We start from the raw sequence: 60,948 nt of genomic DNA on the forward strand, positions 1-60,948 counted from the left end.
TCTACATACAGAGTCATACAAAATTATGCTTTTAGTGTCATTTGTGCCTTCGCTTCATCCATTAAAGGAAGACATCAACTGCTGTCTTCATGGATCTGATGATCTCAGTGATGCAAATATAATCACTTAATATTGACTTGCTGCACTGGATTGCTTGGCTCGAATGGCATTAATCTTGTTTTCATTTCTGTGCTCATGAAGGTTAACTTCAGAGTGCAGAGAGCATAAGCCTTTATTTTGCAGATAGATTCTACAGCATGCAAATATAGAGGGTCTTACATAATGATGGAAATGTACTCCAGCTTTGTTGGATTGTTAGGAGGGAGCTTTTTCTTTCGCAGACAATAGAATGTGTACCAATTAAGGTAATTCATACTACAATTCTTCACATTTTTGTGTGTTTGCCAGATATTATTGATTTGGTGATGTAGGAACACATATCTGTTAGCATTCTCAGGGAGATTATCTGTTTCTTTCAAGCAATTGTGACAATATCTTGGTTATAGCAGGAAAACTACAACATGAACACCTTTGTTGTACAAGCACATCCTATTTACACTGGTGGTGAAATCTGTACCTTCCAAATGTGGCTGGAACTCCACCCATGGTCTAGATCAGAGGTTCCCAACCCTTTTTTGACCAAGGACTACTTACTTGACCAGGGACCTCTCTCCAACATTAGTACCAAAAGGGTTACGAATCAGGTTTTGGTCAACTTTAAATTCAGTTTAGATATTTGGGATGCTGATTCAGAAAATTGCATTAGATAGACCACATCAACTCTAGTTTCTGATACAGAACATATGCCATCCAGTAGTCGCCATCTGCTCACCCACAGAAAACCATATTTAATAATCTAGAGCTGATGTGTTTATCAATGCAATTTTCTGAATCAGCACCCCAAATAACTCTCAGAACAGGCCTAAAAATGAAGACATCAAGAAAAAAATTGGTGCCAGTAGTAACGGTGAGGCCATAGTAGTAACTATGGCCATGGACCATATTTTAGTTCTTGCAGACCACTGGTGGTCCACAGACCACAGGTTGGGAACCACTGATATAGACAGTGATCATGGGTAAAGGGAATTAGTTCAGAAACATCTGGATGCTAATATATTTTTCACTCCAAATCATCATCTGCTGGGAACACAACTGTGTCCTCTCTATAAAATGGTCTTTTTAAAAGTCAAACTTGATGTAACATGTAGAGGACATCTGGCTGAGGAAGTCTGGTTTAGTAGCTGTGTTATAGAAGCTTACTTATAATGATACCAACCCCAAGCATATGTTCAGTACTTTACTTCTTTTGTGTAAAGTAAATCTATCCTCATCTCAGAACAATAACAGGAGAAGAAGACACTGCAGTCATTCCATTGGCCAGGTGTAGACCTTCTTATATGATGATCACACCCTTGGAGTGCCATTAAAGTTGTATAAAATAACCTCATACAGGTTGAGCCACCCTTATCCCAAAATCCGATATTCTAAAACCCAAAAATGTTCACATGGGTGGCTGAGAATACGGAGAATACTGACGCCTTTGCTTTCTGATGGTTCAACATACTTTGTTTCATACACATTATTGCTATCAAAACTTTTTATTTTTTTAACTATCATATTGCAAAAATTACATTTTTAATCAAGATTGAATACAAAATTTTGATATGATGACTTCCTCTCCCTCCCCCCTCCAAAAATCTACACATATAAGTATATATAAAACACACATACTTCAGAACAATGCCTACAAGAATTGTTCCTTATTACACTATTTCCCCCCCCTTCACCCCTTCCAATACAGTGACTTCCCATGCTTTGGTTTGAAGTCATTCATACTCAACCTTACCCTTCCTTCCCAGTAAATCATTCACTCATTCTTCCCTCTAGCACAAGATTCATCCTCTAAAAGTTACAAGCCAAAATCCTAACAAAGCCCAAATTATGGAGCCTATTCTAAAATGCTTTCCCTTTTCCCCACAAAGTTTGAAGATACTGTATATACTCGAGTAAAAGCCTAGTTTTTCAGCCCTTTTTTTAAGACTGAAAAAGCCCCCCTCGGCTTATACTCAGGTGAGACTCCTGGTTGGTTTGTATTTGGGTCAGCTTATACTCGAGAATATATGGTACATTTATTATTTTTCTCTATTATTGTTGCTACTATTACATTTATTTTACTCTATTTTTTATTATTATTAATACATTTATTATTTCACTCTGATCTTATTATTATTATATTTATTATTTTACTCTATTTATTATTACATGTATTATTTTCCTATATTTATTATTATTATTATTATTATTATTATTATTATTACATGTATTATTTTACTCTATTATTATTGAAAGGATACATTAGCACATTTACATTGAAGAAGATGAGAATAATGATTTAATCAGAGTTGGACAGTCTTATCTTAAATTTGAGCTTTATGTAAATATTCAAAGACATTTAACCTACTGATGCCCCAATTAATGTAATTTTATTGGTATCTATTTTTATTTCTGAAATTTACCACTCTCGGTTTATACTTGAGTCAATGTTTTCCCAGTTTTCTGTGGTAAAGTTAGGTGCCTCGGCTTATATTCAGGTCAGCTTATACTCGAGTATGTACGGTAGTTCCAAAGATCTTCTCTATTTTCTCCCTATTCGCCATAGCCAATTTATCCACAAACTTTCACTATCCATTTTCTTTTTTTACTTTTCTTTTCTTTTTCTCTTTCACCTCTAGCCCTGTCCCTTTGCCTTCTTCTCCTCTTTTCTCTAATGCTTATTTATTTATTATTTATTTGCGAAATTTCTACCCCTCCTTTCTCAACCTCGGAGGAGACTCAAGGTGACTTTACACATAGGCAACTATTTGATTCTTTAAAACAATGTACCATTAAAATAAGCATTTTAAAATAGAATTATAAGATACATTAAAACTTTTAAAACTTTTACAACAATACCTTCACTATTAACCATGCTATCAACAATTGTAATCTGGGCCATGCCAATAGTCATTGCACATAGTTCCATATCTATCTATTGAAGAAATTCTCCTAAGACTTGATCACAAAGCCATGTTTTCACTCTCTTGTGGAAGGTCAGGAGGGAGAGAATTGATCTAATATCCCTAGAGAGGGAATTCCACATCCAAGGGGCCACCACTGAGAAGGCCTTGTCTCTCATTCCCACTAGTTGCACCTGCGAAAGAGGCGGCACCAAGAGCAGGGCCTCTCCAGAGGATCAAACTCCGAGATGGTTCATAGGGGGAGATCCATTCATACAGGTAAGCTGGGCCAGAACCATTTCGGGTTTTATAGACTAAAACCAGCACTTTGAATTGTGTTCGGTAGCAGACTGGCAGTCAGTAGAGCTGGCATTACAGGGGAATTGTATGCTCCCTGTATGCCGTTCCAGTGAATAATCTGGCTGCTGCACATTGGACCATTTGGAGCTTCAGAACAGTCTTCAAAGGCAACCCCATGTAGAGCGCATTGCAGTAGTCTATTTTGGATGTAACCAGAGTATGGACTACCATGGCCAAGTCTGGCTTCCCAATGTATGGCCTCAAATGGCGCACAAGTTTTAATGTTGCATCCACCTTTCTTCTTGCATCTAGTGATTGTTTTTAGTTCAAATCTATTTCTTCTGCACAACTCCAGACCTCACAACCTCTGAAAATGCCTGCCATAAAAAAGCAAAGGAATTCTGGTCGATGATTCATGAAAGCACTCAGGCAATATTAGAAACCAAATTCACTAGACTACCAGAATTGTACTTATTAGGAATTTCCAAAATGCAGGCAGGATCAAATGAGGAGAAAATGGTGACTTATCTAACGACTGCGGCAAGGATCGTTTATTCTAGATATTGGAGACAAAAAGAAATACCCTCAAAGACAGAATGGCTAACTAAAATATCAGAAATTAAAAATATGGATAGATCAACATTTTTATTAGCTAAATACCAGGGAAAACAAAGAAAAGAAACCAATTGGCAACAGGTAAATATATATATATATATATATATATATATATATATATATATATATATAAATAGCTAAGAGATTGGAAATACAAATATATATCATTAAAGAGTAGTAATATAGTAACTTTATTTATATTAATTTATATTAGTAATATAAAGGACAAAAGGCAACCCTCACCAATCTGGAGAAGAAAACAGAACGAAAGAACCCGAAGAATCAAATGAAGACTAAAGGGGAGAAACACGGGAAACTGGAATACACCCCTCGGACAGGACTCGGAAGTCATTTTTATATCCCCCCCCAACCCTTCCCCCCCCCTTTTTTTTCTCCCTATACCTTTCACTTCCCAATACCCCCCATCACTCATACCCGTTGACACTTTTCTTTCCCCTCTCCTTTTCCTTTTACCATAATTTGTACTAAAAATCTTAATAAAGATTATATTTAAATGAAAATGCCTGCCATAGATGTGGATGAAACATCAGGGGAGAATGCTTCTGGGACATGGCCATACAGCCCAGAAAACTCACAGCAACCCTCCCTAGTCTTCATTACTGAGTCTGGTACATGTTGTCTCTATGTAAAGTGTAAAGATATATATCCATACACTTGATCCAAAAACTCCTCCAGGTCTGCCTCCCCTCCTCCCATGAAACTCACCAAAGTGTTTATCTCCTATTTATATATGTTTTCATTTGTTACTTCCTTTAGGCCACCAAATCCCAAATCTAGCTTTCCTCTTCTTGTTTCCACTGGTGTATTTAAGTCCATTGGATGTTCTGTTCTCCAAAATGTTCTTCCAACATTACTGTTCTTCCCACCGGCTCTTGTACTTGATGCACCATTGTCTTCATGTCAGTTCTCATCTGTGTAAATGATTGTTCCACTTCTTTCAGTTCAACTATCTTTTTTTCCCTTAGTTCCTACAAATGTTTGAATGAACAAATCTCTGATTGCATGGATCTCTGCCAGAATCTTCTGATTTAAATCTCCCATTTTAGCCAGTATTTCAGCTGATGTTTTTCATTTTTCTTATTTGAATATATAATGTCTATGTCCAGCAATTACTTAGTCTTTCAAGATGGCACATCTGCTTGGTTGTAATCTTTTTCTATTACAGTTGTCTTTCCATCCTAATGGTTCTTGTGTATCTCTTGTATCTTCTATGTAGTGTTTATTTCAATTATTTCAGTTTGTATAGGTAGAGTATGAATGTATTTGAAGGTTTTAAATATTAAACGGATTGTTCTCACTGTGTCTCAATTCAGGTGTGACCTTGATTTGAAGGTACTCACAACAATGCTGGGTTTTTTCAGCTAGCTCTTGTTTATTTTCCAAGTAAAAACTTGTTTATATACTTAATATATTTCCAAAATCCACACTTTATTTGATGTTATGAAGTAGATTTTTCTCTTTCTCTTGGCTCCATATAATATAATGTTCATCTCAATATACAATGGTAGTCCAAATTAACTAATTGTGTAACAGGAATATTTCTTCATTGTTTATCTCCTCTTAGTTGTAATATTGCTTACCAAGAGAAAGAAAAACACACTGAAAGTTTAACTATCCAATACCTCTTGGATAGAGCTATATTTTCAAAACCAACTTAAAACATTTAAAGTAGATAAGGAAATATGTTCCTTTTTCTGTTCTGGATCAGTTAAACATATATTCCTGTTGTGGTTATATTGCCAGTAGAGTTAGCATTTGAAGGAAAGTTAACTGTAATTAAATATCCTACCTCAAAGGACTTTCTTGCGCTGTTTCTTGTCTGTTCAGTTTCTTTGCTGGAAATTCAGCTTTGATTGAAGCTTTGTTCCCAAAGCAATAGCCTTGTTGCAATTTAAACCAGTGTGGCTAGTTGAGTTTCCAGGGTCCCCCTCTGACTGAATTGTGTTCAACACAACGGAGTACATTAAAGTACACTAAAGTCACGCTGGTGCACTACAACTCTCATTTACTAAAGAAGGATATTCCGCTGTTTAGCAGTTATTGCTTTACAGCGATCACTGTTTTGTTTCCTCTCTTCAAAGAGCTGTGAGGACAGGACCTCACTCCTCTGCAGCCAAATTAGTCCCATACACAAAAATATTTAAAATATTGTATAGAATCCCTTCAGCTTATTTATTTATTCATTTATTTATTTACAGTATTTATATTCCACCCTTCTCACCCCGAAGGGGACTCATGGCAGATCACAATGTACATATACATGGCAAACATTCAATGCGACATACGACATACAAGGGCTATCCAGAAAGTAGATTACATTTTGGAATGAAAAATGAACAAAGTATAGGAGAAAACATTTACCACATGCAGTTGAAAGCCAGACCCAAATACCACTTCTCAACATAGTCCCCACTGAAATCTAGGCACTTCTCATAATGATAAAAGAGTTTGGAAAGTCCTTCCCCACCAAACTTTGCCGCTTGGCTTGCATCCTCAACCAGGCGGGCATCCCTTTCCGCAGCTGCACATGTGCATACGCTCAACTTTCCCCCATGCTCGTCCTGGATCACAGTTCTGTTTTGCAAATGCTTGCAAGGAAGGTTATGGTGACCGTTTTTTGGGACAGGAAAGGTGTGCTTCTTGCAAAACCTTAGAAGAGCGATCCAGGATATGAAATGATGCCACCCGTGAACTCTCACAAAATGAAAGTACACATGCAATCCTCGTTAAAACAAATTTTAACTTAATTTCTTATGGGAGCCCCTGGTGGCGCAGTGGCTTAAATCCTTGTGCCAGCAGGACTGATGAATTAAAGGTTGGGTTGCTGACCTGAAGGTTGCCGGTTCAAATTCAACCCGGGGAGAGTGCGGATGAGCTCCCTCTATCAGCTCCACCTCCATGTGGGGACAAGAGAGAAGCCTCTCACAAGGATGGTAAAAACATGAAAACATCTGGGCGGCCCCTGGGCAACGTCCTTGCAGACAGCCAATTCTCTCATACCAGAAACAACTTGCATTTTCTCAAGTCGCTCCTTACACTGAAAAAAAAACTTAATTTCTTAAGACTGAAATCATAAGTATGGCAGTAGATTCCCTAACATGAAGATTGGAAAAGCATATGACCTACACCCTTTAGCAAAATGTAAGCAGTCTCTGAGATATGAGCAGTGCTTACTTGCTCCCAAATCATATATAATTTCATCAGTGTCGAAAAAGAAAAGCCCTATTGGGCAAATCCCTGATATTATCCAGACTTGCTTTTGAAATATGTAGTAATTCCTCTTCAGTGTTTGAGCTCAGCAGGAACAGTATCTGAGGAAATGATTAAAAAGTATTAACAGCCAGGAGCACTGTTGAATACCGGACTTAGATAAATTTTGAATTCCGCAAACTCTAGATCTTACCATTTGAATGCATTATACAGATTAGCTCTCTGCATTATTCTAGCTTTAACATTTATTATTTGGACAATATTTAGAGTAGTAGATAGTAGCCTACTCAGTAGACTAGCCTACGCAGCCAGTTTTAAGCATGAATTTTAAACTCGTGTCTGGTGTTTAATCTCTATTCTGTGTATTTTAATATGCATTTTATAGAAATACATTTTAATATGTGTATTTATAGAATTTTTACAATGTTTATGTGTTTTGATTATGCTGTAACCTGCCTCGAGCCACAAGGACAGGTGGGTAAGAAATAAAATTACTATTATTATTATTATTATTATTATTATTATTATTATTATTACTATTATTATTATTATTATAAAATGGAAGTGTGACTATGACATACTGAGTTCTGGGTACTGTTGTCACTAGATACAGATTTCTTTGATCAATGTAAACAAATTTTAGTTGATTACTGTATATACTCAAGTATAAGCCTAGTTTTTCAGTCCTTTTTTCAGGACTGAAAAAAACACTCCTTGGCTTATACTCGGGTGAGGGTCCTGGTGGGCTTATATTCAGGTCGGCTTATACTCAAGTATATATGGTATATTTATTATTTTTCTCTATTATTATTGGTATTGTTACACTTATTATCTTACTCTATTAATTATTATTATTGCATTTATTATTTTACTCTATTATTGTTACTTTTACATTTATTTTACTCTATTTTATTATTATTAATACATTTATTATTTTACTCTATTTATTATTACATTTATTATTTTACTGCATTTATTATTATTATTATCACATTTATTATTTCACTCTATTATTATTAAAATGATACATAAGCACATTTACATTGAAGAAGATGAAAATAATGATTTAATCAGAGTTGAACAGTCATATCTGAAATTACAGTTTGATGTAAAGATTCAAAAACATTTAAACTCAATTATGCCTCAATTAATGTAATTTTATTGGTATCTCAGCTTATACTGGAATCAATGTTTTCCCAGTGATTTTGTGGTAAAATTAGGTGCCTCGGCTTATATTCAGGTTGGCTTATACTTGAGTATATACGGTAGTTGTATCTGCATATCAGTAAAAACAATGGCTCTGAAGCAGGTAGTATTTTTTATATAGGTGCTGCACACAATCGCCAGAACGTTGTTGGTGTATAACTCTGCTGTCATAGACAGTGACAGCCAGAATTATTTTAAACCATGGACATAAAGACTATCTAAGAAGGAAAACTTTGGAAAATTCTTTCTTCCACCCTGTACATTCCACAGATATATAAACCTCACTTGCCTAGTGTAAAGAAGTGTATGATTTTATTTTGTTTAATGATGACATGTTTATTTGATTTGTTTAAACAGTCAGGTTTGGTTAATTTAAAATGGTGAGCATTAGAGCTGCTAATACCAGGAGGTAGCCAGCTCAGCTTTGAAGGACAGGTAGTCATGACAACGGGGGCGGAGCCAACCGCCATTTGGAAAGGAAAAAGGGGAATGTTTTAAAACCCAGTTTCAGTCTGTGATTTCTAGTCGCAGGGAAGAGACTGATTCTCATGTGGAGGATCAGGGTGGCTCAAATAAAAGAATTTGAGTCAGATCTAAAATAAAGTGATTTATTTTAGACAGTCTGTGATTTTAAATCACAGGGAGCAGTCTGGTTTCAAGACTGAAGGAAACCAGGAGGGACAGACCTCTATTAGGCCAGACTAAGCAAGTTAGGAGACTTGTTTAGGGTTAGTTATAGAGGCTGGGGATTAGGGAAAGTTAATCCCAGTGGATCTAGGAGGATCAGGTTTTAGTTTAGTTTGTAGAAAGAAGCATTTTGAAAGTTTGAACACCTCATATCTATTTGTAACCAATAAGCTAAGTGCCTTTAACAAGTTATAAGAAACCATCAAGCTCTGTACATGCAATAAACTTGTTTTGATTTTATTCCATCTAAGTCTCTGTCATACTCCTATACTAAGTTAAGCAACATCAACATCTGAAGTAAAATAAACAAAGAAAGCATAAAAACAACAAGCGTCATCTGCCTGACATCTCCTCCATTGGTGGCAGCGAAGAAGAAGATAGTTAAAACATATAATAATATAATTAAAATCATCATCCATAAGACATCTTTATATTGGTGGTAACTGCGTGTGTGGTGGGACCAGAAAGGATTCCTCTACCTCACCTCTTTACAATTGGTGGCAGCGGTGGGATCAAAAGGATTCCATCCCTGTCACAGTTCTTTACACCTAGTTTCCAACAGACCTCACAACCTCAGAGGATGCCTGCCACAGATGTGGGTGAAACGTCAGGAGAGAATGCCTCTGGAACATGGCCATACAGCCTGGAAAACTCACAGCAACCCAGTGATTCCAGCCATGAAAGCTTTCAACAAACATTGAACTTTCACTGATATTTTTTTCAATATTCAGTGGAAGCCTTCTCCCACACCCAGAGAACCTCGTGCCAGACAAATCTGGTCCCATCCACCAAGCAGCCAGTGAAGGAGCAAAAAGAGCTACAAGACTTCCTTTCCATCACATAAGTCCTGTCTAATCAAACCCCAAGATCCTTGTTTCTCAGAATTTAGATAATAATCAAATCTCAGTTCTATTGTGTCCAGTTTTAAAAATGTGATTCCTCATGCTTCTTTCCGTAACAACCACCCTGTAGCAAAATAACTGGTTTGTTGTGTCGAACTTTGTGCTTTTACTATAGTCTCAGTATATTATTTTAATAACTGACTGGGTTTGTTTATCAGAACAAAGAATCTATTGCTCTATGTCTGGATGACACGGAGGGCAAAGATTTTGGTGCAAAAGATCACTTCTTTTCTCTTCCTAATGTGGCATCTTAAAAATAAGCCCAGTTCTCATACCTCAATTTTTCTTTCCCACATGAAAGATTATGATGTAGCACCACCTTCTGGCTGCTGGTTAAAAAGGCATCTTACCAGGAATGACTGGTAAAAACAGATCAATCTTATCATGAGTTAATCATGATTTTATTTCAGTCCAATGGGCCTGCTGATTTATGTCAACAAAAGCATGTTTATCTTCTTATCCATGACACCTTTCAGTTCAAGATTTTAATGGCCAGCTGCTCCATAAATAGAATGAAGCAAGGTGAAATATAAATGTCTGATAATACAGACAATTAAGGATCATTTAGTACAGTAATTGTAATTACCATGTACAGTTAGTACAACCAAATCCACTATATCAGTATCCTACCATAAGCAGCACAGAATTTTGATGAATTTATAAAATAAAAGTATAATCTATTTGTTCCTGATAACAACATATTTATGCAAGGTTTTTAAATTATCCATTTTTCTTTTCACCCAGCCTTTCTAATAAACTCAAGACAGATCTCAGGCATGGGTTTCTACTGACAATTTCTTTTCTGATATTAGTCAAGACAACTTCAGGGCTTCCAACAGCTGACAGCTTTGTCTTCAAGAAGAACAAAAGGATATCCCAAGGATGAAGACAGGCATCGGAGAAACTTATCAGTGCAAACTGCTGAAAGAAATAACTCTGAATGGGCTCTTCCACAGGGTCCCTATATCCCAGGATCTGATGCCAGAATATCTGCTTACCCTGTTTCCCCAAAAATAAGACATCCCCCAAAAATAAGACTAAGTAGAGGTTTTTCTGAATTGCTAAATATAAGGCCTCCCCCGAAAGTAAGACCTAGCAAAGTTTTTGTTTGGAAGCATGCCTTCCGAACAGAACATCAGAGCATGCAGAATTGGTAAATGTACGTACCATAGACTGTTGTACATGAAAATAATGGTAGTACAGTAGAGTCTCACTTATCCAAGCCTCGCTTATCCAAGCTTCTGGATTATCCAAGCCATTTTTGTAGTCAATGTTTTCAATATACAGTAGAGTCTCACTTATCCAACATTTGCTTATCCAACACTCTGGATTATCCAACACATTTTGGTAGTCAATGTTTTCAATACATCATGATATTTTGGTGCTAAATTCGTAAATACAGTAATTACAACATAACATTACTGCGTATTGAACTACTTTTTCTGTCAAATTGGTTGTATAACATGATGTTTTGGTGCTTAATTTGTAAAATCATAACCTAATTTGATGTTTAATATGCTTTTCCTTAATCCCTCCTTATTATCTAAGATATTCACTTATCCAAGCTTCTGCCGGCCCGTTTAGCTTGGATAAGTGAGACTCTACTGTAACAAGAAAATCATGATAGGATTCACAGTTTGTCTGGTTATGCTGGTTTGTGATGACAATTACTGTACAGCATATAATAAATGTTCATTTATTTGTTCAAGAATAAATGTGAATTCTTCTTCATGGAAAAATAAGACATCCCCTGATAATAAAACCTAGTGCATCTTTGGGAGCAAAAATTAATGTAAAACACTGTCTTATTTTCAAGGAAAGGGTATACTAGGTTTTCTGGCAGTGTGGACTCATATAATACACTTCAAACCAGATAACTTGGGATCAGATCATGGGATATAAGGACTGTGTGGAAGGGGCCTAAGAAAAGTCGGCTATATCTACTGAAACTGGGTTTGGAAACAGCCTTTCCAAATGGACACACTAACTTTGCAGCTGGTTCTGTTCTTCATGTCCCTTCACCATTGCTGCATCTTCATTTATGCATCTCCTTCTGAAGTAAGGTAGGTTCATTTGTAACAATAATGTTACTTGGCTCTGTTGTGAACAACTTTTGGTTATTTTAGTTTATGCCATGGTGAAGTACTAACACCACAGTTGAGGGATCATATTGGTACTACCCTGTTTCCCCGAAAATAAGACATCCCCAGAAAATAAGACCTAGTAGAGGTTTTGCTGAATTGCTAAATATAAGGCCTCCCCCGAAAGTAAGACCTAGCAAAGTTTTTGTTTGGAAGCATGCCTGCCAAACTGAACACTAGAGCATGCAGGATCGGTAAATGTACGTACCATAGAAATACGTACATGGAAATATTGGTAGTAACAAGCAATTCTTGATAGGATTCAGTTTGTCTAGTTATGCTGGTTTGTGATGACAACTACTGTACAGTGTATAATAAATGTTCATTTTTTTGTTCAACAATAAATGTGAATTCTTTTTCATGGAAAAATAAGACATCCCCTGAAAATAAGACCTAGCACATTTTTGGGAGCAAAAATTAATATAAGACACTGTCTTATTTTCGGGGAAACACGGTATGCAGCATGCATAATAAGGTCAAAAAACAAAATTCCATTTCACTTCTGGTAAGACAAAATTACTGTGTTGCAAAATGTATGCCCTAAAAATGTGTCCCCAACATGACATATTTTGAAAGCTCTGCACTATAGAATATAATTTTGAGTAAAAGTTTTAATGATTAGGGCACAGCAGCCAACATGGTGATAATGAAACGTTCCTTTATATAACTAACCTGCTATTGGCAACCGATCTCCACCATTTGGAGCTATTCTCCAGGAACAAAACCTGCAGGTTTGCTAATGTAGGCAGGCTACGTGATATAGACAGTGGGTGGATTTCTCACTTTTGTGTATCTTTCCTACAAATATATTTCCTACAAAGTAGAACAATTTCCCAACCCTGTAGTTGGCTAAAGGACAAATGGATCTTCCTTAGGAGATATCTCCATAATAGCATGCTTTGACAGTTTGGATATGCTATTGATAAAACAGATGGCTCCTTCTTTACCATTCCAGATCCACAATGCATCCACAATGGCTAGCTTCTATCTCAGCAACATCTCCAGAGGATAGGCTGAACAGATAACCAAGAGGTTGGGAGCTACTGTCTGGATAATAAGTTGTCCTATGAGAGAGGGGTTCCTGCCACAAGGCATTTAAAGGCCAGCAACAGAAGCAGCAAGGGTCAGCATGAAAGTGTAAGCCTCCCGAGATCTGGAACTTTGGATGTTGTGAAAAAGGGGAGAGCACCCTGAATCTAGACAAGAACATTATGCATACATATACAGATCCTATATAATCAAAGGGTCCAAAAGGTCAGAGTAAAGTGGTCAGCTTCCCATGCAAATATGGACAAAGAAAGAGAAGACATTTGCTGATTGAGACCGAAGTATGTTCGGGTGCAGGAAGCATCTCTGGGGATCTGGTGTCCACAGGAATATTTGCCTGCTTCCACGCTGCTCTGCTTGTATATTTTTAAACAACTCACATTATCCGGAAACGGTAAGAATCTCGTTTTGTGTTATCCACAGGAAAATAAACTCCATTAGGAACTCCTCACTGGAATGTCAAAAGCATTCTGTCTATATTTTGAGCAATAGCAACTTGTCAGAGAAAGTGCCTGTAATGGACAAGCTGGGAATGGTCATTGAAATTAGACTGCAACAGATGGATATAAATTCTTCAAGAGAGAAAAATGACTGGTTGAGACAGGAGTAGCTGAAATATTTTCAAACACATATGCTATAAAATGCCACTTCTCAAATTCTCCAGGGAAATAGACTTACGACGTACATTCGTCTCACACAATTCTAATATGAAGTTTCTGATAATAATGGCATTCCATTTTTTCAAGAGATACATTTGTTACTCATTACTGATTGCATTAAAACAGTGGTTCTCAACCTGTGGATCCCCAGATGTTTTGGCCTTCAACTTCCAGATATCCTAACAGCTGGTAAACTGGCTGGGATTTTGGGAGTTGTAGGCTAAAACACCTGGGGACCCACAGGTTGAGAACCACTGCATTAAACAAATGTTTATACTCCAATTTAAATTTTTAAAAGCTGGCATCAAAATTGGCACAATTTTAAGCTTTACATTCAAAAACATGATTGCCCCTTGTAGAATCACCATTCAATGCCAAAACTCTGCATGCAAAAAGTATCTGCTTGTTACAGTCACAAAACATTAACCATTGTGATACTCTGTTTCAGCATTTCTTAACCTGGGAGTCAGGACCCTGGGGAGGTCACAAGAGGGGTTCAAAAATGTTGCCAAAGACCAGTATTTTCTGTTGGTCATGGGTGTTCTGTGTGGGAAGTTTGGCACAATTCTATCATTGGTGGGGTTCAAGAGGCTCTTTGATTGTAGGTGAACTATAAGTCCCAGCAACTACAACTCCCAAATGTCAAGGTCTATTTCCCACAAACCCCACGAGTGTTCAAATCTGGGCATATTGAGTATTTGTGCCAAGTTTGGTCCAGATCCATCATTGTTTGAGCCCACAGTGCTCTCTGGATGTAGGTGAACTACAACTCCAAAACTCAAGGTCATTGCCCATCAAACCCTTCCAGTATTTTCTGTTGGTCATGGGAATTCTGCGTGCCAAGACTGGTTCAATTCCATCGTTGGTGGAGTTCAGAATACTCTCTGATTGTAGGTAAACTATAAATCCCAGCAACTAGAACTCTCAAATGACAAAATCAATACCCCCCCCCCCAACTCCACCAATATTCAAATGTGGGTGTATCGGGTATTTGTGCCAAATTTGGTCCAGTGAGTGAAAACACATCCTGCATATCAGATATTTACATTATGATTCATAACAGTAGCAAAATGAGTTATGAAGTAGCAACAAAAATAAATTTATGGTTAGGGATCACCACAACATTAAGGGGTCGCGGCATCAGGAAGGTTGAAAACCACTGCTCTATTTGATCAATTTTTAAGAATAAAAAAAGGTAGAAAATGCCACCATTCTTAATTGTTAGACTTTCTGACAGAATAAAGTCTTTAGAACCAACAATAAAATTTCACTCCTCCGCTCAGCACCAAAGAGTAAAAGACAAGCTTCTGAAGATAATTTTAATAGCTTCAAGATGATATTTGGTACATTAGAGATATATATAATTTATCCTTTGGATGAAATGTAAGGAGCCGTCCATAAACAGTTCATATCCATAATTCATTCGAAGACACTTAAAACCAATTTTCCAAAATGACAATACAGTTAAAAACCAATTCAATTATTTGCTTTTTTCCACCAATAAAAAAAGTTGAGGCTATTTTATATCCGAAGTCTTGAGTTTTTGTCATCCCACAAGATGAAAAATATCAGACTTCGGAAAGAAGGGAAAGAGAGGGCTCCAAAACATGGTTCTTCAGAGTTGGGCTAGGAATCCACTTGCAGCGCGCCTTGAACTGAGCACCTTCAGAAAGACAAAATGGTCTTGTGGATAATTTCAATGCACTCTCTGATCTCGTCTTCCTTGATCACGAGAGGCGGAGCTAAGCGGATGATATCGCCATGAGTCGGCTTGGCCAGGAGTCCATTGTCACGGAGTCGCAGACACACTTTCCAGGCATCATAGTCTTGGGGAAGGGAGGAAAGTATAAAAAAAGATACAAACAATTAGAAAGCTGCTTCAAAGGCAATTAAAATTATATCTTAATATGAAGCATGCAAGAGCTATGTTGCAAATCTGCTTTGTTTTCAGTTAAGAAGAGGAATGTGTTCAAAACCATTACTACTACTAAACAACATATTTTCTGTTTTTTCATTTTTTTCTTCTTTTTTATCTTTTTTATTTTTTATTATTTTTTGGCATTTCTTTTTAATGTAAATAATGCTTCTTTTAATCCCTCTGAACCTACACCCCCTAATTTTCTGAAATAAAAATTATTTGGAAAAAAAAACATTACTACTAAACCGTCTTGAAGGAATATATTTCAAATGTCTACGTGAAAATATCTGTGACTTATTTTGTTTCAGTGCTGTGCATGTCAATATTGGTTTATAACACAGTCCAACAAACAGGAAAAGTGTCTTGATTTTTAGACCTATTCCTGGAGTTATCTGGGGCGCTGATTCAGAAAATTGCATTGGATGGACCACATCAGCTCTAGTTTCTTAGATATAGTTATCATGATTTCTTATGAATAAGCAGATGAAGACTGGTATATGACAAATGTTCTATATCTCAAAAGCTAGAACTGATAGGGGGATACTGATGCTATTTTTGGAAACAGTAGGTCAAATATACCCACAAATAGGTGTAACATTTGAGACAAGTGTTGGCCAGTGTAATGATAATGTTACACCTTATTATGGTTCACTAATATATTCCACTTAGAATCTAATGCAGCATCAAATTTAATATGTACCTCAATTTTCAAAACCTTGCAACCAAAAAAAAGGATTCGCTGCTGAATGCACTATGCAGCATCTCTCTCCCGCCCAGCCAGTTTATCTTTATATGAGGATGTGGGTGGGATTTTGGGAGGATGGTCTGTTTTAAATGTAATTTTAATTGTATATATTGTATTTTAATTGAATTTTAACCTTATATCCACCTACACCGTATTATTTCATTGTTTTCTCATTTTTGTATTGCGATTTTTTAAACTATGAAAAAGTGTGGGATTGTTAGCCACCTTGAGTCTCTGTCGTGTCTCCCACAGAGGTTTTTATTGTGTGTTTTTTTTGTTAAGTCTCAGTTGTTCCCTTAGTTAGAATGGATTCAGTTCCCTTTTGTATAGTTTTCTGTGGGAGGGAACCTTAATTATGCTGTCCCTTTATGAACCCCCCCCCCCCCCAGAGCAGGAGATTGTAGTCCTCCTCAGCAACTCCTTCGCAGTTAGTCAGTCTAAGGGTGCCAAGGAGTCTAGAGGCTACAATGTCTTCCACGTCTTAGGTTAAGGAAATTCATTTTAAGACGTCAAAGTTTAAGGAGCCAAAAGTTGAAGAAATTAAGTTTAAGACTTGGAAAAACAAACTTTAAATATTAAGGAACCAAGTCTGCAGTTTAAAGCAGAAAAGAGACTTAAACAGGAGGTGTTAACAGACGCCAAAGCCAGACAAAAGACACAGAAAAGAGGCTAGAAAGATCTCTTTGGAAAAAATCAAGAGAAACCCAGTTAAGCTTGAAGCTTCCATCTATTCCTTCAAGTAATTGTTTGTTAGTCAGATCCTGGGAGGAGTTAGGGTACTGGTCTTAAATACAGTTAAATTACATCACGGCTATAGATGGATGGAATACTGTGCTACTGAATGGGATTCAAAGAATTTTCTCTCAAGACTATAAATGTGCCTTTGTAATCATACCAATGCATTGTAACGAGATATAAAATATAGCCTCACCTTTAGTTTCGCGAATAACAATAGCATTTAGTAATCCTTTTCCTCTGACATTAGTCACAACATCTGATGGTGTCTTCATAAGCTCATTCCTTAATAAATTGCCCATGGTTTCTGCATTTTTCACCAGCTCTTCTTCTTCAATCACCTGCAGCAGTTGGAAATAAGGCAGAAAAGGATGAATGATGTGCAGTCACGGCAACAATGAAAATAGTATACGTGTCTTACAAGAACATCCCTAACCATCTGATTCAAGAATGAAGATACCCTATTTACTCGAATCTAATGCTAAATTATCATGCCAACATGTAAGTGCAAGTTAAATTCACGTCATACATTAATCTTAGTGTTGAGCCAAAGTCAAAGGGGAAGATGCTTCTGAAGCAGCTGAACATCCCCTTTGCAAGAAGTCACCCCTAATTTCATGTCCATGGCGCAATACTATGCAATGATGGGATTTGTAGTTTGGTGAAGCATCAGTATCATTTGATAGAGAAGGTTCAAGACCTTGTCAAGCTTCAGCTCCCATGACTCCATAGTATTTTTGAACCAAGGCCGTTAAAGTGGATTCATTCTACAGCATAGATACACCCAAAGATTTTCCTTTCCATTTCTGGAAGCTTTGGTGTTCTAAATTATAAAGTACATTTTGCTGCTGCATATTATATTTGGCATCAAACACCATTTTTGACTCCAGGGTTTTGAAAACTGAGATGTGCATTAGTTTCAATGGCACATTAGACTCGAGTAAACACGGATAAAAGGTAAAAGTAAAGGTTTCCCCTGACGTTAAGTCCAGTCATGTCTGACTCTGTGGGTTGGTGCTCATCTCCATTTCTAAGCTGAAGAGCCGGCGCTGTCCGTAGACACCTCCAAGGTCATGTGGCCGGCATGACTGCATGGAGCGCCGTTACCTTCCCGCCGGTGCGGTACTTATTGATCTGCTCACATTGGCATGTTTTCGAACTGCTAGGTTAGCAGGAGCTGGAGCTAACAGTGGGCGCTCACACCGCTCCCGGGGTTTGAACCTGGGACCTTTCGGTCTGCACGTTCAGCAGCTCAGTGCTTTAACACACTTCGCCACCGGGGCTCCTTTATTCCCTCAAATTGCAGGGGTTAATATCGTATAAACTTGAAAATAAATATAAAAGACCACCATGTCCATTTTGAGCCGGCCCACAGTTACCTGAAGATGAGGATATACCCAAACACCATTAAATTAATTGACTTGTAGTCCAAGCATAAAGTCACCCTGGAGAATGAAATTCCTAGAAGTGTCATCTCTAGGAATTTGCTAGGCCTGTTAGGATGACTTTGTGGTAACGCATACCACAGAATCACCAGGCAAACCTAGCAAATTCCTAGAGAGACCATTTTCCCCAGGTTCAGTAGGTGAAACCAGAGATCTGGGTTCCACAGGTACATGGGTCTAACTGTTTTCAGTTCTGAAATCAAACAAATATAAAAAGATAGATTGTTCTTTAGTAGTATCTATTTAACAACTACAAGAATCCACAAAAAGGACAAGATTAGAAAAATAAGCAGTCCTCAGAAGTTTTTGATATGTTTAAGAATTGCAGTGTGTTGTGGATAGTAATTAGATGAATTATATAAAAACTCTTGTTGGCAGAGTAGGGAGATGGATGTTTCTCTCTTCCCCTGCAACTCAGTCCCTGGAATGTTGGGGCTATTCAGCTTCTTTCTTTATGTATATTTCTTTTTCATTCTTTATTAAGTATTGTAAAATCTCCAAAAATGTTAAAAATAATACAAATATCTGATCTCACCTTCTATACACCAACCCTCTCATTACTCACACAGCATTATAAAAATACAGCACTGTCAGTTCTATTACTTCTACATTATTCTAATTTTATCAATTACATATAATTATTATAATGTGTTTATTAATAGCTCAACCACAATTTTTCTTGGGCGGTGGTTTAAATTTGGCATTGCTTTTGCACATGAAGCGAATAAATGGTATCCAAACACTATCAAATAGATTTTCTTTCAATTCTCCTTTTGCTAATCTTAATTTATAGGTTACCTTTTCCAATAAAGCTATCGCCCACATCCTGTTTAACCTAATCTTTATTGTCATATTCTCTAACTTTTTCCAGGTTTTCACTATTTTGAGAATTTTATTTATCGGATCCTTAGCCTCACTTTCAAATACAGAGAACACTAATAGAGCTCCCCTGAAATGTATTGCTTCTCCTACTATTTGGCTTACTCAGACTCTTTGAGGGAGCAAGGAAGAAAGCAGGCTTAACCTTTTGATGTACTCTCCTCGAGAAAGAGTTCTGCCTTTGAAATGTATTAGGAATTTTAAGAAACAATTATTTTAAGAAATATATTGATGTATTTATTGGTTGGTTGGCAATCCTGCTTTACAGATGCTACCATATATAGTGGTCCTTTTCGGAGAAGGATTGAGCAAGTTTAAGAAACTCAATTAATCAAATCCCACCTATTCATAGCATTTTGAAAACCTACCTCAAGTGAAGCCATAGCCACTCGACAGGCCAATGGGTTTCCTCCATATGTAGAACCATGTTCACCAGGTTTTATGCTAAGCATGATTTCATCATCGCATAACACTGCAGAAACCTGTAAGACAACAAGCCTTCAAATAAGATTTTTTTACTGCTGCAAAACATCACAGAAGTATACCTATACAATGTTATTCATATATTTTGTGACTTACCACCACCACAACTACTGAGGCATGAACACAAAACAGCTTATTTTTATGTCCTATTGCCTTCTACTTTATGTATTTCTAAGAAAATGAGAGTTCAACTGCAGTGCAAGTTGTTGCAGTTATCCGTTCACTATAGTTAGTATGTATTTACTGTTTGAAAACTTACACTATGCTATGTTCTCTGTAATTATTTAGTCCACAGGGTCCTTTTCACCATTTTTATGTAGGCAATAACGGAACATTTTACTTCTCTTGGGATTTTTACAAGATTTGTCATTGGGCATCCTTTTGCTTTCAGGGCTTTAAAAACTACATTAACAACATTATGTCACAGAAAGATGGCTGCAGGCCAGTTAATGTCTAAAAGGCTGCATGGAAAACCTTACAAATATTATCTTAAGAATATAACAGTTCTGCCAAGGATACAGGAACACAAAGCAACACTCTTTAGAGATAGCATTGTGTTGGATCCCTTCCTACATTGCTTTTTTTTTTAACTAAAAAGGGAATGATTTACTGAAGCACTACCATGACATAACAGCATGATGTTGGAATATAACTCTAAGTGATTCCACTATATTCCTAGTTCACTAAGGACCTTTCTACACAACCATATAATCCAAAATATCAAGGCAGAAAATCCCACAATATCTGCTTTGAACTGGATTAACTGAGTCCACGCTGCCATATATTCCAGTTCAAAGCAGAAAATGTAGGATTTTATTCAGCTGTATGGAAGGGGCGTCAATGAGTAGCTCTTTCCTTGGGCTAGTTCTTGATTAGACAAAAGCTGCAGAAAGAAATTCAAATTCAATTCTTCGAAAAGAACCCATACTTACAGGATAGACACCACCAGACAGGGCTTTGCCGAGTAAGATGAGATCTGGTCTAACATTTTCATGATCAACAGCCAGCATTTTTCCAGTCCTAGCTAAACCAGTCTGAATTTCATCCGCAATAAAGAGAACCTGTTTTGTTTTCAAAAGGATGAATGTATAACATTACATTTAAAGAGAAATACCTCCTTCGTATAGTAACTTTATCCCAACATTCCCATTCTTGCAGACATTAAATATGAACTTTTAATAAACAAACTCCAGTGTTTAAGGGCTACTAAACATCAGCAGCATCACATAACACCTGCACACTTTTAATGAAGGCCTGAAGTCCATGACAAGAAATATTAGGTAGGTGAGAATGTCCAAGGATATTAATTCCCTGTTGCTGTAAAGCCTTTTGCTCAAATGCACAGGACAGTCACCATTTCCACTTCCCAAAGTGCCAGAGAACAACTCAAATGCAAATGGAAATCTGGTCATAGGAGACCCTTGGTCACATCACTAACCTGTGTTTATATTTATCTGGCCTTTAGTGTATCCTAAAGTCCAAGGAGAGAGCATATTATAAAAATTCCACAAGGCAAACTTTACCACTGTTGTACCAAAAGGTAAACAGAGTTGTTATCTCAAAGTAACCCTATTGACAGGCTGAGGAAATAAAGAGTAGTTGGCCAAAAGTGGGATAAAGTCCAAATTTAAAGGGTACACAGAGCATAATCCAGTGATTTTACTGTCTACTCAAGACAGACATAAGACTGATAAGGTAGCAAGGCTTGAGCAATGGCTCAGATTTCAGATAACTACTCTACCAAAGCAAAGCCGACATTGCTAGTGAGAAGAAAGAAATAATACTGATTTCTCCAAAAATCCCACAGATTACACACTACAAACCATATATAACAAATTCATAAATTAAAACATTATACCATTAAAAATTCCCTGACCCTCAGGCCACTAAGATTATCCATTAAAACGGTTATACTAGAATCCTAAAAACCTCATTTCTTTAAGGCCGTGTAAAAGAACTGCCAGGTCCAAAATAGCATTAAAAATTGTCCATATTCATCCACTAATTAGAAGACTATATTCATTAATTAGAAGACTGGAGCACTCTGTGGTGCTTAATTATTCTCATTTTGTTGTAGTGACTCACATTGTGCTTTGTGCAAAGTTCCCGCACACCTGTTAAATAACCTTTATCAGGAACAATCACACCAGCTTCACCCTGAATGGGTTCCACCATGAAGGCTGCTACATTTGGATCCTGAAGTGCATGCTAAAGGAGAAGCAGAGAAAATAAAATTACTGAACATAACAACAAAGAGATATTATTTCCACAAAGACTGTGGAATTATTTCCACCAGTGCCCTATATGAGTGTGACAAGACCAGAAATGGAAGCTAAAGGAAAAATGCCAAAAGGTCATGAAGGAAGGATGAAGAAGAAAAGTTGGCCACTCAGAACCAGCAGAATTTGTCTGCTTTCTTTCACTGCCGCTGCATGACCTTGGATGAAGTGTAGGGCACCAACTTCTATACCTGCCTGCTTAAATTGATCTCATGTGATGAGTATGTGAGAAAGACTAACACACCTTGACTTACACCCTTGCCTAGATATGTTAAACCTTGACTAGATACTGGAATTGACTTCAGTCTGTTGGTTGCCGCATATAATCTCATTTTTCGATGAGGTTTTAGCTATTAGTTTTTAGATGTTTTTATCCAGTGATAAATTTATATTATGCATTTATGTTTGTATAGCTCATTTAAGTTTCATCCTTAGTTATTTTTGTCTGTTTTAAGTTTAAAGTTAGGTTGTTTTAAATTGCTTCATGTGGTCTGTTTTGGTGTAATTTGTCTGTATGTTTTTCCTTTCTGGACTTGAATGTTTGCCATATATGTTGGAAACCGCCCTGAGTCCCTTCGGGGAGATATGGCAGTCTACAAATAAAGTTGTGTTGTTGTTGTTGTTGTTGTTATTCTGATTGTAAACTGCTACAGGGTTTTTTATTATTATTCCAACACCACAAGCATATGCTCCTTCTATGTCAAAATATGAATTTGCTTGAGAATAATAGAAAGGTGATTTTAACACTGGCAGTTGTCATTTCAGCAAATCTAATGGCACTACTATCATTTATTAACCACATTTTCATACTGTTATTTAATTAGACCCTAAAAAAGTAAAAGAAAACAAAAAGTGCACGGATTTATTTATTTATTTTTAAAGAATGTGGGTTTACAGAATGGGAATTGGGAAGTACCTCAAGAGCTGGCAAGTCATTGTATGGAATAACTTCAAAACCTGGCATAAATGGGCCAAAACCATCATAGCTTGAAGGATCTGTAGAACTTGAGATAGCCGAGAGAGTTCTTCCCCAGAAGTTGCCAGCTGGCATGAAAAAGAGAAAGAAATTCAATACAGAGAACCTTCATAATCAATATTTTACAAATGTACACAGCCCAACTATAGATTCAGTTCTTGCAGTATTGAGCTCAGACATACCTGCAAAAAGGATCTTTGCATTGTATTTTGGAATTCCCTTCACTGTATAAGCCCATTTACGAGCCAGCTTACATGCTGTTTCTCCAGCCTCCACACCTAAGACAAAAAAGTGCATACAATAGAAAGGAGTTTAGAGATGGTAGATGACAGTCAGAAGCCATGTCATTGCCTACCCAAGAGGTATAAATGCAGAACAAAAACACTCCTAATGGATATTGCAGGAAGGGTATTGGGGGATGTAACTTTAGTTGCCAAGGGTGGTAAAAAATTAAAACGAGAAACTATTGCTATTTCTCCTACCTACAAAAAAACCCCCCAGCTCTATAACTTTTCTCTAATTGGAACACATAGCCAATGACACAGGGAATATTTGGAATATACAAGTGTTACACCCATATAACACTATGTAACAAGATTTGAAAAAAAATCTGTTACTGGTTTAAAAGTGTTATTTCCTGTTTAATTGTGAGGTACTTACTTTGAAAGTAGTTGTTTTGTTTTTGTGGCTGCCACAAACTATGTTGAATTGGCTGAGACTCTATGAGATATTCATTGAAAAACTATAGCAAAATTTGCTGAAGGATGTCCCGCAGAAACAAAGTTTTTTGCAGTTTAATAAACCTTTTCCACGTTTTTATGATAAAACCAATTAGGAAATCACATTTATAACCCAGGAACAAAAACTGTTACATAGAGTAATTAATGGCAGGAACCTCTCATAGCAAGCTCAAGACAAGCACATCAAATCTCAAGCATGTTCAAATTTCAAGAATCCATAACTGTCTGTTATCACGTTCCACTTAAGTAACACAAACATACATAATTTTTGAAGGACAAGGGATTTTACCTGTGTTCATTGGAAGAACCTTGTTGTACTTGAACATCTTAGTGATGTACTCTTCATATTCACCAAGCACATCATTGTAAAATGCTCTTGAGGTAAGGGTAAGTTTTTCACTCTGGGACTTCAGGGCAGCTACAATCTTTGGATGACAATGCCCTTGATTGACAGCACTGTACGCACTTAAAAAGTCAAAGTACCTTTTGCCTTCGACATCCCACACATAAACACCTGGAAGAAATCAGAAAAGGAAAGTTAAGCTACTAGGGAAATACCAACAGGATACATCCTGTACATAAACAAAACAATTTTAGAACATCGTCATCATCATCATCATCATCATCATCATCATCATCATCATCATCATTATTTTGACAAATTAAAGTCACAGAGGGCTGTGCAGAGATATAAAATACAGGATAAATGTTAGCTAAATACATTTCTGCAAAGCAACCTTTCTATATAGATACATGCACGGTGTTATGGTCTGGATGCTGGATGATGATTCTGGAAACCAAGGTTCAGATCCCAGCTCAGCCATGGAATCTCAATGGGTGATCTTGAGCAGCTCACATTATCTCATCCTCTTAAAAAAGGCAAAACTCTGAACAAATCTTGCCAGGAAAACCATGTGATATGGCAAACCTAAGTTGAACCTAAATCGGAAATTATATGAAGGCACACAACAACAACAAAATGTTCTACACAGAATGGCTGCTTTGGAAAATCTTAATCATTGGGATATAATTCAGATTTCTTCCATTCCCAGACAGCTTTATAGAGGTTTAGTATTAAGGTTCAATTTCCACAAGCTAAGAAGTATGATTCTGTATTCACAGAGAAATGCAAAAATTAGAAAGTAAGTCACTTATAGATTTTAAGACACAAGAGTGGCTAATGTGACAAATATTATAGTAACAATAAGAACAGACTGATGTTTAAAAGCATTAACTGCTTGAATTCAGCTCATGATATTATCCTCTTCCCTTGCTGATAGACACCATGCTTTAAACAATCAAATAATTATTCAGTTAATTTTGCACTGCTAGCGCTAACCCCAGAATATGCTTTTGGCATTGATTATGCTGTGATAAGAACTACTGTGGAAAAGTTAACTTAATCTCGAAAACGATATACATATCACATTTGTATGCTAGGCAGTTTCATGAAAACAGGAATGAAGTGATCTTTCTGGGTGCCAGTTTGCAAACAATTGACACCAGTCATTTTACAAACAAACGAACAAACAAAAGAAGATGTTTTCTAAGTTGACAATTAACCAAAAGCTTCACCTGATGTGATGAGCAGGTTTTCTACTGATGCAACACTAGCAATTTCTGCTCAATCTACCTAAGGTAAAAACAAGAATGAACTCATTCGCAAAGGGATATTACAGCATATTTGAAACTAACTTTAGTGAACATACGTCTACGATCCCTTTCATGCTGATCCAGATTAACACAGCTGTCTTTTACAAAAATAAACTTGCAAGAGACAACAATAAACTCATGGATAAACTCACATATTAAAATGATGAAACCTTCTTGAGGTCAGTGGGGTGGAGCCAAAAGAAGACAGATTACATTCAAATTTCTAAGGTGAACAGAAGGCTACACAGCTGCCTCCTTTACTTCCTACCCAACGTGATAGGTTTCACCAGGCTGCAAGATGCCAAGATGAACCAACTGTTTACTTACCCTCAAGGAAGCACTCGATATGGTTATACATTACTTTGGTATACTTACTATCTGTCAAACACATGTTCGCTGAGGTAATATTGCCTTACGAAACTATTAATTTGCAGCTATAAACCAATAAAGAAGTTGGCCTGTAAAGCATTTCCAGGCACTTCGCTCCAAGCTTTAATCTAGCATTATGAGGTTACATAGTAGCAAGAACACAGTTAGACTTTGACACTCTTTAAGCTTCTAATTAGATTAAATATTAGATTTGTTGAAGCTTGCTGAGCGCAATAAAATTTCAGAGACAAGTCTAGTTTGGCAAACAGCTAGGACCCAAATACTGGAAAGCTCCTTAACATCAAGAGATAACAAGGAAGTCATCAACCACTTGTTTCCAACAATGGGGGCATTGCTGGCAATGCAGCGTTTTTGGCGATGCTGCGCAGCTGCGGAAAGGGGGAAGGTTTGATGACGGAGGCGGCAGAATTTAGTGGGGAAGGAGTTTCCAAGCTCATTTATCGCTATGATAAGTGCCTAGATTTGAATGGCGACTACGTGAGATGTGGTATTTGGGTGTGGCTTTCAACTGCATATGGTAAATGTTTTCTCCTATACTTTGTTCATTTTTAATTCCAAAACATAATCTACTTTCTGGATAACCCTTGTAATTATGAACAGCCGCATTGGCCAGATATGAATATTGCCTTCTCAATGGCTCATCTGAGCAGGAGCAGGTCATTTTAACATGTGAACTTACTTATCCAACATCTTGGCTTAACATCTCTTGTTCTATCACTGTCAATTTTTCTAAGATTTTCTACTTACTTACTCTTGCTCCAATGTATAATAGCTTTTACAATAATAGTCCTTGACCAAGGCCTTTTGTTTTCCATCGTAAAGCATGAACTTGTAAGCATCATTATTTTCTTCATGATGGCAACAAAGAAATGCTAGCACACATATGCAAAAAGAGGAACAGTGAATCTTTGGCCCCTTTTACACTTCCTTATAATCCAGATTATCAAAGCAGATAATCCACATTATTTGCTTTGAACTGGATTATGTGAATCTACACTGCCATATAATCCAATTCAAAGCAGATAATCTGGATTTTATATGGCAGTGTAGAAGGGGCCAAAGATTCAGCTCTCTTCTCTATATGTGCATATGTGTAACTGAGATAAGTAGTGAAGGCAAATATTTGTTCAAGGGATGTTTTTATGTATTTATTTATTTATTAGACTTGTATACCGCTACTCCCAGTTTGGCTCGGAGTGATTTACAGAAATAGATTAAAACAATACACTTCGCTTTAAAATAACACTAAAAACAATAAAAACAACAATAAAAACAGACATAGCCCAGAGTTTTTCACCCATTGAAAGCTTGTTATAAATAAAGTTTTGTGTGTATGTAACATGTTAAATGGTCTTAAGAAGAAAGGTAAATGGGCATGCATGCATCATGTCATGCAGGACAAATTCTGAATTTAGATCACTCCCCACAAGAGAAAACATGCCTCTTCAGAACACACGCAATGAGGAGACACATTAGCACTGCACTATCTTCAATATTTATTTCATATACAACACTAGCTGTGCCCGGCCACCCGTTGCTGTGGCAAAGTGGTGGGGGTATTGGTTAAAAATTGTTGTGTAATTTTTATTTGACTTTATTTGCATTTTTTATTAATTTTATTGTAAGTTATATTTTATTTATTATATTTTATTATTTTCTTGTATTATTTTTAGTTATTTTCTGTTATTATAATATGTTATTGTATTAATTTTTTAGTGTTTTTTATTATTTTTTATTGGGTTACTAGGAGACCAAGTTGGAGGAGCTTAGCCTTCTAACTGGCAACAATTGGATAAAAGCAATTATTCCTCTCTCTCTAATTAGGACTTTATTTTTCTTTTCTTTTTGTTGTATCAACCTAGAGGCATGGATGATGGGTTGTGTTATCAAATTTCGAGGTTGGGGGGCCTGTAGTTTTGTTGTTTTGTGGGTCGCCATGATGCCATCACTCTTTTATATATATATAGATTTGCATGCACTCAGCTCAGAAACCTAGTGGGCTGGCATTAGACTAATGGGTGAAATGCATTTCTCGGACCAGATACTATGTTTTCCTAGCCTGATTAGTTTTCCCTTGTTTGGGTGTTGTTTTTTTGAGAGGGTCTGACAAAGGTCGAAAAGAGCAAAGCCAACACAGAAGAATAATATTTTTACAAGCCACAGGAATCAGACAACGTAATTTAATTCTCTCTCCTTTGCAACCCAAAGGAAATTTGACCTTTTACATTACACACTCAGAACTTTCCAGGATTTAAAGGAATTGATATCATCCCCACTGAGCTGGTCCTAAATGCTAAGCGATACTATGTTAGCCAGAAATAGAGTAAGAGTCACAGATCCATTTCAGAAAGTTGCAGCTGTAGGCTGCTCCTCACAACTCTTACAAAATTACGTCATACCCCGTCAGTAACAAAAAGACCAGCAAACATACAGAATACCTTTGCTGGCCTCTGCTATATATCTCATGAATTATACAAGCCTGTGTTCTGATCATACAATCAAAACAATTCTTAACTTGGTATACTGACTGCAGGCTATTGTTTCCCCCACCCTGCCAAGCTTCCTCAAAACCCACACTATTAGTTTTTGGTAACAAAACATAGTGCTGAATTTGGGCCGCAAACAGTAAAGAGCAACATAAACAACCAGAAAATGCTTGTTTAGAAAGAAGTATGATCAATTCTGCACTGAATTTCAGTGACAGAAAGGGTAGAGCCCAGAGTGGGGCTTATAAAGGGCAAAACTCAGTGTCACCCAGCCTCCAAAGTTGTTTACTTCTATTCTAGCCAGTCTCTGGATCATAACCAGAGGGGAATAAAGAATCTATAATAATGAATACTCCACATGATGAGCATTATCTTGTCTTATCCTCCCCATAAGTTAATCTTCTCCATCCCCTTGATTCTTATAGAAGCAAACTGGGAGAAATGAACATATGAACATACATGTTAGGAGGTATGGGTGTGTAAAATATCGTTTTGGTGTCCTGGATTCCCAGAATCCGCTCATGTAGGTTTTTTTAAAAAAATCTTATGGTAAAAACTTTTTAAATTTCCCCAAAATTAGTGGATTGCTGAAACGTTCTGAAACTTGGCAGCCTTGCAGTTGTAAATATGGTCTACAAGTGAGATAGGTTTCATGCAGATAGGCCTAAAAATGACAGCAAAACAAGCCTCTAATATATTTCCAGCACGGAAACAGAAACCTCTCCTGAATTCAGGAAGTTCCCTAAAAACAGAACGGGGGGGGGGGGGGGGGGGGCAGCCGAAAACGGCACAGAGTTTTCCCGAATTGCACACCTTTATTAGGAAAAAGAACTTCTATGAACAGGAGCACCCAGCTGGGACTCCCTTGGAAGCCAGCAGGAAGAAAAGCAGACAGATTGCACAAAGCCGGTGGGGGGGGGGGGAACATATTTTACTGGCATGCTGCAGTTCTTTCATCTTATTTTCATTCCACCTTGGAAATTTTTACAAAAAGACAATTGTGCCTAGGTCTATAACCAGGTCACTCTGGAGAAGAGCATGGCACTTTAATTCCCAAACAATAAAAAGTGGTCACTGGATAAGCAACCACTAATGACAAAAAAAAAGGCTTCTGGAGCCCCATCCCATGATTTGCAGTAGATAGCAAAAACTGAGATCGCAAGCATCAAGACTTTTATGAGGGATGTATCTGGTTTCTATTCTTACAGACATCTCAGCCAGACAAACATGAAAAGAAAGGAACATTAACAATACAGACGGCTCCCTGTCAACTCCTTCCTCCCACTCATTTCCCCACTTGCCACACTAGTATCACATATGAGTTCCTCTTTCCTCTCATATAGGAAAAAGGGCAGCTAGAGATTTGTCTGTGTTTCTTAGCTGGATAAAAGGCAAGTGAGTACTATAGATGTTTGGAGAGTCAGCCGTCTCTTTCTACTGAACAAACAAGCCTGAGCAGAGAGAAAAGATGTCCAGCAGCTACAGTGTTCCACATTTTCTTTTCTGCAAAGAAATATCCCTATGGTAGTGAGTGAGGGTGGATTCCTCACTGGGTGGATTGTGGTTGAATAAAATAATATAGTGCATGGCATGCCTTAAAAATACTATAGTTTAAAAATAAATACCTTTTCCTTTTTCGAGTGCAACTGGAAGTGGGTGGTAGTTATGCGCACCATACTTGGCCTCTCGCTCATATATATATTCGGGTGAACAGCCTTGGATTGTTTTCTTTGTTGCAACTGATGTGGCTGAAGTCACAGAAGCATGAACACCCCGACGGAGAACAGCAAGTGATTGGGGATGAGCCAGTTTGGAAAACATGATTACAGTGTACTTCTGAAAACAGAAAAGTTTGTATCAAAAAACCAACCAAGAGACCTTTAGAGATATAGAAGTTTCAGTAAACCCAGACTGCAAATTCCTTAACATTTATAAACAGAACTCTAGAAAAACAGTTAACATAGTATTTTCAACAGTCTTCTTGTGATTAATACAACCAGGATCCTTGTGTAGTTTAGAAAGAAAATTCTAACACAAGCCCCATCTACGCTGCCATATAATGTAGTTTGAAACTGCATTATATGGCCTATATAGGTAACAGGTAAACAGGGCCGTAGCCAGAAAAAAATTTCGGGAGGGGTTTTTAAAATTTCGGGGGGGGGGGGGGTTTAACCCCTAGCACACACCCCTCCCCGCTACAAACCTGTCAATATCTGCTTGAGATAGTGCCTGGAGGGACTCTTAAGGTTTTGTGTCTCATAGACTTAGCATGGGGATTTGGTTAACCAGTTAAAATTCATGAGTAAACCAGGTTTTTTTTATAACCTGAAAAATTTCGGGGGGGGGGGGGGTTGAACCCCTAAAACCACCCCCTCGCTACAGGCCTGCAGGTAAAGGTTTTCCCCTGACGTTAAGTCCAGTCGTGACCGACTCTGGGGGTTGGTGTTCATCTCCATTTCTAAGCCGAAGAGCCGGCGTTGTCCGTAGACACCTCCAAGGTCATGTGTACGGCATGACTGCATGGAGCGCCGTTACCTTCCCGCTGGAGTGGTACCTATTTATCTACTCACATTTGCATGTTTTCGAACTGCTAGGTTGGCAGGAGCTGGGGCTAGCAGCGGGCGCTCATTCCGCCTCTGGAATTTGAACCTGGGACCTTTCGGTCTGCAAGTTCAGCAGCTCAGCACTTTAACACGCTGCGCCACTACCAGGGGCCATATGGCCTATATAGACTCATATAATGCGGTCAAACTGCATTATATGTCTAAACTTATCATATAATACAGTTTCAAACTGCATTATATGGCAGTGTAGATGGGACCACAGGCTACAGCTCCTTCTTCATTGAGAAGGAGACAATTTTCCCCTGCTAAGAATCTCCAAATAAGCTCAATCTGAATTTTCCAAATGTTAGCTTGAAAATAATGGTCACTGTGAGAGAACTGAAATTGGGGGTTCCATTCCAAACTTCAGCCTGGAATGCTAATAATGACATATAAATACATGTTCACTAATAACAGCAATATATCTTAATAGAGATATCATCAGATATAGAAGTGGAGAAACTGAGTAATAAATTGATAAATTTATGAACAGGCATTTTTACAAATCTGAAAGTGACAAAGATGCACTCAGTCAAATGGAAGTGTGTCAAGTGGCCAAATTCAGCAGCCTAGAAAAGTGCAACTTTGTTCTACTTTGTTATCCCAAAGCAATTGCATTACATCCCCATTTCTATTCAGCTTGTTAAGTTCAACACAATCCCCCCTTCACTCCACATTCCAATTTATTAGTGCATCTGCACTGTAGAATTAAAGCAGATTGACTCCTAAACTGCTATGGTTTAGTACTATGAAATCATGATAGTTATAGTTTGGGGAGGCCCAGCACTCTTTAGCAGAGAAGGCAAAAGACCCTGTAAAACTACAATATATCAAGTAGCTTTCTGTTTGGTATCTTTGAAATCCATTTTACCTTCTGGAGGAACTACTAATGGAATAAATATCTGATGGAATAAAAATCAGTTCAAAGGCAGCTCAGTGCTCCAGAACAGAAATTTCTATACCTATAAGATATATTACTGAAATGTACATTCATAGGTGTGGCTTTAGCAAGTTGGAAAACCCCTGGGGAAGCAGAAAAGTTTAGTTATTTGAATTCCTAACATTCTGTTGCTGCTAACATCGTATTAGAGTACTTTTACAGGCTGCTGAACCTGGCTGCAAGTTTCCATATATGGAGCTTTGAAAGAACAATTAATCTGCATTACAATGCAAAAGATGTCACTAGACCACTACAACCTAACGACTAATCCAAAGAATTAACTTTCAATACCACTGTCTACTGTTTCATGACCTATAGGCGTAAATGTGACCATGCTAATGGAGCACCCAGTCAATTTATCCCAAAGGTAGTTAAAGGCTCTGATGCATGTTCACAAATATTTGGTTGAGATATTAAACATCAAAATAAATATCTTATTGTGGAAATGGTATGTTACAAGATTCTCAATTATCTCTCATGCCACTGGACAAGACCAGTTCTTTTCCAAGAAGGTTATTATCATACCTCTTTCATTTATTGCAGCCAAGTTGTTGCATGCAAGGCTGCTCTTAAACCTGACCTTGTTTGCAATGTGTGGGATCAACTGAAAGTTACATTTAACAATCTTTTACAGCACTAAAGACATGATAGATTAATAAGTCGAAGCAAAGCATTTATTTCTATATCTTTCCTCTGACAACATTTCAAGCTTTTCATTTCTGCCTGTATCTGTAGGGAAAGTTCACCAAAGCCTTTGATTCTGTTCCAATGCAAGTAAATTTTGGAGATGAGCCAATGAGAGGCAATGATTTGAACATTGGACTAAGATTGTGGGAAACCAGGGGTGCATCTATACCACATTAACAACTATGACTAAATGCTATGGAATTATAGGAGTTGTGGTTTTATAAGGTTTTCAACTTTCTCTATCAAAGAGAGTTAGTGCCTCACCAAACTACAAAACTCAGGATTCAACAGCACTGTGCCATGACACTTCAACTGGTGTCAAATGGCAATCATTCTACAATACAGATACATCCCTGGGTTCAAATAATATAATAATATCAGACATAAATCTCACTAGGATCATGCTCTCTCAGTATCAAAGGAAGGCAACTGTAAAATAAATTTTTGCAAGAATAGTTTCACCTTGGGACCACCATAAGTTGGAAATTATTCCAAGAAAACAACACCCTGTTTTGGAAGACCTTTCCAAGTTATTTCAGGCAGAAATCGATAGAATAAGATTCATAAGAGAGACATTATGTGGTGAGATTGGCCACAGCATGGAGGACTACACTGTTAATGCCCTACAAAACCAACATACCAAAAACTTATACAATTATAAAAAAAATATCAGAGAAATGTAAACAGCTATTCTTATTAATATTAACATTGCTAACATAGTTCCAATATGACATTTAGGCATTTCACAAAAAAAGAACAAATACTGCAGCCCATTAAGACTTGGAAGACGCCCAGACTTGAAATTGCATCACTCAAAGTTGCATCAGATGGAAATACTCTGTGTGATAGGACTGCACAGGACAGGCCCACAAACACACCCCTCAAAGAAAACATACTAGGAGAAATAGATGCTGTGATATAGTTTTTTTAAAATTGGATGGATGTTTTGATGTTATGAATGCAACTATAACCACAAGACTCTTATTCTAGATAGTGAGATTGTGATCTATTTAGTAACAATAATTGAGAATTATTGAACAGAATGCACTAGGATTGAATTCATTCTTCAGAAAACACTGATTTGGTTCACTACTCATATAACAGTTTTTATATACAGTAGAGTCTCACTTATCCAAGCCTCGCTTATCCAAGCCTCTGGATAATCCAAGCCATTTTTGTAGTCAATGTTTTCAATATATCGTGATATTTTGGTGCTAAATTCGTAAGTACAGTAATTACAACATAACATTACTGTGTATTGAACTACTTTTTCTGTCAAATTTGTTGTATAACATGATGTTTTGGTGCTTAATTTGTAAAATCATAACCTAATTTGATGTTTAATAGGCTTTTCCTTAATCCCTCCTTATTATCCAAGATATTCGCTTATCCAAGCTTCTGCCGGCCCCGTTTAGCTTGGATAAGTGAGACTCTACTGTGTGTGTGTGTGTGTGTGTGTGTGTGTATATATATATACACACACACACACACACACACATACTGTATACACACACCCCTATACTCTTTTGCAACAATGTTCATCAGCTGGAGGTTGTGAAGGCACTTCCTGTAAGAAATGGATCTGCCAGATGAAGAGCTTCCTCAAATTTTATTTTTCCTATTTAATTCTTGAATTTCAGAACCAGCTTTTCAAACTTATCACAATAGCAAACACAGACATACAGCTAGTTTCCACAGCAGAGAAATGTGATAATAATATTGACTGGAACGAGGAAAAGTGTAAAACTAGGCTCACATCATAGCAGGTAAAATAGGTTTGGTTCAGTGGGTCTCAGAAATACCAGGCTGAAGGAAACTCTATTTTTTAGGATGCTGGAGTCAATACAAAAAAGTTGCAGCACAGATTGTATATGCTCCTCTCCCCTTTGCTTTGTCAACAGGTTTCTCAAGTTTTGAAGTGTTTTACAAACCCACAAAAATCTTGCTTGGCAAGGAGTACCAATAGAACAAAAACATATCACTGGCAGCAACATTTCTATCAGATAAGTCAGGTTTTGAAAACTAATGTCCATTTCCATTCTGTGTTTTGTTTTATTGAAGAAAACCTGTTGTGCCCTTCAAGTCATTTCTGACCTATGGGGACTTTAAGGAGAACATTAATGTTTTCTTGGCAAGAGTTGATCATAATCACTTTTTTTGCTTCGAAAGAAACTATGTGGAGTCAGGTTGTTTTGCATCTTCCAAGTCATCTCCAACTTACGGACATCTTACGATGGGCTTCCTTGGCAAGAATTGTTCAGAGCAGATTTGTCTTTGCCTTTCTCTGAGGCAGAGATAGTGAGACTGGCTGAAGGTCACCCAGTGGGTTTCCATAGATTAGCAAAAAATCAACCATTCACCATAGTCTAAACCACACTGACTCTTGGAACCAGGTACTTTCCCCTGTAGTTGAGTCTACACTGTAGGATTAATACAATTTGATAGCATCATGTTACAATATTATAGAATCAAGGGAGTTGTAGTTTGACAAAGTATTTAGTCTTCTCAGCCAAAGAGGGCTGGGGCCTCACCAAACTACAAGTCTCATGATTCCATAGCACTGAGCCTTGGTCACTAAAGTGATGCCAAACTGCAATCATTTTGCAATAAAGAAGCACCCTGTATATCACTATGGTTCTATAGAGTTCTATATAGACAGGGAGGGCCCTTCTGCACAGCTGAATAAAATCCCCCATTTTCTGCTTTGAACTGAAATACATGGAAGTGTGGACTCAGATAACCCAGTTCAAAGCAGATATTATGGAATTTTCTGCCTTGATATTCTGGGTTATATGGCTGTTTACATTGCAATAGAAGCAATAACGGTTACGGTGAAAGCGACCATAGTGGAAGCTGCCAAAATGTGGTAGCTGGCAGGCAAAGGCACGGGAAGGGGGAAATTTGACCTGAATTGCAGGTGAAAACTGAGGAAACTATGAAAACTGAGGTGTCTACCACTGGTTAATCTAATCCAGTGGTTCCCACCCTGTGGTCCATGGACCACAAGTGGTCTCCAAGAACTAAAATATGAGCTTAACTATACCGTTAACTACACCACTGCAACAAGAGTGAAACCCTCTTATAGTGCCGAGGGAATGGGGATGTTGGGAGCGGAGAGGCTGATTACCCATGAAAGGCATGACAACAAGCTTCCTGACTGCTGCTTCTCCTCCTCCTCCTTCCCCCTAAGTGGAGCCATTCCATGTGGCGCCTTGATGTCTTCGTTTTTAAGCCTGTTCCTGGGGTTATTTGGGGTGCTGATTCAAAAAATTGAATTGGATAGACCACATCAGCTCTAGATTATTAAATATGGTTTTCTGTGGGTGAGCAGTTGGAGACTCCTGGATGGCATATATTTTGTATCAGAAACTAGGCTGATGAGGACAATCCAGTGCAATTTTCTGAATCAACACCCCAAATAACCAAACTGAATCTAAAATTGACCAAAAACTGACTGGTACTAATGTCGGAGAGCGGTCCCTGGTCAAAAAAAGGTTGTGAACCACTGATCTAATCCAAGCCCTGCCAAAGAAACAATGGAACAAAGAGAAGATGCTGTGTCAATTGACTTTATATTAACAAGACTGTTTCTGATGACCAAATGAAAGCTCAATTAGTGCAAAATCCACAGGCTCCATTGCCAGAATATGTATTTACTGTGGATAAGAAGAGACATCTAAGTTTTCAACTGAATTGGTTCAGCAGATTAACCTGGTTAGCCTACTCTTTTCATGTAAAAGATGGATTCTGTAAGTACTATGTAGTGTTTGGAGGAGAAATTGGAGGTAAAAGTGGTCATCAGAAGCTTGGTGTACTGGTTGCTAAATCATTTGTGTGGTGGAAAAATACAATAGAAGTCTTCAACAGACACTAAAGAAAAACAGAGTACCATCAGAACAAGTTGTGTTTGGCTGAAAACATATTGCTAATTGACAGTGGTAAACGTCTTGATGTAACCCATCACCATAGAATCATAGAGTTGGAAGAGACCTTGTGGGCCATCCAGCCCAACTCCCTGCCAAGAAGCAGGGAAATCGCATTCAAAGCACCCGACAGATGGCCATGCAGCCCATTTAATCTATTTATGCAGGCCAAAATCCCATTGGCTTTTTTAGCCACCACATCACATTGTTGGCTCATGTTTAACTCGTTGTCCACAAGGACTCCAAGATCTTTTTCACATGTACTGTTGTCAAGCCTGGTGTCCCCCATTCTGTATCTTTGCATTTCATCTTTTCTGCCTAAGTGGAATATCTTGCATTTGTCCCTGTTGAACTTCATTGGAAGTTCTGCTGAAATGGTTAAGATGTCCCTGGTTGGCATACTCATTTCATCTACAAGATGCAGTCTGTAAGTACTGTGTGGTGTTTGAAAGAGAAGTTGCGGGGGGGGGGGGGGTAAAGGTGGTCATCAGAAGCTTGGTACATTGGTTGCTAAACCATGTGTGCGATGGAAAAATGCAACAGAAGTCTTCAATAGACACCAAAAACAGAGTACCATCAGAACAACTTATGCTTGGCTTAAAGGTAAAGGTTTTCCCCTGACATTAAGTCCAGTCGTGACCGACTCTGGGGGTTGGTGCTCATCTCCATTTCTAAGCCGAAGAGCCAGCATTGTCTGTATACGCCTCCATGGTCATGTGGCTGGCATGACTGCATGGAGCACTGTCACCTAACTGCCGGAGCAGTACCTATTGATCTACTCACATTTGGCTGAAAACTTCTTGCAAATGTACAGTGGACATCCTGATGTAACTCGTCATCATTATAAAAGAAATTAAGAAGAAAACACAAAAAAATTCTGCCAATTGTGGAAACTATTGTCCTTTGTGGCCGAAAAGAACTGGCTTAAAGAGAAAACAATGATTCTGAATCTATGTCCTGCGAAGAACATTTGCATAAAGATGGTAATTTCAGGGGCATGTTGAGATCTCGTGCCAAATCAGGAGACACTGGCTTGAAAAGTCATCTGTGGGAGAGTTTCAACTCCTTCCAAGAAAAATTCTGGTTGAGAGAGACTATTCACAGTATTGAAGGGATGCTTAGGTTTTTATTTCTGATCAAAAGTGATATAGAATATTATAGATGCACCACTGTTAACTGCAATGGCTCAGTGCTATGGGAGTTGAAGTATGACAAGGCCTTTGGCCTTCTCTGACAAAAGGTGCTCGTGCCTCACCAAACTATAACTCCCAGGTTTCCATAGCCTTGAGCAAAAGAGAGTGAAGAGTGCATGAACCCTACAAGGTGGATGCACCCTCTATGGCACTATCAGAGTTCATTCAAAGCCTTGCCTTTCCCTGCCCGGGCCTTTCCTGGGCATCTCCCGGAAGAGAAAGGAAAGGAATCCCTTTGTCTGTCAGTCATCTCAACGTCATCCTCTGCCCCAAATCCCCCTCCTCCGCCATCTTACCTGTGTGGAGCCCCTTTCCTCTTCTCCCTCAGCCGCGAGCGCCCCGCTAAAAAAAAAGACAGCCCAGCCACGTCACAACCCTATTGACAACAAGCCCCGCCCCTTACCCCCATTGGCGCCTCCGCCGGCCCCGCTTCCTCCTCTTTCAACGCCAGCCGCGTCACGTCAACAAGCCCGCCCCCAGCCGGCGTGGCTTCCTATTGGCTGGCTGCTCCCCTGGCTCTGTCACTCATTGATGGCTTTGGCCTATTCTTTCCCCTCCCCGTTTCCAGTCAACCAGGCGCTGAGGTGTTTTTTTTTTCTGTCTCCTCGAAGGGAAATAGTTCTTCATTCTTCATAGGCGTTGGTCTCTATTCTAGTCCTAATCAAAACAATAGCCCCGCTTGTGGAGGATGCTGGACAATTGACATTTTCTATTTATTTTTTTTTCGTATCAGGAGCAACCTGAGTTGCTTCTGGTGTGAGAGAATTGGCCGTCTGCAAGGACGCTGCCCAGGGGACGCCCGGATGTTTTGATGTTTTTACCATCCTTGTGGGAGGCTTCTCTCATGTCCCCGCATGGAGCTGGAGCTGATAGAGGGAGCTCATCCGCGCTCTCCCCGGGTGGGATTCGAACCTGGCAGCCTTCAAGTCAGCAACCCAACCTTCAAGTCACAAGGCTTTATCCCTCTACGCTATCGGGGGCCAACATTTCATATTGTTCATCTCAGTGGGAAGGCGAAAATGCCTCAGCCCAAACTTTAAAGGAGCTCTTCGTGGTGCTGAATGCAATCCCACAAGGCCATTGTGCCCTCCCTCACACACAGCTGTGTAAAATCCACATTGAACTGGGTTATATGGCAATGTGGACTCAGATAACCCAGTTCAAAGCAGGTATTGTGGATTATCTGCCTTGATATTCAAAGGGCCTTTCCAGACAGTTGCTTTCAGTTACTTGCCTTCTTTACTTTTATGGCTGGCCTTTCAGTTACTTCTCTTCTTTGCCTTCATGGCTGACCTTTCAGTGTATTTCCTTGCCTTCTTTGGAGGGAAAGTCAAAGTCTTGCCTTTGTTGGAGTCCTCGTAGACAACAAGTTAAACGCCAACAATGTGATGCGGCAGGTTAAAAAGCCAATGGGATTTTGGCCTGCATCAATAGGAATCTAGTGTCTAGATCCAGGGAAGTCATGCTACCCCTCTATTCTATTCTGCCTTGATCAAACCACACCTGGTATACTGTGTCCCATTCTGGGCACCGCAACTGAAAGGAGATGTTGACAAGCTGGAAGGTGTCCAGAGGAAGGCGACTCAAAAGATCAAGGGTCTGGAGAACAAGCCCTATGAGGAGCGGCTGAAAGAGCTGGGCACGTTTAGCCTGCAGAAGAGAAGGCTGAGAGGAGACATGATGAGGGCCATGTATAAATATGTGAGGGAAGTCATAGGGAGGAGGGAGCAGGCTTGTTTTCTGCTGCCCTGGAGACTAGGACGCAGAACAATGGCTTCAAACTACAGGAAAGGAGATTCCACCTGAACATCAGGAAGAACTTCCTCACTGTGAGGGCTGTTTGGCAGTGGAACTCTCTGCCCCGGACTGTGGTGGTGGCTCCTTCTTTGGAGGCTTTTAAGCAAAGGCTGGATGGCAATCTGTCAGGGGTGCTTTGAATGCAATTTTCCAGCTTCTTGGCAGGGGGTTGGACTGGATGGCCCATGAGGTCAGCCAAAGTCGCAATGGGGTCGCTTAAATACAAGGAGCTTCTTGGGATTTTTAAAAGTCTGGTTGGGAATATCTGGCAAAATCTGGATGCTATTGTTTGCCAACAGGACCTGTCCAATTGGACCAAAATGAGCAAAAGATTGCAAGATCCAAGAAGAATGGCAGCTGCAATGACGCCCAATAGTGCTTTTAATCAAAGGCATGCTGGTAATAGTTAGCAAGGATATTGTTTCTGTACTTTCCAAATTTATCTGACTTTCCATCATGGCAAAAAGTGTTTCCAACTAGATGCATCTTTGACCCAAAATCTCTAGGATCTTGTATCTTAACCTAAAGCTGGTCCAGGCAGGTTGACCCATATTTCCTGTAAGTAAGGTAGACCAGTGAAATATGAGATGAGACTTCTGCTCACCTTTATGGTGGTGTAGAAGAGGGGATATTGGAAGATGTTGCTTGCCACCTGCTGAAATTTCTTCCTCTAGACAACTGTTAGAGTAACAATTATGAGACTCCTGCCTCTTATTTCACTTGGCAACCCTACCTGGAAGGGCGTACATTGGCTCAAGGAGAGCTTCCCCATTCCAAACTCCTCTTCTATCATTGGATTGGCCAGAATTGCATGAATGCTCCCCTCCCTCCTTATTTGAGCTGTCAAGCAGAACAACTGCAAAAAAAAATTGTGCTTTCTCAGTCATGTGAGGAAAGAGAGTAGAGAAGCATTTCCCTCCAAGTCAATCTGCTACTCTAACCAAACATCTCCAGATGTTGTCCAGCTGAGTCAAATGTTGCTCTGTGTATCAAATATTAATCTTCACTGCCAGTGTTGTCTGAGTGAAGAACACATAGTCACAATCTAGTCACCCAGGCATGTGGACAGTGCTCCACAGCTTCATGCAGCTTGGTATTAGAGACAGTAGGGTATATCTTGAAAGAAAAGTCACCACTTACATTTTGCTGGATGCTAGAAAAAAAATCAAAAAGTAGGACATTGCTTTTTCCCAAACAAAGAGAATGGCAGCATTCATTAATGAGTTAACAAAGTCATATCTCTATATCTCTAGTAGAAATGGGCAGGTGTGGCCAGCCAGGTGTCTCTGGATTACACATCCCATAATCCTTCACCATTGCATGTATTTGGTAGAGTTGATGCGATTTATAGTTCAAAATCATAGAGAGGACCACAATTGCTTCATGCAGCTTGGTGATACATATCTACACATGTAACTCATGTTTTAATATCTATTTTATATGTTGTAAATCATGTTTTAATATCTATGTATTAATTTTATGTTGTAGTTTCGGATGCCCTGAACCTCAAGTTTACTTTCATATAAACTGGTGATTCTCAACCTGTGGGTCCCCAAATGTTTTGGCCTTCAACTCCCAGAAATCCTAACAGCTGGTAAACTGGTTGGGATTTCTGGGAGTTATCAGCCAAAACACCTGGGGACCCAGATTGAGAACCACTGATATAAACATATAGTTGAACACTGATATAAAACCAAGGACTTTTTCAGATTTATTTGTTTATTTATTTATATTAAGAAATTTATACCCCGCCTTTCCCCACTTTTGGTTGGGATTTATCTCACAATATTGTGTCTCTCCTGTAGAGTTACATTGTGCTTGAATTGTGATTGGATTTTCTTTTTTTACTGATTTGGGGGGGCGGGTAGAGTCAATGAATCCAGTATCACTGTTGTTTGACGACTATTTCCTGTGTGATAATTTTCTTCTGCTGCAGTCCCTACATTGTGAAATATTCATCAAAATGGAAATAATGGAAGACTGAGCAGTTTCAGTAAAATAGAAAAGTATAGCATGCTTGCACTTGGTAGGGCCAACACAGGTAGGAAGCAAGGCTACGTAGAAGATTGGTCATGGATTTTTGCATCACCGTGAAAATGTAATACATTCCATTAATCATTCCAATAACAATATCTTTCTGTTTGCATAAGCAATGTGATTGCCATGAGATAACAGTCTGGTGTGATAAAGTCCCAAGACACAATAATATCTGCCAATCGATAAGTAAAATGCTAATAAGATCATAAAAACATCTTTTTTTTTCTTCTTTTAGTTTACATAGCCTTCTCTTCTCACTATCACTTCCCATATATTGTTGGTCTCATTTGCCATATTTTTCATTTCATAGTGTCCTCTCTTTACCTTTATCACCTCTAGACCCTGTCCTGAAGTGCCTTCTGTCAACCTGGAACTGTTTCTTCTCCCAGACGTGAGTTAGAAATTGTTGATAAATCTATCTTACTCCACCCTCTTCAATAGAAATACTTCTGAAATACTTTGTGATAAAGAAGTCCTCAATTAACCTTCTGTCTGGAATATAATACTATGAGGCCTTCTGTTGAACCAAATTAACAGCACGCAAATATATTCAGATGTTTTGTTCCACTGAGGTCAAATGGGGTTGTTTTTTGGTATGTGGTTTTTTTCGGGGGGGGGGGGGTTGTTTGCTACAGAGACCATCACTCTGTGATAAAGCACCAGTTTGTTTGTTTTTAAGAAGATTCCTGGTACAACTTCTGGTATCTTTTGGCAGAGCCGGAAAGAGTGATATCCTGGAAAGCCAATACAAGTCAGCATCAACAGCAGCATGCTAGGTCACCCAAAAATGTGACTGCATAAAGGTCATTCTAAAGTTTATGGGCTTATTCGTGTACACAAAGATGTGAGGTGCATCTTTAGAGTATTTAAAGTATTTTATCAAGAGAGTTTCCTTACAGCCGTTGTACCCAACCTTTTTTTGACTAGGGACCACTTGACCAGGGATCACTCTCCAACATTAATACCAAAAGGATTACAAATCAGTTTTTGGTCAACTTTAGATTTGGTTTGCTTATTTGGGGTGCTGATTCAGAAAATGGCATTGGATAAACCACATTGGCTCTAGTTTCTGATATAGAACATATGCTATCCAGTAGTCACCATTTGCTCATGCACATATAACCATATTTAATAATCTAGAGCGGATGTGATCTATCCAGTGCATTTTTATGAATCAGCACCACAAATAACCCCAGAAACAGGCCTAAAAACAAAGACACTAAGGCACCCATGCTTCCAGGCACTCAGGGGGAGGGAGGAGGAGAAGAAACAGCAGTTAGGAGGCTTGTTGTCGTGCCTCTCATGGGTAGTCAGCCTCTTCCCGTTGCCTCGGCACTATAGGAGAGTTTTGCAAGACCATTCACTCTCATTGCAACAGTGTAGTAATGGTGAGGCCGCAGACCATATTTTAGTTCTTGCGGACCACTGGTAGTCCAGAGACCACAGGTTGTGAACCACTGCCTTACAGAAAAGACCTTCAAAAATATGAGTGAGTTCATTTTATCCAACTGTTGCAAAAGTCAGAACTATGAAAAAGTAATTTTTGCACTACAGCTCTCAGAATCCCCCTTGACCATGCTGGCACATGCCCTAACTATCCCAGTTTGACAGAAACAATTCCAACCAACCCTCTGTTGCTCTACTTTTTCAGCTCTTTTTAAAATACCTCAGTTTATGTTTTCCCTCTTTATCTTCTCATCCTGAAAACTCAATTCAAAATACAAAAGTAGTTTGCACTCAACAGAAGGGAAAGAAGAGCATATAAGAGGATGTGGTATAATCTTGCCCTTCCCAGTAGAATCAGGCAAAAGCAACATGTTGCAGTCTCTTCTAGCATGTGTAATCTCATTCATGGCATTTGCCACTTTGCTCCCACTCTGAAGCTGCTTAATCTTGAAGAACCCACAGACTACATAGCATGCACTGCTGTAACAGAAAAAACATTACATTTTCCTATTAATGAAACATTATTACCAGTATTTGAATACTGAGAAAAATGTTGATTTTGTATTGTTGGAGGCACCAACATAAAAAAATAATCTGAAACCTACTTTGTATCATTAATTGTACATCTTAGTGTGCTGTGGAAAGATGTTTGCAATAAAAAAACCATCATCAGTCAATACAAAATAATAAGAGATTTGTCAAATGTTCAACATTTCAGCAGCCTTATCAAAATATTCAGTGAATGTTGTGGATGTAATAACACTATGATATGTATCTCTTGCATTTGTGAACCTCACTAACATGTTAGCTACTGTGTGTAACAGCTAGTAAAATAGAAAATATGAAACAAACAACAAAACTTAATCCATGCATTTATGGCATGTAAGTCACCAGAATACAGAGCAAAGGTAAGCATTGTAAATCAGCCTTAAGCACCATATAAAAATGTCTTTTGAGTTAAACCTTCAGATAAGTATGTATGAACATTCTCAATCAGCATTTGTGAAAGTATCCCACAGACCAGCTCAGACTGGCTTCAATGGGAGGTTGTTTCTGTAATGAGGTGTCAGGAATTGGTCCTTATCTAAAGTCTGACCTTTGGCATGTTGTTAGCTATATGGTTAAATATATGTTATCTTATCTGTTTGTTGAAACACAGTGAGAGGGAGCATGTCAGCCATGCTGGAACTGTTCCAAGCTGAAAGAACTATGAATGATCTGTATTATCTTGGATCCTATAAAATAAGATATATTTTAAGCAACATTAGTCTTTTGCCATCCTTGAAATCATGCACTGGGGAAATGCTCTCCCTCCATTTCCCCTGCCATCCAGCTCATTTCAAGGAGCATAGACTGGAAAAGAGCAGAAATGCTTATATACTACCCTATCCATTACAGAAAACAGTGGAAAGGGCTTTTGTGTGATGGCATTCTTATGTTGCTTCCATCACAACAAACCCAGCTCAGTTAATATATGGTTTACATACACTGCCCCATGTTTTCACTGAAGCCAGTTCAAATTCTGGTGACAGTTAATGCTGGAACAGACAGTCCAGGTTAAGTGTTGTTTATACTGATGATGTGAAGCAAAGCTTTGAAGTAACAAATTGCTTTTTAAAACCATCACCTAGGTTAGATTTTTTAAACTTTCTTTCAGGTGCCTAATTCCAGTAAGAAGTCCAACATATCTCAGGGTATGATAATGCCCCATTGTTCATAGCAATGTTTACACATGCAGAATCAAGAGTATTCCTCAATACTCTTAATTCCATAGTACACAACCAGAAAAAAGTCCTCACTTGAAGTAGAATATTTGTTTTGAGTGACTATGGGCCAATTTCTTTCTCTCTCTCTCTCTCTCTCTCTCTCTCTCTCTCTCTCTCTCTGTCTCATTCTCTCTTCCTCCCTCCCTCCCTCTCCCCCTTTTTTTCAAATGTTACTAATACATTTTAAAAGATTTATTGGGACAATTCTCCTCTAGATCTTTTTGTCAACCATTAAGTGCACTCAGGAACATTATATAAAGTGTTTTAAACAATATTGTAAGTCTAGTTCTGTTTGGATTCCACATCAAAAGATGATTCTTGGAACAAAAATGTCCCTTCTATCTGGATGACGGTTAACAACTGCATGAGAAAATCACATTTCAAAAGCAAAATGAGTAGTTGGAACAAAGCTACTTTGCTAGTGTAGTGATTAACATTTTCTAGTGACTTTTAAAAGGCAGTTTGATATGACTTTGTATGGTAATTTGAGAAAATTTATCAGTTTTTTGTCCCCTTCATGCTAGGATTTTATTTTTCCAAAAAAAAAGAAGAAGAAGAAAAATGGAACAAATTGCTTTTGAAGTTTCATGGCATATTTGGAACACTGTGGCACATAATAGGAACACCTTAATTACAAAGCTAACTTTGCAGGCTTTGGTATCAAACCTCGAAGACCTTCCTCCTTATGAGAGAGGTAATGCTAGTCCCTGACGGGGGAAAAACCCCCACTGAATCAATGGGATTTACAGACTGTTTTTTTCTGCAGTTGCTTTGGTTTATGCTTTAAGCCCTTTCCACAAAGCTGAATAAAATCCTACATTATCTGCGTTGAACTGGGATATATGGCAGTGTGGACTTAAATATTCCAGTTCAAAGGAGATATTGTGGGTTATACTGCCTTGCTATTCTGGGTTATATGGCTGTATGGAAAGGCCCTTGGGTTCTTTCATCTCATCATATAATCCAATTCAAAGCAAATAATCTGGGATTAAATCTTAGGGCATAGGGCAGTGTATATGAGTCATTTGTAAGTCAGATGTTTGTAACTTGGGGACTGCCTATACATGTATATGAACCAAGATGCAACAGGAGGGTGTAAACATTGAAGCTAAAAGGCTTCAAAATTCAATTATACACATCTACATAAAGCTCAAATGTATAGAAACTGAAAACAGCAGTTGATTTCTATTAGGAACGCCCACTGTTCTCATCATGTGTACATGTGAATTTAGCTGTGAGTAGTCACATATGGCTATGCTCTTTATTCTCCCCTGAACGTATGTGATACAAGTAAGCACTTTCAAAGATTCAATTTATGTACTTGGAATCCTCCCAACAAACTTATAAAGTAAATTACTATTATTGCCCTTACAAACACCCTTGTCAAATGTGAACCATAAGGACAGTTCAAGAGAAGTTTTTTAATCATACTGTAACACTACTTCCTTCAGTAAATTTAACATGTCATTGTTCTAAACTCATAATCCTTTTGTTGGCACCATATTATTGAAATTTATGTCTTGTTTTTCTTAACAAACAAAATCAATGAATGAGTAAAAATATGGAAATACTTTCATGGAGCTTTCTGGTTACTAGCTCTGGAAAACAATCAGAGTTTTGAGAGATGGGGTAGGAAGGGTGGAGATTGTATAAGACTAGTTGATGTAGTGATTTGACCTGAAGATTTCTTCATTTAGGAGTACCTACTCTTAGAAGGTGTGTTTTCATAGAATCATAGTGTTGCAAGAGGGCCCATGCGCTATTGAGTCCAAACCTTCCCCAAACATGCACTCAATGCAAGATCTCCAGCTAGAGCAGTGGTTCCCAACGTGTGGTCCGTGGACCATCAGTGGCCCCCGAGAACTAAAATATGGTCCACGGCCTCACAGTTACTACTTTGTTGCAACAAGAGCAACTGCTCTTATAGTGCCGAGGCAACGGGGATATCGGAAGGGGAGAGGCTGACTACCTCGGAAAGGCGCAACAAGCCTCCTGGCTGCTGCTTCTCATCCTCCTCCCTCCCCCTGAGTGGAGCCATTACATGTGGTGCCTGGAAGCAGGGGCACCTTGGTGTCTTAATTTTTAGGCCTCTTCCTGGGGTTATTTGGGGTGCTGATTCAGAAAATTATACTGGATAGACCACATCAGCTCTAGATTATTACATATGGTTTTCTGTGCGCGAACAGATGGCAACTACTGGATGGCATAGGTTCTACATCAGAAACTAGAGCTGATGTGGTTTATCCAATGCAGTTTTCTGAATCAGCATCCCAAATAACCAAATCGAATCTGAAGTTGACCAAAAACTGATTCGTAGCCCTTTTGGTACTAAGGTTGGAGAGTGGTCCCTGGTTTAAAAAAAAGTTGGGAGCAAGAGCATCCCAAGCAAGTAATTGTCCAGACTCTTAATCCTTCTAATAGTTCTGTAAGGAAGGCCACAAATTACGAATTAAAGAAAAAATGACAGAAAACACATAATCAATGGAGAGTAGATCACTCAATATTGGATTAAGATATAGTTTTCTACAACCCAATGCTCTCCAGTTGTGCTAGACTACAGCGCCTACACTCTAAAGTCAAAATTGAAAGTCATCTATCTTTAGATATCCCACTAAGAAATCTGGGGCTCCTTCCACACAGCTGAATAAAATCCCACAATAACTGCTTTGAACTGGGATATATGGCAGTGTGGACTCAGATAATCCAGTTCAAAGCAGATATTGTGGGTTATTCTGCCTTGATATGCTGGGTTATGTGGCTGTGTGGAAGGGCCCTGGGATGGTTCACACTATTCAAATAAAACACTATGATTCCACCTCAGCTGCCATGGCATTCCCTGGAATTTGGGATTTGTTATCCATACCCTTCAAACATTTCACAGATGAAAACTGAGAGACAGGGGGCTTCATACCAGAATGTGATCAAGATGGTAATAGTTGTTAATGAAGAAGAACAGACAAGCAGGGAAAGGCTACAACAATTTGCTTTGGCCCAAGCCTACTGGGAAAGTTTCCTTCTCTGGAGAGCTTTAAACAGAAACTGGATGGCCACCTGTCAGAAGTGTGTATTGTTGTGTGACAGGGGGTTGGACTGGGCACCCCTTGGGGTTGCTTCCAATGTTTTGATTCTACTTATATCCAGATGAGTTCTTGTCCACAACCTATGCCAAATATGCCTGTTCAGGTATCATGACACATGTCTTGTTTTGAAAGGAAATACAATCAAGTTTGGGATCAGACTCGAGCATGCTTCCTTCAAAACATTGTTTTACCCAAGCAAGTAGATAAGACCAATAAATCTATGGGCATGTTTTTTTAAAGCTTTCTTACAGAAACAGTAGAGCAGAAGTCAAGCTTTTTTTCACTGAGATAAGTAGATCCTAAATATCGTCTGCTTGGAGACTGAATTGTGCTTATGCTGGTCTCCCTTATGCTGTGTTGCTATTATTGCTATGTGCAAAGTCATTTCTGACGTTTGGCAGCTCCAAGGTGAACCTCACTGGGATTTCATTACCTGAGGTATAGATGTGTTGGGTAGTGTGAACAGACCTCAGGTTAAAACCTTTTACACTTCTAATAAGCCTGTGTAAGATGTTCTCCAGTACCACTTTATGTAAGTAGTGCTCTATCATCCAAAGGGCTTCTCTCTCAGCTACCAGAATTTGGATCAGGATCTTGGCAAATATTTTCAGATAATGAAGAGGACTTCCACTTTGGTTGGGGTGAACTTGGTGTTACTACATAACATTACCATGTACTGCACTGCTTTTTTCTGTCAATTTGTTGTAAAAACATGATGTTTTGTTGCTTAATTTGTAAAATCATAACATAATTTGATGTTTAATAGGCTTTTCCTTAATCCCTCCTTATTATCCAACATTTTCACTTATCCAACGTTCTACTGACCCGTTTATGTTGGATAAGTGAGACTCCACTGTATTAACAATCTTTATGTGTTGTTTGTGCTGCCCCCTGGTGGTTCCAAACCCACCCCGTGAGAACATATACGTTAAACTACAAAATGGTATGCACATTTTATTAAAATACTATCTCCATTTCCAATCTGCAATTTGCATATGCCATTATTAAACACATCCTCTATTCCCATCTAGGGAGAGAATTTAATGGTCAAAGCAGGGTCATGCAGCACAGTTCGCAATAGAATAGTCTGGTCCCTCGACTATCAAATTCAACAAGAGTGGCAAAGTTATTAAGTTAGTTCATCATCTCCAGGCAGTTGAAGGGAGTGAAATTACAGGGAAGATTACAAGGAGAATCAGTCTTATCTGCCTTGGCTGACTGATAAATCCACAACGTCTGTGTCTTCTTCCATTCTGTGTACAATAAGCATCAGTTATATAAATACAAAATACTGTATAGCTTGTTTTGTGTAAAAAGGAGGAGATAAATCCATATACTTGCATTAATGTTCCTTCAGCTTCCAAAGGGGTTTCACAGTTGAGTGACTTGGTGGAGCTTTTTCTTTGGGAAAAGGTTAGGAGTGTCTTTTTACCACAATTTACGCATTCTCTTTTTCCATTGAACGGAAGACTGAAAACACACCAAATGGGGGCAATGGTTGCTGGGAGGGCATGCAAATGGAGGAGTAGAGACAGAGAAGATCTTCAAGTATATTACAGCTTAAGCATCCTTTATCCCGAAATCCAAAATACTCCAAAATTGTCCATGTGGGTGGCAGAGGTAATGATACCTTTGCTTTCTTGATGGTACACAAACTTGGTTTTGTGCACATCATTATTAAAAAATATTGTATAAAATTGCCTGTAGATGAAATATAGATGAATTTAATGTTTAGACTCAGGTTCCATCTCCAAGATGTAGATATACAAAGGTATATGCAAATGCAGGAATTTCCAAAAATCCAAAACCCTTCTGGTCCCGAACATTTTGGATAAAGGATACTCAGTCTGTATTTCTGTTCTTTGCTGACTTGAGAAAGCATGGCTCCCTCTCCATCGCCATACAAATGCAAATATTCCAAAATCCAAAACACTTCGCATCCCAGGTATACTCATCCTGTATTTCTGTCCTTTGCTGGAGTGAACACACATGGACTCTTCTCCACTCCACAACAGAGGAAGGGGTTCCCTTTATAGGTGTGGGGTATAGAAAGGGGCCAGATATGTGGGGCTGAGGAAGGAAGGGAAGGGCCCTCCTCCTGCCCCGAGAGGAATAGGTGCTGCGGCTGGAAAGAGGACATTGTTGGGTGCGTATGAGGGGAAAGTCTGGAAGGCCAAGGTGCTGGGGCCTGGTGGGCCTGGGCTGCCTCCTCCTCTGCTTATTCCTCCTCCGGCAGCTCCTGTGTTGCTCCCTGGCTGTCCGGCGCCATCGAGGCCAGGGTTCTGTTTCTTCCACTTGGTCCTCCGATTCTGGAACCAGATTTTCACCTGCGTTTCGGTCAGGCTGAGGGAGAGGGCCAGGTTGAGGCGCTCACACACCGACAGGTACCGCGTGGCCCTGAATTTGTTCTCCAAAGCCACCAGCTGCTCGTAGGTGAAGGCCGTCCGGGCCCGGCGGGGCTTGGCACAACTGGACTCGGCCCTACGGCGCTTGGACGATGACGAGGAGGAGGAAGGAGATGAGGAGGACGGTCGAGGAGGAGAACTGGGCTCCTCCAAATCCGAGGATGGCGAGGAAGAAGCAGGGAAGTCAAGTGAGGTGGCTCCAGGCCCTGCTGAGGTGGCAAAGTGGCTCCTTTCCTGGTCGTCATGGTCCTCTTGCTCCAAAGCATCAAGGGCAACTTCGTTCTCTCTGCCACTGGCATCTATGGGACACACAAGAGTGTAATGAAGCTACCGACAATTTGCATCCGCCAAAGATGCATGTACGCTGCCAAATTAATGTAGGGACCCTTCTACATTCTATCCAAAAACATCTGAAGAGCCACAGATTCCCCACCACTAACAAAATACATGCTCTTATCTTCAGATATTACAATTTATAGTCACAACCGAGGCTTCAGCTACACTGCCATATAAAGTCCAAATTATCTACTTTGAACTGGATTATATGGCAGTTTAGACTCATATAATCCAGTTCAAAGGAGCCCTAGTGGCGAAGTGTGTTAAAGCACTGAGCTGCTGAACTTGCAGACCGAAAGGTTGCAGGTTCAAATCCCAGGAGCGGAGTGAGCGCCCGCTGTTAGCTCCAGCTTCTGCCAACTTAGCAGTTCGAAAACATGCCAATGTGAGTAGATCAATAGGTACCGCTCCGGCGGGAAGGTAACGGCGCTCCATGCAGTCATGCCAGCCACATGACCTTGGAGGTGTCTACGGACAACACCGGCTATTCGGCTTAGAAATGGAGATGAGCACCAACCCCCAGGGTCAGACATGACAACCCCCAGGGTCAGACAGGGTCAGGGTCAGGGGAAACCTTTATATTTTTACTAAACCAGTTCAAAGCAGATAGTGTAGGTTATCTGCTTTGATAATCTGGATTATATGACAGTGGGGCCGAGATTGACACCACTTCAACTACCATAGCTGAATATAGAGTCCTAAGAGTTAGAGTTTTATGAGGCACTGGCACTCTTTGGCAGAGAAGGCTAAATACCTTGTAGAACAACAACCCCCATGATTCCACAGCATTGGGCCACTATATTCCTGGGAGCTATAAATTGCCAAACTACAACTCCCAGAATTCCATAGCCTCCAGCCAAAACAGTTAAAGTGGTATCAAACTGCATTAATTTTACAGTGTGAATGCACCCAGAGCCTCTAAACAAAGAAGCCTATGAACCTGAAGTTAATTCCATCCAAGTTAATCCATTTTATTATTTAAAAAAAAAAGCTATGGCTGCATCTATACTGCCAAATAATAGATCAAACTGCATTGTGTGGTCAGTTTAGAGTAGACTCAAATAATGCAGTTTTAACTAGATTATATGAGTCTACACTGACCATATGATGCATTATTTCGCAGTGTAGATCTAGCCTCTAACTAGGAAGGGATAATCCAAATAATTTCACAGTTTTTTTGCTTCCCCCAGGGGAAATGTAGTTGTGGAGAGAGAAGGGTGTAAATAAACATAATAACAATAACAACAACAACACTTGTGTCTCCCAAAAATCTGCCCTGCCCTTTCAGTGTGTGCCTGTGTGTGCATATATGTATATACTGAGGAAGAACATGGATTTCTAGACAAGCAGGAACCCAATTTCTTTTGATTTTCAGTGTGTGGCATTTGATTTTTAGTAATATAAAAAGGAGAGGATCTATTAAGACTTATGAAACTTCCATAGAGTCATTATATAGCATTATATTCACTTATCCAAGGTTCTGCCGGCCCGTTTAGCTTGGATAAGTGAGACTCTACTGTAATTGGAAGCTGGCCTTAGCATATCTGATGGGGGAATCTAAGAAGTAAAAATAAGGGGAATTTATTGATCCAGAAACACAGAGGGTTAAACAAAATTATGTATAAAATCTACGTTGTACAGTGTCGGGAGTCAAGGTGGCGGGATGCACTGGGGGTGGGTTCAGGAGTAATTGTATTGTGGGTGGCGGGTTGTCTATGTATGTGTATATTGTAATGTGTATTGTGGGTGTTTTGCAATTTTAAAATAAAATTCTATTACAGTAGAGTCTCACTTATCCAAGCTAAACGGGCCAGCAGAAGCTTGGATAAGCGAATATCTTGGATTATTTTTTTTTTCGTGTTAGGAGCAACCTGAGTTGCTTCTGGTGTGAGAGAATTGGCCGTCTGCAAGGACGTTGCCCAGGGGACACCCGGATGTTTTGATGTTTTTACCATCCTTGTGGGAGGCTTCTCTCATGTCCCCGCATGGAGCTGGAGCTGATAGAGGGAGCTCATCCGCGCTCTCCCCGGGTGGGTTTCGAACCTGGCAGCCTTCAGGTCAGCAACCCAACCTTCAAGTCATGAGGCTTTAATCCACTAGGCCACGGGGGCTCCTAATATCTTGGATAATAAGGAGGGATTAAGGAAAAGCCTGTTAAACATCAAATGAGGTTATGATTTTACAAATTAAGCACCAAAACATCATGTTTTACAACAAATTTGACAGAAAAAGCAGTTCAATACGCAGTAATGTTATGTTGTAATTACTGTATTTACAAATTTAGCATCAAAATATCACGATATATTGAAAACATTGACTACAAAAATGGCTTGGATAATCCAGAAACTTGGATAAGCGAGGCTTGGATAAGTGAGACTCTACTGTATTTTAAAAAATTCTAAATAATTTTGTCTTATGGAACTACTCTTCATGATTCAATAAAAAAAGTTTTAAACCTTCCCCCCCCCCCCCTCATTTTTAACTATTGCCCTGGTATCAGCCATGGGTTGAGGTTCAGGGTTTTAGTCTGCCACTTTTGGACTCTTGCTTGCTGAGGGATTCCTGAAAGTATCTGGGATCAGATCCTGGGATATAGGGTAGTGTACGCCCAGCCTCAGGCCCCATTTCCATTGCCATATAATACAGTTTGGAGCTACAGGGTTGTTGCATGTTTTCCGGGCTGTATGGCCATGTTCTAGAAGTATTCTCTCCTGATGTTTCGCCCATATCTATGGCAGGCATCCTCAGAGGTTGTGAGGCATGGCAACGTCTGAGGATGCCTGCCATAGATGTGGGCGAAACGTCAGGAGATAATACTTCTAGAACATGGTCATACAGCCCGGAAAACATACAACAACCCTGTGATCCCGGCCATGAAAGCCTTCGACAACACAGTTTGGAGCTTCATTAAAGGGTCAGCGTAGACTCACATAATGCAGTTCAAACTGTATTCTATTCAGAGTCTTGTTCCAAACTGCATTACAGGGCAGTGTAGACCTGGGCCTCATTGGAGGGCATGATTCAAAAGGAAGATGGCTGGAGAAAAGTTTATTTGGGAATTATATTTTTCTTTCTTGCCAGGAGCCGAGCGCCGCTTCCTTCCTTCTTTCTCCCCCCGCCCTCTCTTCCTTTTCCCATCTTCTTCTTCTTCCCCGGCCGCCCTAATAGAGTTTCAGATTTGTGATGGGCCGGATCGATAGATGTCATCTATTAAAGGTAAGTTTTAATCGAAGAATATTAGGATCAGTCCGAGGCGAGGGAGGCGGGGGAAGGGGGCGCTGCGCGTGGCGTGGGCGCCTGCAAGCTGCGGAAGGGAGATAGGCGGGCCTCGCTAATGGGATATCGATCACGGAGGCATCCTCCTCTCGCGGGGACAGCGCAGAAGGGACAATTACCGCGCGCCTCCTTTGGCCGGCGCGGCCAGCTGTCAATCAAGCCCGGACGCCGAGGCGGAGCCTGACCAAGACCCGCCACTAGAGGGACCCTCGCCCCCCTCCCCTTAAAAAAGCCTTAAAGGGACAGGACACCCAGAAGAAACTTTTTGACCGCTTCTTCTTCGAGGACATCGACACTAGGATGAATGCAGTTGGACACTAGTTTCACTGCTGTGGCTCATTGAATCTTGAGAGTTGTAATTTAAGACCCCAGCACTCTTTGGCAGAGAAGGATAAAGACCTTGTCAAACTATAACTCGCCAGGGCTGAACCAAAGCACTTCAGCGGCACTCCCACACAGACCTATATTCCAGAACATCAATCCCACAATATCTGCTTTGAACTGGGTTATCTGAGGGCCCTTCCACACAGCCAGGCAGAAAATCCCACAATATCTCCTTTGAGCTGGAACATATGGCAGTGTGGTCTCAGATAACCCAGTTCAAACCAGATATTGTGGGATTTTTATTATTATTTTCTGCCTTAATATTCTGGGATATAGGGCTGTGTGGAGGGGCCCTGAGTCCACACTGCCATATATTCCAGTTCAAAGCAGATAATTTGGGATTTTATTCAGCTGTGTGGAAGGGGCAAAGTTATGTCAAATTGCATTAACTCCACAGTGTGAAGTACTAACATTATTCCCCCAAATTGGATCTATACTGCCCTATATCCCAGGATCTGCTTTGAACTGGATTATATAGCAATGTGGACTCAGGGCCATTCCAGACAGGCTCTATATCCCAGGATCTGATCCGAGGTTTTTTGTTTATCCCAGATTATCTGGCAGTGCGGACTCATATAATCCAGTTCAAAGCAGAAAACCTGGGAATATAGGGCCTGTCTGGAAGGGCCCTCAGATAATCCAGTTCAAAGCAGATAATGTGGATTATCTGCCTTGATATTCTGGATTATGTGGCTGTGTAGAAGAGCCCTAAAACCCCTTCTACACTGCCACATACAATCCAGATTATCTGCTTTGTATTGTAGGGCTGTGTAGAATCATGTAATTCAGTTCAAAGAAGAAATGTGGATTATCTGCTTTGATAATGTGGCAGTATGGATAAACAGATAATCTGGGATCTGATCCTGAGTAGATGCAGCCCCAGTTTTAGGCCCCTTCTACGTTGCTATTTAATCTAAGTAGATAATCCATATTATTTTTGAACTGGATTATATGAGTCTACACTGCCAGATAATCCAGTTCAAAGCAAATAATCCAGATTTTATATGGCAGTTTAGGGCCCTTTCTATACTGTCATAAAATCCAGATTATCCAAGCAGATAATCCACATTATCTTTGAACTGGATTATATGAGTCTACACTGCCATATAATCCACTTCAAAGACGATAATCTGGATTTTATATGGCAGTGTAGAAGAGGCCTCTGTCTTGCTCTCGTTTAACAACACTTTAAGGCCGTATTTTTTTCTGAAATAAAATAACCTGGGGCCTTACTCAACTATGAAGTGAAAATAAGCACCTGCTTAGGACCTCAAAGAAGGGAATACAGCAGAAATTTCCCATTGCTTGATTTACCATGGATCATAGGTTACATCTACAGTATAGGATCAATATAAACTGGATCTATGCTACCATATAATCCAGTATCTGATCCCAGATTTAAGTTATGTCATTGCATCTAATGAGACTTGAGCATCCAAGACTGGATCTACACTGCCCGATATCCCAGGATCTGTTCCCAGATTATCTGCTTTGAACTGGATTCTATGACGCTACATTGCCAGATAACCTGGGATCAGATCCTGGGATATAGGGCAGTGTAGATCCAGCACAAAGGGGGTCCTGGAAGCAAACTCAAGCAAATACAAAGCTACCTTAACAGCCCTATCACACTAGAAGACTAAGGCGCCTTCTACACTGCCATATAATCCAAATTATCAAATCCACATTATCTGTTTTGAACTGGATTATATGAGTCTACGCTGCCAAATAATCCAGTTCAAAGCAGATAATAATCTGAATTTTCTATGACAGTGTAGATGAAGAACTGGACAGGGGGCATTTTAAAGTTTTTGAGTGAATCTACATTGTAGAAGGAATGTGGTTTAGCACCACTTTTAACTACCATGGTTCAGTTATATAGATTCAAGGGAGTTTTAATGTTAGAACGTCTTCAGTCTTCTCTGCCAAAGAGTGTGATGCTTCTCCAAATTACAAATCCTAGAATCACATAGCATTGAGCCATGGCAGTTAAAAAGGTGCTGAACTGTATTCATTCTAAAATGTAGATGCAACCTTCCCCTGGGAAGTTTTAATGGGAGCCAAAAATAAAATCCCTTTCTTTTGAACTTTTTTCTGCACTCTTGGCAATATGAAATCCCAGTATCAAACTCTGGATGCATTTAGACTGGAGAATTGATGCCATGTCTCAATGTCACAGAATCATGGGAGTTGTAGTATGCAAAAACACCAGCACACTGTAGTAGATGAAATTCAACACCTTGTAAATCTATAACTCTGACTATTACATAGCATCGAGCCATGGCAGTTATAAGAGTGTCAAAACTGCATTAATTCTACCCTATAGATGTACCCATGTCAGATGCATCCTGAGGCTCCTATGTAGTAAAGAAGATGTTTACTATTTAGTAACTATTTAATCACTCTGTGTTGTAAGGATTTCATGGCCGGAATCACTGGGTTGCGGTGAGTTTTCCCTGCTGTATGGCTATGTTCTAGAAGCATTCTTTCCTGATGTTTCGCCAGCATCTATGGAAGGCATCTTCAGAGGTTGTGAGGTCTGTTGGAATCCAGGCAAGTGAGATTTATATATCTGTGGAATAATGTCCAGGGTGGGAGAAAGAACTCTTGACTGTTTGAGGCAGGTGTGAATGTTTCAACTGGCCACTTTGATTAGCACTGAATAGCCTTTGAGCTTCAAGGCCTGGCTGATAACTGCCTGGGGGAACCCTTTGTTGGGAGGTGTTAGCTGGCCTCTATATATCACTATATTACAATATTTGCTTGCAGCTTTCAGTGGTTCTCAGATATTTCCTGCCTTCAATCTGAATGCAATGTATTTTCTAGCCTTATTTCGTAAAAACCTTACCTGCATACAGGCTAGCTAACAATGGCCCCTTCTACATTGCCACAAAAATCTGGATTATCAAATCAGATCATTCACACTGCTTTGTACTGGATTATATGAGTCTACAGTGCCATACAATTCAGTTCAAAGCAGATAATTTTGGGTTGCCAGGAGGTTTTTTTGGATTGTATGGCCATGTTCCAAAAGCATTCTCTCCTGATATTTTACCCACATCTATGGCAGTGAGGCTGTGAGGTCTGTTGAAAACTAGTCGAGTGGGGTTTATATATCTGGATTGTTCAGGGTGGGAGAAAGGACTGGACTGTTGTGAGTTTTCCGGGCTGTATGGCCATGTTCCAGAAGCATTCTTTCCTGATGTTTCACCCATATCTATGGCAGGCTCTTGTCTGTTTGAGGCAGGTGAGAATGTTTCAATTAGCCACCTTGATTAGCATTTATTTCCCATACTTATACCCAGGACTGTAGGGGGGGGGGTTAGGGGTTCACCCCCCCCCCCCAAATTTTCAGGTTTTTAGAAAATCTGATTTACTCATGAATTTTAACTGCTTAACCAAAACTCCATTAGTGTCCACTGAAGTTTGTCTGTCTTGAGTGTTCACTGAAGTTTATCAATGGAGCCTGATTTCTAAATTATTTTGTGTTATGGAACTACTCTTCATGGTTTGATTAAAAAAAAGTTTGTACCCCATTCCTCAAATTTCTGGATATGGTCCTGCTTATACCCATATTTATACCCTGCCCTTCTCACCCCCGAAGGGAGACTTGAGTAGCCTTTCAGCTTCAAGGTCTGGCTGCTTCCTGCCCGGGGGAATCCTTTGTTGGGAGGTGTTAGCTAGCCCTGATTGATTCATGTCTGTAATTCCTCTGTTTTCTGAATGATGTTCTTGATTTAGTGTCCTTATTTTAGAGTTTTTAAAATACTGGTATCCAGATTTTGTTCTGGATTTTATATGACTGTGTAGAAGGGGGGCAATGTCTAAACACCCTAAAAGTGGGTCACAAATCTCAGGCTGGCTTTATACTGACCTATGAGTAACTGCTTTGAATTGGAATATATGAGTCTATACTGCCATAAAATCCAGTTCAAAGCAGATTATCTGGATTGTATATGGCAGTGTCGATCCAGCCTCAATTTTAGAAAGTCACCCAACATTTGGCTGAGATGGGATAACCAATTATTTCCCTCCTTCAAAGCTCCAGTTTGTGAAACAACGAGCCCTTTCCACACAGCCCTATATCCCATAATATCAAAGCAGATAATCCCACATTAACTGAGTATGGACTCAGATAACCCAGTTCAAAGCAAATATTGTAGGATTTCCTTCCTTGATATTCTGGAACATAGGGCTGTGTGGAAGGGCCCAAAGATACTTTTTTGGAAGTACCACTTTCTGCTGGAAGTTATTGAGCACCTTTTAAAAAAACAAATCCATACAGTAGAGTCTCACTTATCCAATGTTCTGGATTATCCAACACATTTTTGTAGTTGATGTTTTCAATATATCGTGATATTTTGGTGCTAAATTCGTAAATACAGTAATTACAACATAGCATTACCGCTCATTGAACTACTTTTTCTGTCAAATTTGTTGTATAACATGATGTTTTGTTGCTTAATTTGTAAAATCATAACCTAATTTGATGTTTAATAGGCTTTTCCTTAATCCCTCCTTATTATCCAAGATATTCGCTTATCCAAGGTTCTGCCGGCCCGTTTAGCTTGGATAAGTGAGACTCTAAGATAAAGGTAAAGGTTTCCCCTGACGTTAAGTCCAGTCATGTCTGACTCTGGGGGTTGGTGCTCATCTCCATTTCTAAGCCGAAGAGGCGTTGTCCGTAGACACCTCCAAGATCATGTGGCCGGCATGACTGCATGCAGCGCCGTTACCTTCCCGCCGGAGCGGTACCTATTGATCTACTCACATTGGCATGTTTTCGAACTGCTAGGTTGGCAGGAACTGGAGCTAACAGCGGGCGCTCATTCCGCTCTCGGGATTTGAACCTGGGACCTTTCGGTCTGCACGTTCAGCAGCTCAGTGCTTTAACACACTTCGCCATCGGGGCTCCTAAGTGAGACTCTACTGTAGTAGATTTTGAAGCATCTCTTTGGGCTTGCAAAGAATAACGGCTCCAACCCTTTTACGTTTTGCAACCTTGGGATGCACGACTCCAGTGGGACACAAAAAAGAAAGAAAAGCATATAAAGAATCCTTAGAAGGGATGCTATATTTCTCCTCCCCCCCCCCCCCCCCAAGGCCCTCCAAATCCTCGCCTACCTTGGGACTCTTCGGGCTTCCTTCCCGAGCTGCTTTCCAGGAGTCCAACTCTGCCCCAACTTTTCTCCTTGTCGGGGATGCTTTTTCTCCTGGTGAACTTCTGGGGATCCAGGATGTCTAAGATGGAGAAGGAGATCTTGGTGTGGATGGGGGGCCCTTTCCCCCCGCTTTCCTGGCAGTCCGGCATCCCCCTCCAACGCCGCTGCCTCTTCTTCCTCCTCCTCCTAATCCCAGTAGATCTCCAACGAGGATCCACAAGGTCGGCTGCAGGTGGAGGCGAAGCAGGTATTGCGCTCCCGAAGGCGCACGGCCAGATCCCAGAGAGAGGCTGCTGTCCATAGAGGGGGGTGGATGCCTAGGAAGAAAAAAAGGGATTCTCCAAAGGGTGGGAGGAGGAGGAAGAGGAGGAGGAGGAGGAGGAGGAGGGGAAGAAGAGGAGAAGGAGGTGGATCCCCCTTTGACAAGAGAAAAAAGGTCTGCGATTGGAAAAAAGGAGGCTGGATAGCTGCCTCCTGGCACTTTCCTTCAACTATAGATTGCCAATGTTTTCATCCTCCTCTCTGGCAAACACGTGGAGGAGGGCTTTGTTATTTATTATTTTATTTAATGTCTTTATATCCCACCCTTCCCATCCCAAAGGGGACTCAGAGCAGCTTACAACAAAGGCACAATTTGATCCCTCAAACATATATAATAATAATAATCTATATACAGTAGAGTCTCACTTATCCAACATTCACTTATCCAATGTTCTGGATTAGCCAACGCAATCTGCCTTTTAGTAGTCAATGTTTTTGTAGTCAATGTTGTCAATACGTTTTGATATAAAAAGGTAAAGGTTTCCCCTGACGTTAAGTCCATTCATGACCGACTCTGGGGGTTGGTGCTCATCTCAATTTCTAAGCTGAAGAGCCGGCATTGCCCATAGACATCTCCAAGTCATGTGGCTGGCATGATTGCATGGAGCGCCGTTACCTTCCCGCCGGAGCGGTACCTATTGATCTACTCACATTTGCATGTTTTCAAACTGCTAGGTTGGCAGGAGCTGGGGCTAACAGCGGGCGCTCATTCCACTCCCGGGATTTGAACCTGGGACCTTTTGGTCCACAAGTTCAGCAGCTCAGTGCTTTAAGGCACTGTGCCCCACATTGTGATATATTGGTGCTAAATTCGTAAATACAGTAATTGCTACATAGCATTACCGCGCATTGAACTACTTTTTCTGTCAAATTTGTTGTCTAACATGATGTTTTGGTGCTTAATTTGTAAAATCATAACCTAATTTGATGTTTAATAGGCTTTTCCTTAATCCCTCCTTATTATCTAAGATATTCACTTATCCAAGGTTCTGCCAGTCCGTTCAGCTTCGATAAGCGAGACTCTACTGTATATAAAAATGTAATGTGCATAATTAGGACCAAGTTAACAACAAAATCAC

General features: G+C 39.5%; 2 protein-coding genes across 2 annotated transcripts; both read right to left on the minus strand.

Annotated features, from left to right (window-relative positions):
• Nucleotides 1-15,089: 15,089 nt before the first annotated feature.
• Nucleotides 15,090-38,306, minus strand: oat (ornithine aminotransferase). Its single transcript, XM_008106737.3, has 10 exons — nucleotides 38,156-38,306; nucleotides 30,139-30,349; nucleotides 24,274-24,498; nucleotides 23,427-23,522; nucleotides 23,185-23,312; nucleotides 22,075-22,197; nucleotides 20,922-21,050; nucleotides 19,875-19,988; nucleotides 17,379-17,523; nucleotides 15,090-15,610 (listed from the first exon to the last, which is right to left on the minus strand). The coding sequence occupies exons 2-10, from the start codon at nucleotides 30,332-30,334 to the stop codon at nucleotides 15,450-15,452; spliced, it is 1,317 nt and encodes a 438-aa protein (XP_008104944.2). The 5' UTR covers nucleotides 30,335-30,349; nucleotides 38,156-38,306; the 3' UTR covers nucleotides 15,090-15,449.
• Nucleotides 38,307-48,926: 10,620 nt separating this feature from the next.
• On the minus strand, nucleotides 48,927-60,085 carry nkx1-2 (NK1 homeobox 2). Its single transcript, XM_016991940.2, has 2 exons — nucleotides 59,511-60,085; nucleotides 48,927-50,689 (listed from the first exon to the last, which is right to left on the minus strand). The coding sequence occupies exons 1-2, from the start codon at nucleotides 59,695-59,697 to the stop codon at nucleotides 50,016-50,018; spliced, it is 861 nt and encodes a 286-aa protein (XP_016847429.1). The 5' UTR covers nucleotides 59,698-60,085; the 3' UTR covers nucleotides 48,927-50,015.
• Between the last annotated feature and the right edge of the window lie 863 nt (nucleotides 60,086-60,948).

Source organism: Anolis carolinensis, chromosome 3, assembly GCF_035594765.1.
Source record: "Anolis carolinensis isolate JA03-04 chromosome 3, rAnoCar3.1.pri, whole genome shotgun sequence".
In the NCBI taxonomy this organism is placed as follows: domain Eukaryota; kingdom Metazoa; phylum Chordata; class Lepidosauria; order Squamata; family Dactyloidae; genus Anolis; species Anolis carolinensis.

What these genes read in the sequence shown, in the direction of transcription:
- oat (XM_008106737.3), bottom strand. Translation starts at nt 30,334, where the DNA reads ATGTTTTCCAAACTGGCTCATCCCCAATCACTTGCTGTTCTCCGTCGG. An exon ending in GGTTCTTCCAATGAACACAG is followed by an intron (nt 23,523 to 24,273) that starts GTAAAATCCCTT and finishes TTTTTGTCTTAG; the next exon opens with GTGTGGAGGCTGGAGAAACA. An exon ending in ATGACTTGCCAGCTCTTGAG is followed by an intron (nt 22,198 to 23,184) that starts GTACTTCCCAAT and finishes CTTCTCCTTTAG; the next exon opens with CATGCACTTCAGGATCCAAA.
- nkx1-2 (XM_016991940.2), bottom strand. Translation starts at nt 59,697, where the DNA reads ATGCCGGACTGCCAGGAAAGCGGGGGGAAAGGGCCCCCCATCCACACC. An exon ending in GAAGCCCGAAGAGTCCCAAG is followed by an intron (nt 50,690 to 59,510) that starts GTAGGCGAGGAT and finishes TGTGTCCCATAG; the next exon opens with ATGCCAGTGGCAGAGAGAAC.